General features: G+C 39.7%; 2 protein-coding genes and 1 pseudogene across 2 annotated transcripts; all 3 read right to left on the reverse strand.

The window, feature by feature from the left end:
- Window positions 1–6,343: 6,343 nt before the first annotated feature.
- LOC126072122 (olfactory receptor 7E24-like) lies at window positions 6,344–7,330 on the reverse strand. The gene has a single exon (XM_049876807.1). The coding sequence runs from the start codon at window positions 7,271–7,273 to the stop codon at window positions 6,344–6,346; it is 930 nt and encodes a 309-aa protein (XP_049732764.1). The 5' UTR covers window positions 7,274–7,330.
- Window positions 7,331–27,633: 20,303 nt separating this feature from the next.
- Window positions 27,634–29,815, reverse strand: LOC126071191 (olfactory receptor 7A17-like). Its single transcript, XM_049875440.1, has 3 exons — window positions 28,921–29,815; window positions 28,191–28,259; window positions 27,634–27,740 (listed from the first exon to the last, which is right to left on the reverse strand). The coding sequence occupies exons 1-3, from the start codon at window positions 29,813–29,815 to the stop codon at window positions 27,634–27,636; spliced, it is 1,071 nt and encodes a 356-aa protein (XP_049731397.1).
- A 28,480-nt stretch (window positions 29,816–58,295) lies between these two features.
- LOC126072116 (olfactory receptor 7E24-like) lies at window positions 58,296–59,226 on the reverse strand (annotated as a pseudogene).
- Between the last annotated feature and the right edge of the window lie 12,863 nt (window positions 59,227–72,089).

The raw sequence follows: 72,089 nt of genomic DNA on the forward strand, positions 1-72,089 counted from the left end.
CCCATGACCTGGAACAAGTTACAAAAAAAGGTTGTATTGTGAAATGACATAATGTATGTTGCTGTTTTCTAGTCGGGGTTGTGCAATAAAAGGAAACAAGTTACATAGGAAACTTAGTTCAGATCCTGGCACTGTGCAGCCTTCAATAAATGTTCATAATGCCATGGTTACCGTCATGGTTCTCATCATTGTCATTATCATCATCATCTAGAAGAATATGTTGAAGTGGTTAGGGGACTGGTGAGAGGGACCCATTTCCTACTCTGGTGGGGAAGTGCCTATGGGAGTTAGAACCAATGTAGAAGAAATTAAAACACTAAATGGGTTTTCTCAGATCTCTACCAGAACCAGGAACAGAAACTTCACAGACCTCTGAGCTGAAATTTAGTACTTCAGTGCCTCCCATCCGGCCATCCCAAGTGTGCTGCTCATCCAGATGAGGAGGAAACAACGCTCCCAGCCCCTTTGTGTCCATGTACTCCCACGGCCTTCACTGGATTGTGCTGGGTCTCTGCTGGGACACAACCAAGGAGTGTATGTCCATCACCCCTTTCCTTTCTGGTGGGCTTGAAGGCTGAGGCTCCTTCCTCAGGGCTGGCAGTAAGAGAGACTCAGGTGTCAGCCTCCTGAGGCAGATGCCACCCTAGAGGAGAGACATGGGTATGGAGTTTGCTGGACTAGGATGGGCAAACTGAGGGCATGGAGGGCATAGGCTGGTAGTTTAGAGTTGTATGGTCTTGAGAGCTCCATACCCAGAGCTCACAGTTAACCATATAGGTTCACAGCATTCCAATCTCTGAAGACATGTTAATATTAATGTAACAGGAGTGGGAAAAAGTAAATGTCCATGGTATCTGGACCCTCCCATTCTAAGGAGGAAGCTCACCTCTATTCATCACCTCCCACCTCAAAGTTGTACAGATCTTCAAACCGTTTTTTTTTTTTTTTTTAGTTTAAAAAATCAGGTGTGGTTTATTATCTTCAAACCCTTTGAAAGAATCATGTAATTAAGAAAGATTAAGTATTCTATAAAAACCCTGGTGGCCCAATGGATAAAGTGTTAGGCTACTAACCAAATGGTTGGCAGCTGAAATCCACTTAGCCACTCCACAGGAGAAAGACCTGGCAATGTGCTCCCATAAAGATGACAACCTAGAAAACCCTATGGGGCAGTTCTACTCTGTCACATGGGGTCACTATGAGTCGAACTCAACTGAACAGCACATAACAACAACAACAGGTCTTTTATAGCAAGAAGCTAATACTATTTCCATTTTCTGAATTAATATTTGTGTCAGGAAGGAAAACTCCCAACTTCCTACCTTCTTTCTATAGCCTTTGCATGTGGTTTGGGGTTTTATGCACTGGCAATTTATATTTTTTGGTATTTTAAGGACACACTGGTCTAATTCTTCTGTGTAGTTAAAGTATGTTGGTATTTTAGAAAACTGTTTATTTTGTCTTACTTAATTCCGTAACTTGATCCTTCCCCCAAATACCTCTGAGGGCCTCACTAAAGGCTATATTCAAAATGTTGGCCAGGGCTGCAGTCATCTCAAGGCTTCATGGGATGAGGATCTGATTCCAAGGTCACTCAGGTGTCAGTTGGCAGGATTTACTCCTCACAGGCTGTTGGCCAGAGGCCTCCCTTAGCTTCTGACTACATGGGCCTCTCAACCAGGCAGCTGAAAACATGGAAGCTGGCTTTCATCAGAGTGAGCTGGCCAGAGAGCAGGAGAAGCCTAGCAAGGTGAAAACCAGATTCTTTTTACACCCCATTGTTGAAAATGACATTCCAATTGTTTTCCAAATTCTATTTGATGGAAGCAATTAACTGAGTCCAGCACACACTCAAGAGGATGATTATCCACAAGAGTGTGAATAGAGGATGTAGGAGTTGTTGGGAGAATGCACTCAGAAAACATTCCCTGAAGAAAAACAGGCACATGGTAGAATTCCTACAAACCCCACCATGCTACTCTTGGTAGGCCCTCTGGTTTCTCTGGCACCAGCAGAGTCTTTCCATTAGGCCAGTCGCAGCCTTTTCATGCCCAAATTCAACAGATATCCCCAGCAGCATATGATATCTGCTCAGCTACAAAGGGCTCACTTCACTCCAGAGTGTAATTTTCCTTAGATTTCTTTGTGTTTCCAACTCTTGAAACCCTTAACAAAATGTGCTTTTGGCTTATCTAGACTTTCCCCTAGTAGATAAAGTGGAATGCTGGTGTGCTGCACCTTTTACACCCTAACCATGTGGCCATCTGGTTGAAGTTTCTCTGTTCTGAAGAAAGTGGAGATTGACTTGTCATTAACTAATATCAAGAAAACTTTAACATATACCTAATGAAGTTGAATATGGACAAAGGATGCTATTTACCTGTGTGGGTAAATAGTTGAGGGTAATTTTGGGGAAACCAAAGGTCAGGTGTGTAGAAGTGGATTGGAGAGGTAGAGGAAAAGTGTTGAGGGCTTTTAGTATCCTTGGACAGTGGCAAAATTTTAATATTAAACATAGTGGAAAGAGGGGATCAGTTTCTAAAGTCATTGCCAAAGGTAGTGTAGAGGACAGGTGTATAAAAACCAAGGAGAGTTGTGTTCTTGTGGTAAAAATAGAGATTTGCTTTGTGCTTTTACCACTTCTCTCTCTGGATCAGTATCCATAAGGGAAAAGGAAAGATACCACATTCCTGTATTCCCTTTTTAGATGTCTGATTGAGAAACATCTACTCTCAATTTTTTTTATTTCTGTGTTATTTATAGAGCTTATCAAACTCTACCCTTCATTCTGTGACTCTTATTCTTGCATATACGATTAAATGGTGAATAACAGATCCTATGAAATGTCCACAATAACAAAAACAAACAAACCATACATTCCTTCTTCAGGAATTATTAAAGTTCTCTATAGAAGGTATAATGCTCAATGGAGGAAGAAAACTTCTGGGGGTACTGATGTCAAATTGTCTTCAACTTTTTTACTTTTTTAAATTTTTGCAACATTATATATTATACAAGTAGAGCTGTGACTAATACCTGGTCTTAATGCAGATTTTTAGTATGTATATAAATGATATCTAATCCCTGCCCTTGAACTTCTCAAGGACTTGTTGTGTAAAGATAAATTGTGATGTTAATCAAGCAATCCAAGGTGAAGTGCACGTGAACTTCAAATAATTTATTTGAATGGCATTTGTGTTACAGTAGATGACAACAAAGATGATATCTGTATTTACTGAATTCTTACCATGTATGACATGCATTATCTGCTTAATCCTTACAATGCTGTAAGCTAAATAATATAGAAAATGAAGAATCAAAGGCCTTGAGAGTTAAATAACAAGTCCATGTCCAAACAAATAATGAGTTAGAAGAGCTAATGTTGAAAATCAAACATTTGCCCTGCAAATTCCATTAGTTGAACTACTCTATTGGCCTACCCGTATGATGTCTACATTAATGTCCACTTAAGCCACCAGGGCCCCTATTGACCCGTTACTAGGTAATAAACACTGTTCTAATCAGTGGAGTTTTTTTTAATCAGTGCTTTTGATTACCTCCTCTTAAACACTCTGTAGGATGAGTGCTTTTGTCATCACAACTATAGAGAGGAAAAAGTTAAACAGAAAGTTGTTCTATATTATGCCTAAGACCACAGTTTGTAACACCAAGTTTTTGAATTCCTGGAATACAACTTAAGGCGAACTTCTCTAAAGTGATATTAAGGGCCACCATTTGAAGGGAAACTACTATTTGATCCAACCTTGACCACATTATATTTAGTCACTACAATGGCCTTGGAGGATTAGCACCATTAATCTCAATTTGATGAAGAGGACTCTGAGGCTCAGTGGGGTGCAATGAGTTGCCAAAAGTGCCCAGTTTATAAGCCAAGATCTGGTTGGAGGTATATCATCAAATCCCACCCCCTTTGTATTATCTGCGGTTCCTCATCCAAATAAAAAATAACTACATCGCTTTATGACCACCTTAAGGTAACTCTGGCATATTTCCTTCCAGTCTTTTTCCCATTCATAGCATTAATCAACTAGTATCACTCCTTCTAAGTCTTGATGTTTAAAAAGGAAGAAGAAAATGTTACCTTTGAAGAGAGATTACCATGAGATATCAAAAGGAGGCAATACCTCGGATACATCAATTTTTTTTTGGACACTCCAAGGTTTGCAGAAATACTTATGCAACTTAGTTTTCGGGTAGATGGCACTCATGAAGTCTCATTGCAGTTTACAGAACCAGAGAATCACAACACTATTGTCCTGCTTTTTACTGGGGGCTATCTCTTCCCACAACCCTGTCACCCTCTGTCAAGTGCATTCTGTTATCTGTTATCAAGGTTTCTCATCAGGAAAGTTCCTAGGTGATTTCACTCACTGGGAGAAGACAGAATAAATTAAGCTATTGATTGGTGAGAGCATCCCAAATTGCTCCCTTGGAAATTATGTCAATATGTCTAAGGTACATTGTACACCCATGTACTCCAACACAGAAAGAGCCCAAGATAGGGAAACATGGTAACACAGTAAAGTCTTCGTCAGTGTCTTACAAGTGAAACACAAGAGCTCTCCTTTCCTGAAGACATGACCCTCTGCTATACTAGACTAATAAAAAATAAGATAAAATTTCATTTACTCATAATGATTTGGTGAATTAATGATCCAAGAGCAGCAATAGAGCCACAGCAATCAGAAATATGATTCCACCACCCCAACCCTCAGCTGTACAAACTTAACCAAGATATTTCATTTACAACCATCGTTTTTTCCTGGGCATGCTTTGAAATGTGCCAGTTTTTGACAATTCACAAATACCTTTACTCCCCAAATACAATTTATCAGTCAGGATTCAATAAAGAAAAGTGAAAACACCATGAAGAGCATTTCATTGAGGTAGCCTGTACAATAGATACACAAAGACTGAAAGGCAAAAAGGAGCAACGTGGGAATACAGAGACAGTACCTGCTGAAAGAGGCTACCACACCAACTCTAAGGAAACAGGTATAAGGAAAATGTAGTAGAGCTTATTAGGATGTGGTAAACTTTACTGATCATTATTAGAAAAACCTAAAAATAAAGCCAGATGGGAAATCAGGACAGTGGTTTAGGATCCTCCACTCTCCTCTCAGCATCACAGAGAAAAGTATAGAAGGGTGAGTCTGGAGGAAGGACACAATAGCTTATCAACAAACACATATAACCAACTTTATGGTGTGCAGGGCAGAATCAGTGGCAATTCACTGACAAAATTCTACCCTTCCCTGTGGAAATCCAGGTTTGACGCACAATCAATGGACCTCATGTGCAGCAAACACCTGCCGATAGAGTCATGCATTATGGAAAAATTTTAAACAGGTTTCAGCAGAGATTCCAGACTAAGGTGGACTAGTTTGAAAGGCCTGGCAATCCACTCCCTAAACTCAGTCAGTGGATGATCCACTCCCAAAACTCACGAAGATATGATCCACAATGTCTCATGCAGATGGTGCAGGGCTGGGTAATATTTTCTTCCATGTACATGGGGTCACCATGTGTCAGGGACGCAACTCAAAAGCAGCTGACAGCAACATGATGTAGAGGGAGAAGGTATGAGAAGAAACATCATCAGGAATACTGGGAAAACCACTTACAGCTGCTAGGGTATGTTCTCTCATATCTTTCCCATTGTGAGCTCTGATCACTTTGAGATCTTCAGCACCTGCTTAGGAGGAGTAAAAGACCCACAATGAACCAGTCATATTTGAAGAAGAGTATAAAGACCAGTAGTTCTCACATTGGCTGAAAATTAAAACTGCCTGTGGTGCTTTAAAAATCTTATGCTCAAGCCACACACCATTACAATAAAATCAGAATCCATAGAGGTGGGACCAAAGCGTCAATTTGTTTAGCTTCCTAGATGATTCCATTATGAAGTCAAGGTTTAGGACCAGTGAAATGCATTCTCACACATAACCTGCGTACATGGTTCTCTTAGACACAAAAGTACTTTGGGTAATAGACATGAATTACGGTAAAGGATGAAGATTCTAAGTACATAAAAATAGAGTTGTGCATTATACCAAAAATCTTGGGTCATAGAAGACAAGCTACAGATGGCTCCATAGCTAAAATGGGACTTAAACAAGCAGGTTGACATATCCCAGAATACTGCCACTGATCCAAAAAAGATGTGACAAAGGAAGCAATGTTCAGATATGAAATTTTGAGATTGAAATCTCTGAAAGCTACAAAAATTATGTAACCAAGAGGCAATATTTACAGTTGTAGATTTTAGGTTTTGCCACAATTTACAACCCACACACCAAAAAAAATGACACAAGTGTTGATATCAGGCTGTTCTGCTGAGGAGCCTCCGCAGGGCCCTCTTGATATCTCTGTTCCTCAGGCTGTAGATGAAGGGATTCAGCATGGGGGTGACCACAGTGTACATCACTGAGGACACAGCACACTTCCTGGGAGAAGATGAGACAGCTGAACTGAGGTACACTCCAATGCCTGTTCCATAAAATAAACAAACAACTGACAGGTGAGAGCCACAGGTGGAAAAGGCTTTATACTTCCTACCAGAAGAGGAGACTCTCAGAATGGAGGAAACATTTCGAGTGTAAGAGAAAAGGATCCCTGAGAATGGAACACAACCAAAGATGGCACCAATACAATACAATAATATGATATAGATGGAGGTGTCAGAACATGCAAGGCTAAAGAGTTGAGTAGGGTCGCAGAAAAAATGAGGGATTTTCACATCTGTGCAGAAGGTAAGTTGTGACACCATTGAAATGTGCAGCTGGGAGTCCAAAAGGCTGATGAAAAAAGATACCAAAAGTAGCAAGCCACAGAGGCGAGGGTTCATGATGACTGTGTAGTGCAGTGGGTGACAGATGGCCACAAACCGGTCATAAGCCATCACTGTGAGGAGCAGATCGTCCAGACATGCAAAGACATAAAAAAAGGACATTTGTGTCAGGCAGCCGCCATAGGTGATGGTTTTGCTCTGTGCCTGGATGTTCACTAGCATCTTTGGGACTGTGCTGGAAATGAAAACGATGTCAGCCAAGGACAGGTTGGAGAGGAAGAAGTACATGGGGGTGTGGAGATGGGAGTCAGAGGTGACAGCCAGGATGATGAGTAGGTTCCCAGTCACAGTGATCAGGTACATGGACAGGAACAGCCCAAAGAGGAGGGGCTGCAGTTCTGGATCCTCTGAGAGGCCCAGGAGGAGGAATTCTGAGACACCTGTTAGATTCTGTGGCTCCATGTACTTGCAACAGTTTTGGAAAAAGAGAAGAGGATTGTTAAAAGGAAACAGGTAAAGAGCCACCCAGTATCATGTCTGTATTTTGAATTTAAGAAACTCACAAGCCCGCAAACTCACGTGTTCACGCTTAAGAACCTAATACCCCAGTACTTTTCAGCAATATTACTCAGTTACAGCAAACCCAGCCACTGTATTTCTCAAAGCCCTTCCCTTATTGTCTGTCTTATTCACCTTCTTATGTACCAACCACTTTAGAGATGCTAGGCTAAAGAATGTTAAAATGGCAAGGACATTTTATGATAATGAGCTCATACAAAGCGCGAAATATCACCCCCTCCATGAGAGAAACATATGCAACAAGAAATACCCCTTTTTTAAGAAAAAATCATTTCAATTAAAGGACAATAAGAAGTACTTTCCATTCCAGGGTGTGCAAACAGTTAACACACTGGGCTGCTAGGCAAAAGGAGTCTGCCCAGAGGCACCTCAGAAGTAAGGCCTGGTGATCTACTTCTGAAAAATCAGTCATTGAAAACCCAATGGAGCATAGTTCTACTCTGACATGCAGAGTGTCACCATGGGTCAGAATTTCCTCAAAGGAAGCTGGTTGTTCTTTTTAAGGAGCAGTCAAATGTACTTTATTTACCCAAGTCCAGTGCTATGACTTCCCTTGTTTTGGTATATTTATAAAACAACATATACAGGATAAGAACACATGTTAAAAAAAAAAATCGCCATCAAGTTCATTCCAACTCATGGCAACTCCATGTGTTAAAGAATAGAACTGCTCCACAGAGTTTTCATGGCCTTAATCTTTATGTAAGCAGATCACCAGGTCTTTCCTCCATCACACTAAAAAGTACAATCAAACCACCAACCTTTACGTTAGTAGTTGAGCTCAAAACATTGGCCTTACCCAGGGACCTCATTGGCTGGATTCTGAATTAAAATAACATGTCATACTCAGAGTTTATTTGTCAAACGTCTTCACAGGTTTTCATCATTCTTTGGTTTTCTGTCATCCATCTTATATGGAGATACATGGTCATTCAAATATGTGGGTCACCTTTAAAAACCTTTTAAAGTATATATCCTCTCCCTTGGCTTATTGGACATCAAATTTTGATAACTAAAAAAAAATTTTTTAAGTGTTTGATAAATGTTCAAATCATTACAACATTGCTGATTCCAAAGATGGCATTAGTGTAAAATACCCCAATGATTAAACAATTTACTTTTCAGAAATACTCTGTTCCTATTTTTCACTGTATAGATACTGGTATTTCCATCAATGCTGTACCATCTCAGGGAAATGTCTGGTGTTCAGCTGGCTTTTTCCTTTACCTGTTTCCATCATTTATTGCCTTGATAAAAGGTTGTAGTGTTTCTCATCCTAAATGTTCAGAAAGCATCGTTTCCTTATCAAATCAACACACTTACTTACATTTGAGGAAGTTACGACCAGGGACATTCCAAAACCAGGTTTGAAACCCAGTCATCTTAGGCCAACTTAAGAGCTTTCCAAGTCAATCTTTCCTTACTGGCGGGATTGGAATTCACCTCATTTAGCTCCCTGGTGGCAACACACTTCTTGATTTCTATTGGTAGGCCTAATATGACCTCGTTTGGCCTATTTTCTTAATTCACAGTTCAACTCACTGAGTAGTAAGAGGAAGGATCAATGGTTCAGTCTCCATTTGTTCATATAAAAAAAAATCATTCATCTCTGGTTGAGGAGACAGAATCCTGGAATAGGAGTCATAAGGGCAAGGTCCAAATCCCATATCTGTCACACAATGAATCTGGAGTGCAGGTAAATCTTTCAACCACTCTTACCTGGAAATAGAGGGAATAATACCCATTGCTAGGAAGCGTATGGCAGCTAACAAAGGTGTGGCACTTAATAAATACTTGGACAATGTTTTTTCAACAGAATTTGAATCAATATGACAGAAGTAGGTTTATTGTTGAAATATAATCCCAGTTTTATTTGATTATGTGGGAAAAACAGAAGTCTAATATGTCCCAGAAAATTTGAGCATAGAATTTATTGAAATCACAAAATGTGCCTAGATTCACCCAGTAAGATTTACTTTCCCCTTCTCTTCCTCCATTTTTCCTTTTTAGTTTTCAGTTTTATGAAAATCTCCACAACTTTCTGAAAATAATTGAATGTTATACACTCTACTAAATGCATAGGTCCCATAGGAACCCATGATATAGATATATTCATGCCTTTGTTAACCTTGTCTCATGTCTTATGGGACATTCTTGGAGGGATGAAAGCATAGACAGGAAGGCACTCAGTGTGGAGGCAGTACAGCCACTGATCTGATCCTGTAAACCAAGCAACAAAGGAACCAAGGGTCTAGTCCACATTTAATGCAGATTTATTGTCGTTGTGGTTGTAGCCTACTCTGTGCTAAGCACAGGATATGCTCTGGGGAATCAGAAATTAATGAAACTCAGTTGTTTACTTCCAAGTATTCTATATCTGCTTGTATAAGAATGGAAATAAAATTATCTTATAAGGATCCAGACAAAACAAACCTATCAGATCACAGGATACATTAGTTGAATGGTATGAAGCTTTATCTCATTTATAATAATAATAATGTGTGAAATTAATGTACCCTGCCTATATGCATCCATCACATATTTAATCACATATGTAATATGCATTATCTGTTCAGTCCTTAGAGCAATGACGATCTCTCAGTCTATCAGCTGTGGGACAACTCAAATGGCAACATAGAGTCTGAGAGATACTAAAAACTTACCCCATGGCATACAGATCATAAGTAGCACAGACAGGATTTACAATTAAGTTGTAAGTCACTGAGCCCATGCATTAACCATCTTCACTCTGTTTCCTCATATTTCAAAAAGTTTAAAGATAAAGTCCAGTACTTAACCAAAAATACATCTAAGCTACACCCTTAACTTACTCCAGCTTCCTGATGAGGAGTGGAACTCAAGATCTTGTCTTTCTGTCTACGATACTGAGATGGGCTAAATTACAATGAGGAAAGGAAGTAGACACCTGAGTTAAATTTCAGGTGAAGGGGCAAGGAGAGACCTATCCTATTTATCATCTGTGAACTCCTGATGTGATCTTCTGTATTCACAACTATCCTTCTGAAAGTGGAGACACCGAGAGGCACTCACTGCTGTCCACCTTGGTCTAGCAGGGCCCTCACTAAGGAGCACTGTGAGCAGGGGGTCTCTGTGTGGAGAGACCAAAGAAGTGGAATGGCACTGTGGATGGCAGAGGAGAGTATGCCCAGGTGCCCTGTGTCTGGTGTGACACTGCCTGAATTCAAACCTGGCTTCAACATTTTCTGGCCCATGACCTGGAACAAGTTACAAGAAAAGACTGTGCTCATTTTCTCTTCTATGAAATGACATATTGTGTGTTGCTCTTTTCTAGGTGTAGTTGTGCAGAAAAAAGAAACAAGTTACACAGAAAACTTAGGTCAGATCTTGGCACTGGGCAGCCTTCAAAAGACTTCCATAATACTATGGTGTCTATCAACATCCTCATCATTATCGTTACATCATTATCAACTATATCTTGTTGAACTCCCTAGGAGACAGCTGAGAGGGGCCCATTTCTCATTCTGGTGGGGACATACCAATGGGAGCCAGTACCAATGTAGGAGAAATTAAAAATCTAAATGAGCCTTCTCAAACCTCTACCAAAACCAGGAGCAGAAATTTCACAAACCTCTGAGCTGAAACTTAGCATTTCAGGGCCTCTCATCTGGCCATCCCAAGTGTGCTGCTTGTCCTGATGAGTAGGAAACAATGCTCCCAAGTCCCTCTGGGTCCACTGTTTCCCAAGGCACTCACTGGATTGCACTGGGTCTCTGCTGGGGCATTACCAAGGAGTATGGGTCCACCAACACTCCCCTGCCTGGTGGAAAATGACAGTTGAGCCTTCTTCCTCAGGACTGACTCACAGGAAGAGAGATTCAGACGTGGGCTTCCTGATTCAAAGAACCACTGCAGAGAAGAGACACAGCTATGAAGTTCACTGGACTGGAAAGAGCAAACTGAAGGCCTTGAGGTCACTGGCGGGATATTTACACTTGTATCGCTTTGGTAGCTCAATGCCCAGAGGTCACAATTAGCCAAATTGGTTCATTTTATTCCAATCTCTGAAGACTTGTTACCATACATGAAACAGAGGAAAAATTGAATTTTCCTGTTATCTGGGACCTGTCATTCTAAGGAGGAAGCCCACCTGTATTCTGCACCTCTAACTTCTAAGTTGTACAGCCCTTAAGATAAAAATCACTTTTTCTTTCAATTTTTCAATCTAATCAATCTGTGATCTAATATTCTCAAACCCATTGAATGAACCATGTAATTTAGGGAGGATTAAGCATTCTATAAAAGTCCTGGTGGCACACTGGTTAAAGTACTCAGCTGCCAACAGAAAGTTTGGCAAAGGGAAACACTTAGGCACTCCACAGGAGAAAGAGCTATCAATTTGCTCCCATAAAGATTACACCCTAGAAAACTCTACAGGGCAGTTCTACTCTGTGGCATGGGGTCCTTAAGAGTCAAAATTAACTCAACAGTACTTAACAATAACAAAAGCAGTTCTTCTATACCAAGAATCTGATATTATTTTCATTTTCTGAATTAATTTTGTGTCATGAAGGAGAACGCCCTATCTTCTTTCTGTAGCCCTTGCATGTCGTCTGGGGTTTTATGTGTTGGCAATATATGTTTTTTGCTAATTTGAATGACAGCTCCAGTTCTAATTTTTCTGTGTAGTTAATATATGTTGATACTTTAAAAAACAATTTATTCTGTTGTACTTATTTGGTAACACTGATCCTTCACCTAAATACCTTTATTGGCCTAAGGGAAGGCTGTATTCACAATGTTGGCAAGGGCTGCAGTCACCTCAAGGTTTGACTGGAAGAGGACTTGATTCCAAGGTCACTCAGGTGTCAGTGGGCAGGATTTGTTCCTCAGGGGCTATTGGCCAGAGACCTCCCTTAACTTCTGACCACATGGGCCTCTCCATCAAGCAGCTGACAACATGGAAGCTGGTTTTCATCACAGTAGGCTGGCCAGAGAGCAGGAGATGGCTGCCAAAATGAGAGTCAGATTTTTTTTCACACCCTATTGTTGGAAGTGATAGTCCAATAGTTTTCCAAATTATCTTTGATGGAAGCAATTAATTGAGTCCAGCACACACTCAATGGGATGGTTATCAACAAGAGCATGAACGCATCAGTGAGTGTTGTTGGGAGAATCTTAGAAGCGACACGCTACACAAGCTTCGCTCTCTATAAGCATGGTGGCTCTAAGCATCACCAAACTCTAGACAAGTCCCTCTGCTTTCCAGCATAGTCTCAATCCATTGCGCCACTATGCTTTTAGCACATATTCCCTGGAGAAACACAGACACATAGTAGAATTCCTACAAACTCCACTACACTGCTCCTGGTCTTGCAGTCAGAAACCACTCCAGTTTCTCTAACACCAGCAGAGTCCTTCCATCAATATTAGGCCAGTCACAGCCATTCTATGCACAAATTCCAAAACTGTCCCGGTAGCCTCTGATTCCTGCTTGACTGGAAAGGGTTTGCTTCGCTCCAGAATGCAATTTTTCTTACATTTCTTTGTGTTCAGAACTCTTGTAATCTTTAATAATATGTGCTTCATGCTTATATAGTTTTGTTTTGTTTCCTTAGTAGTTAATGTGGAATGATGATACATTGGACATTTGACATCCTATCCATGTGGCAACCTGGGCAAGGCTTCTCTGTGCTGAAAAACTAGGAAATTAACTTGTCATTAACTGATATGAGGAAACTTTCAACACACAGCAAGTGAAACAGAATACAGATGAAAGGATGCTATTTATCTATGTTTGGATAAATGGACAAGAATAATTTTGGGGGACCAAATGGCAGGTGTGTACAGGTGGACTGGAGAGCTAGATGTAAGCACTGAACTTGGACAGTGGCAAATATTTAATATTAAACACAGTGGAAAGAAGGGATCAGTTTCTAAAGTCATTGCCAAAGCTAGTGTAGAGGACAAGTATATGAAAACCAAACGGATTTGTGTAAAATAAAATGCAGCTCTGGTAAAAAGAAAGATTTTCTTTGTGCTTTTCCCACTTCTCTCTCTGGATTAGTACGCGTAAAGCAAAAAGAAATATACCACATTTCCTGCATTCCTTCTTGAAATGTTCAAATGAGGAAAGTCTACTCTTAAATCTTTATCATTGTGTTATTTATAGAACTTATCAAACCCTACTCTTTATTCTACGACTCTTATTCTTGCACATACAATTAAATGGTGAATAAGAGAGTCCATCGAATGCCCATGATATAAAAACAAATGAAGCGTACATTTCTTACTTCAGTTCTGAAAGATCTCTGTGGAAAGCATAGTGCTCCAGAAAGGAAGAAAAATACTGGATGTATCGATGTCAAATTGTCTTCACAATTTTTTTAATAAGAATGAATAATTAATTCAACATTATACAAAGTAGAGATGGGATGAAGCTCTGGTCTTAATGGGGTAGATTTTGATTACAAAGATAAATGATATTCTATCCCTGCACTGAACAGCTCAAGATCTTGTTGTATGATGATAAAGTGTAATGGTCATCAGGCATCCAGGGGAAAGTACACATGCAGTTCCTGTAATTTACTTGAATGGCATCTGTGTTATAGTAGATAAAAAACAATGATGATATCCATATTCATTGTATTCTTATCAGGCAAGATATACATTATCTTCTTAATCCTTACAGTGCTGTAATTAAAAAATATAGAAAATGAATAATCAAAGTCCATGAGAGTTAAATAACAAGTCCATGTCCATATAGTTAATGCATTAGAGGAGCTAACGTTGCAAATCAAACAGTATCCCTGCAAAATCAATTACTTGCCCTATCCATATGGTTACTATTTTAGTGCCCCTTATTGATCCATTACTAGATACTAAACACTCTTCTAATCAGTACTTTTGATTCACCTCCCCTTAACCACTCTCAGATGACTGTTTTTCTTTTCACAACAATAAAGATGAAGAAGTTGAATAGAAACATATTTTATATTATGCCTAAAATTGGTTTGTAATATCAAGTTCTTTTTGAATTCTTAGAATGTACACTTAAAATGAACTTCATTAAAGTGATATTAAGGGTTACCATTAGATGGGAAACTATTATTTGATCCAACCTGGACAACATTACATTTAGTCGTTACAATGGCCTTGGAAGATCACCACTATTAATTGCAATTTGATGAAGAGGACTCTCAGGATCAATGAGGTGCACTGAGTTCTCAAAAGTGTCCAGTTTATAAGTCAAAATTGGGTTGGAGGTGTGTCACCAAATGTCACACTCTTTCTATTATCTGTGGGTCCAATTCCATATCAAAGATAAGTACACCATTTTCTGATAGCCACTAAGAAACTCTGGCATATTTCCTTTCAGTCTTTTCCCCACTCATAGTCAAATAGTATGACTCATTCTAAGTCTTGAAGTTTAAAGAGGAAGAAGAAAATGTTACCTTCGAGGAAAGTCTACCACAAGACATCCAAAGGAAACAATACCTTGGATCCTTTTTTTTTTGAGTCACCCCTAGGTTTACAGAAAAGGATATGAAACTTACTTCTGGGACAGATGGGACTGATTTTGTAGTTAGCTGTAACCAGAGAACGAGAATACTACTTTCCTGATTTTTAATGAGTGCTATCTCTTCCCACAGATTGGAGGAAGACTCATCAAAAACCTGTGTTATGCAAATGACACAACCTTGCTTCCTGAAAGTGGCAATGTCTTGAAACACTTACTAATGAAAATCAAAGACCACAGACTTCAGTATATGAACATAAAATAAACAAAAATCCTCACAAATGGACCAATAAGCAACATCATGATAAACAGAGAAAACATGGAGGTTGTCAAGGATTTCATTTTACTTGGATCCACGAACAACACCCATAGAAACAGCAGTCAGGAAATCAAAAGACATATTGCAATGGGCAAATCCGCTGCAAAAGACCTCTTTAAAGTGTTGAAAAGCAAAGATGTCACCTTGAAACCTAAGGTGCATCTGGCCCAAGCCATGGTGTTTTCAATCACCTCATATGCATGCAAAAGCTGGATGATGACTAAGAAAGACTGAAGAAGAATTGATGCCTTTGAATTGCAGTATTGACAAATAATATTGAATATACCACGGTCTGCCAAAAGAACGAACAGATTTTCCTGGAAGAAGTACAACCAGAATGCTCTTTAGAAGCAAAGATGACGAGACTATATCTCACATACTTTGGACAGGGGAAATCAGTCCCTGGAGAAGGATATCATGCTTGGTAAAGTAGAGGGTCCCTGAAAAAGAGGAAGACCCTCAATCAGATGGATTGACACAGTGACTGAAACAATGGGCTCAAGGATAACAATGATTGTGAGGATGGCACAGTACCGGGCACTGTTTCGTTCTGTTGTACATAAAGCCGCTATGACTCAGAACCTAATCTAGGGCACCTAACAACAACAACAACATCTCTTCCCAAGAACTGGTATGGCCTCATCCTCTGTCAAGTGCTTTCCATTCTCCATTATCAAAATTTCTCATCAGGAAGGTTTGTAGGTGATTTAACTCAGTAGTAAAAGACAGCAAATTAATCTATTGATTAGGCAGGTTATCAGAACATTCCAAATTGCTCCCTCAGAAATTACGTGACTATATATAAAGGACATATGTATATCCATATAGTAGAACAGAGAAAAAGCCCAAAGAAAAGAAACATAGTAACAATAAGACTTCATCAAGATGTTACAAGCAAAAGGCAATAGTTTCCCTTTGGGGAAGACATGGTACTTTGCTATTGTAGACTAATGAAAAATAAGATAAGGATTTAATTTATTCATAATGGCTCAGTGAATGAATGATCTTAGAGTAAAAATAGAGCCACAACAACTGGAAATATGGTTCCAATACCTTAATCCTCAGTTGTACAACCTTGGCCAAGATATGTGATTTACATCCACCTTTTTTTCATAAGCATTCTTTGTATATTGCAATTTTAGACACTTTACAAATACCTTTATTCCCCAAATACTATTTCTCAGTTAATATGCAATAAAGAAAAGAGAAAACACCAAGAAAATATTTCATACAGGAAACTGATAAAAGTTATACAAGGTCTGAAAGGCAAAAACTAGCAATGTACCATTACACAATAACTAAACAAAGAAGCTACCTAACCAAAGGATAAGGAAACAAATATAAAGAACGTGCCAGTCTTATTAGTGTGTGGTAACCTTTAGTGAAAATTATTGGAAGAACCTAATGATAAAGACAGGTGAGAAATCAGAAGAGTGATATAAAGATCAAGTGGCAGCTAACAAAGGTTTGGCACTTAATAAGTACTAGCATATTGTTTTTTAATCAGAATTTAAATCAATAGGAGAGAAGTTGTTTTATTGTTGAAACATAATTCCAGTTTTATTTGATTATGTGAGAAAGATAAAACCCTAATAACATGTGCCAGGAAATTCAAGCAAAGAATGTATTGAAATCATAAAATGTGCCTAGATTCACAAAATAAGATTTATTTTCTTCTCTTTTTCATTTTAGATTTTCATCTTTATGAAAATCTGCACAATTTATTGAAAATAATTGAATGTTGTACACTATATTAATTAAATAGGACCCCTTGAGAGCCCATGATATAGACATATTCGTTTCTTATTTTACCTTGTCTCTACTCCTATGAGACATCCTTGAGGGGATGACAGCCCAGGCAGGAAAGAACTCAGTGTGTGCAATACAGGCTACACTCTGATCCTCTGAAACAAGGAACGAAGGAGCCAAGGGTCTGTTCCATTTTAATACGGATTTATTGTGGTGGTGGTGGTTGTGACTTAGTGCAAAGCACAAGACAGACTCTGGGGAATGAGAAATTAATGACACTCAGTTGTTTCCTTTCAAGCATTCTTATACATCCTTGTAAAAAAATGAAAATAAAAAGCTCTTACAGGGATCCAGATAAAACAAAACCTTCAGATCACAGGATAGTTGAGTTGAGTGGCATGAAGCTTAATCTATTTCCATTAATGATAATAATTATATGTATAATTAATCACACACGTAATGTCCATTATCTGTTCAATCCTTACAGCAATGGAGATCTCATTCTCTATCGGCTGTGGATCACTTTATCTTCCTGTGGGGGCTTGTGTGTTGCTGTGATGCTGGGAGCTCTGCCATCAGTACTCAAGTACCAGCAGGGTCACCCATGGCAGACAGGTTTCCACTGAGCTTCCAGACTAAGACAGACTAGGAAGAAGGACCAGATGGTCTACTTCTGAAGAGAATTAGCCAGTGAAAACCTTATGAATAACAGCAGAACACTGTCTGATATAGTGCCAGAAGATGAGCCCCTCTGGCTGGAATGCACTCAAAACAAGACTGGGGAAGAGCTGACTCCTCAAAGCAGGGTCGACCTTAATGACCTGGATGCGCTCATGCTTTCAGGAACTCCAATCCCGATGTGGCACAACTCAAAATGAGAAGACATAGCTGCAAACATCCATTAATAATCGGAATCTAGGGTGTATGAAGTATAAATATAAGAAAATTGGAAATCATCAAAAATGAAATTGAACACATAAAGATCAATATCCTAGGCATTACTGAGCTGAAAAGGACTGGTATTGGTCATTTTGAATCAGATAATCATATGGTCTAAAAAAAAAAAAAACTGGAAATGACAGCTTGAAGAGGAATGGCCTTGCATTTATCATCAGAAAGAACATTTCAAGATCTATCCTGAAGTACAACACTGTCAATAATAGGATAATATCCATGCACCTACAAGGAAGACCAGTTAATACAACTATTATTCAAATTTATGCATCAACCACTAAGGTCAAAGAAGAAGAAACTGAAGATTTTCACCAACTTTTGCAGTCTGAAATTGATCGAACTTGCAATAAGGATGCATTGATAATTACTGGCAATTGGAATTCAAAAGTTGGAAACAAAGAAGAAGGATTAGTAGTTGGAAAATATGGCCTTGGCGATAGAAATGATGCTGGAAATCGAATGATTGAATTTTACAAGACAAATGACTCCTTCATTGCAAATACCTTTTTTCACCAACATAAAATGTGACGATACACATGGACATCACCAGATGGAATATGCAGGAGTCAAATCAACTACATCTGTGGAAACAGACAATGGAAAAGCTCGATATCATCAGACAGAACAAGGCCAGGGAACAACTTCAGATCAGATGATCGATTACTCATACGCAAGTTCAATTGAAACAAAAAAATTACAAGTCCACGAGAGCCAAAGTATGACCTTGAGTATATCCCACCTGAATTTAGAAACCATCTCAAAAATAGATTTGACCCATTGAGCCAGAATGCTCCTTAGAAGCGAGGATGGCAAGATTATGTCTCAGACACTTTGGACATCTTGTCAGGAAGGATCAGTCCCTGGAGAAGGACAACATGCTTGGTAAAGTAGAGAGTCAGCAAAAAAGGGGAAGACCCTCAATGAGATGGGTTGACACAATAGCTACAACAATGGGTTCAAGCATAGCAACAATTGTGAGGATGGGGCAAGAAAGGGCAGTGTTTCCTTCTGTTCTGTGTAGGGTCGCTATGAGTTGGATCCAACTTGAAGGCATCTAACAGCAACAACTTGTAGAATTAATCACATAATGGAATATCCATTATCTCTTCTATCCTTACAGCAATGCAGGTCTCTTTCTCTATCAACCGTGGATCAACACAGATGGCAATGTAGAGCCTGAGAGATACTAAGAACTTGCCCCATGACACACAGATCATAAGTAGAGCAGGCAGGATTCACAGTTAAGTCACTGAGGCCCATACACTAACCATCTTAACTGTTTCCTCATATTTCAAAATCTTTAAAGCAGAAGTCCAGAGGACTTAACCAAAGATATATCTAAATTACACCTTTTAATTCATTACAGCTTCCTGACGAGGAATGGAACCCAAGATCCTGTCTTTGTCTCTGAAGTTGAGGTGGGCTAAGTTACAAGGATGAAGGAGGAAGTGGGCAACTGAGAAAAAATCTGCGAGAAGGGGCAAGAGAGATGTGTCCTGAACTATCATCTTCTAACTCCTGAAATGATCCCCTGGTGTATTCACAATTATTCTTCTGATAATTAAGGCACCAAGAGACACCCAGTGTGCTCTACTCTGGTCTACCAGAAACCTCCCATAAAAGGGCACAATGAGCAGGGGTCTCTGTGTGGAGAGACCAAGGAAGTGAAATGGCAGGGTGGGTGGTTAGGGGAGAATATACTCAGGTGCCCTGTTTCTGGTGTCACGCTGCCCAGATTTAAACCTGGCTTCTACATTTTTGGCCCATGATCTGGTACAAGTAACAACAACAACAAAAAAAAAAGCTGTGCTCCTTTTCTTTCTATGAAATGACAATAACTCTGTATTGCTGTTCTCTTGGTGTGGTTGGACACGAAAAGGAAACAAGTTACATAGAAAACTTAGTTCAGATCCTGGTACTGGGAAGCCATCAATAAATGTGCATGGTACCGTGATTACTGTCATCATTCTATCATTGTCATTATCATCATCATCTACAAGTTCATGTTGAAGTGTTTGGGGACAGGTGAGAGGGACCCATTTTCTGCTCTGGTGGGGAAATGCCTATGGGAGCTAGAACCAACGTAGAAGAAATTAAAACACTAAATGAATTTTCCTAGATCAGTACCATAACCAGGAACACAAATTTCACAGTACTGAGGTGAAACTTAGCATTTCAGAGCTTCCCATCTGGCCATCCCAAGTGTGCTGCTTGTCTTGATGAGGAGGAAACAATGCTCTTTCACCCCTCTGTGCCCACTTACTCCCACAGCATTCACTGGATTGCACTGGATCTCTGCTAGGGCATGACTAAGGAATGTGGGTCCAGAACCCCTTTCCTCCCTGATGGGCTTGATGTCTGAGGCTCCTTCCTCAGGACTGACAGGAAGAGAGAACCTGGCTTCAATATCCTTAGGCAGACTACCACTCTAGAGGAGAGACGTGGGTATGGAGCTCACTGGACAGAGAGCACAGGCATGTTATTTACAGCTATACGGTCTTGAAACTCAATGCCCAAACCAAAAAAACCAAACCCAGTGTCCTCGAGTCGATTCCGACTCATAGCAACCCTATAGAGTTTCCAAGGAGCGCCTGGCGGATTCGAACTGCCGACCCTTTGGTTAGCAGCCGTAACACATAACCACTACACCACCAGGGTTTCCGTTCAATGCCCAGAGTACACAGTTAGCCAAATTGGTTCACGTTATTCCAATCTCTGAAGACTTGGAAATATTAATGTAACAAGAATGGCGAAAGTGAATGTCTGTGGTATCTGGGCCCTCCCATTATAAAGAGGAAGCTCACCTGTATTTCTCACCTCTAACTTCAAAGTTGTACAGATCTTAACATAAAAATCACACTTTTTTTTTCAATTTTTCAATTTAAAATATCACTGTATAATTTAATATCCTCAAACCCAGTGAACGAATCATGTAATTTAGGGAGGATTAAGTATTCTTTAAAAATCCTGGTAGTCTGGCCAAGTGTGCTGTCTCCAAAGCTTTTTGACAAGTTTTCCACACTGTTTAGCTGGTGAGCCCGAGTCACATGGCTTTACCAGTGTGCTCTTTCTGGCGTGCCTGTGAGCACCCTCAGAGCATTTTCTTTTCTTTTCTTTTCCCTCACAGTTCCTTGTCTCTCTCTATCTTCCTTCCTTTCCTTTGCCTGACCACATGGCCATGTGTGCCATCTCCGCAGCCTTTTGACAGGCTGTGCCACCACACTGCTCAGGTGGGGAGCCAAAAGCACACTGCTTCACCATTTCATACCACCACACTGGTGAATGCCCTTGGACTTTTTTTTTTTTTCTATCACAAATTCTTGTCTCTCTTTACACTTCTTCCTTTCTTTTCTCCTGACCACTTGACTGCATGTGCTGTCCCTACAACCTATTCATAGGCTATGCCACATCACTCAGCTGGGGAGCTGCAGGCACAGAGCTTTACAGTCCATGCCACCACACCAGTGGGCTCCCTCAGGGCATCTTTTTTTTTTTTTTCCTCACTTTCTTGTCTCTCTCTACATTCCTTCCTTTTCTTGCTCATGATCACTTGACAACGTGTCCACTTTTCCTTTGTTTTTTTTTGTTTGTTTGTTTGTTTGTTTTCTTTCAGATTCTTATCACTATCTCTCTTCCACCATTTCCTTTTTTCTGCACAGCTAGCCACATGTGCAGTCTCTGCCCCTTCTTCATGAGCTGTGCAACACCACCCGGCTAGACAGCACAAGCACACATCTTCCCTGGGTCCACTTCACTCCACCAGCAGGCTCCTTCAGCACCATTTTTTTTTTTTTTTTTTTTTACTGTTTCATTGCCTTCCCTCTTTTTTCTCCCACACACACTTAGCTCCGCATGTCACATCCTCCCCCTTCCCTCCTACCTAATTACACCATGCACTGGGCACTCACCCTCAAGCAGCACAGGCTCCAATCACCAGTCCCTGCCCTGCGCTGCTGCCCTGCCTTACCCTCTCAACCTCAGTATGTGCTGCAAATGACCCATCCCGGCCCCTCGCCCTCCAGTGGACCTGCCCTGCTACACCATAGCTGAGGAATCACTAAGGAACTTACAGTAGAGAGCAAGAGAGATCGATCAGTAAAGGAGGACAATGTTAGAAAAATAAAAGAGGGAATAAACGATGTAGGTATACAGCTTTCAAATGGAGGGGAAGTCAAGGCTTATCAAGTAATAAAAACTGGTTTAATCCTGGGAAGATGGGGTAGATTTCAAGGTAACCACAAAGAAAGTTAACAAACCTGGAGGCGGAGCCAACATGGCACCATAGACTGCAGCACCACGCGGACCCTCCACAGCAAAGACCTGAAAAACTAAGTAAAACAGAGACAAATGTCAATCCTGGAAACATAAGCATCAAATGAAGAAGCAAAGAACTAAACCAAGCACTGAATGGAATAAGAAACTGTCAGAAAAAAGAGAGCGAGAAGAGGTACAAGTAGAGGTACCTTTCAGCTAAGGCAGCACGAATTCACCATGGTGGATTCCTCTTGGAGATTAGTGGGCAGGAAGTAAGAAAAAGCAGATTCACGGAGCTCCCAGCAGGAGACAGAGCACCCAGTAACCAGCGATACATGATTCCCCACCCCTTAACTTTCCTCCACCTGCTCAGCCTCCGCCATTTCCCAGGCGGTTGTTCCACTGCAACCAGGGGGCCGAGCAACCCAGGCCCAAGGGATGCCAACGCCGTGCTGTGAGTATTCGCCCCACCCGCACCAGCCACCCCTTTTAGTGCCATTTCTTTCTTGTTTGCGTTGCTTTTTTGGCTTCTTTTGGTTTCTTCCCTGCCTCTTACCTCCTCCCCCTCCTATCTCGCAAACACCTGACTCGATGTGCCCTCTTTATTTCGTCTCGACAGGCTGTAAAGTGCCGCTTGGCTGGGGAACTGCTTTCTCGGTCCACTCCCTGGAGGTTTGCTTGTTTGTTTGTTTTTTCTGTTTCTTTTTCTTCATTTCCGGGTTTCTCCTCTCTCCACTCCGACGGAAGTCTCCTTCAGCAACTTTTTTTTTAGCTCCTGTCTGTCTCTCCTCTCTCTCTTCTTTCCCATACCCAAACTAGTTCCACACATCACAAACTCACACCCCTCAACCCCCGCCTAATTGCACCACGTGCTGAACATCGCACCCCGCAACCGGCACAGGCATGGCCTACCGGAATCTGCCCTGCGCTGACTTCTGGCCCATCTTGTGGGCCCCAGTATGCTCCACAACCATCCCAGACCATTGCCTTCAGCTGAACCTGCCCTAATGCAGCATAGCTGAGAGACTGCCCCTTCCCTTTTAACTCAGTACTGCAGTTACTCCTGAGGTTTACCCTTCAGCCAAAGATTAGACAGGCCCATAAAACAAAACCAGATGAAATGGGTACACCAGCCCAGGGGAAAGGATGAGAAGGCAGGAGGGGACAGGAAAGCTGGTAATGGGCAAGCCAAGGTAGAGAAGGGTTGAGGGTTGACATGTCGTGGGAGTGGCAACGGATACCAATACACACAAAAAAAATGTGTATTAATTTTATAGTGAGAAAATGATTTGTTCTATAAACCCTCATCTAAAATACAAAAACCTGGTGACACACTGATTAAAGTGCTTGGTTGCTAATGAAAAGTCGGTGGGTGAAATCCACCTAGCCACTCCACAGGAGAAGGAACTGGTGATGTGCTCTCATAAAGATTATAGTCTAGAAAATTCTAAGGGGCAGTTCTGCTTTGACATATGGGGTCAATATGAGTTGAAAGTGACTCAACAGCACTTAACAACAACGACATGTCTTCTATACCGAGAATCTGATGCTATTTTCATTATCTGAATTAATATTTCTGTCATGAAGGAAAACTTCCAACTTTCAATCTTCTGTCCTATAGCCCTTGCATATTGTTGGGGTTTTATACATTGGCAAGTTATATTTTTTGCTAATTTGAATGACAGGAACAGTTCTCATTTTTCGGTGTAGTTAATCTATGGTGGTACTTTAAAAAATTCTTTATTTTTGTCATACTTATTTGGTAACTTGATCCTTCCCCTAAATACCACCATAGGCCTTTCAAATGACTGCATTCAAAACGTTGACCAGGGCTGTAGTCATCTCAAGGCTTGCCTGGAAGTAGATCTGATTCCAAGGTCACTCAGACATCAATTAGCAGGATTTATACCTCACAGGCTATTGGCCATAAGGCCTACCATAACTTCTGAACACATGGGCCTCTGCATCAGGCAACTGGCAAAATGGAAGCTGGCTTTCATCAGAGTGTGCTGGTCAGACAGCAAGAGAGGGCTGGCAAAATTAGAGCCAGATTCTTTTTATGCCCCAATGTTGGAAGTGATAACCCAAGAGTTTTCCTAATCCTATGTGATGGAAGCAATTATCTGAGTTCCAGCACACACTCAGGAGGATGGTTAGCCACAAGAGTGTGAATACAGGAGGTGGGGGTTGATGGGAGAATCTTAGAATCTGCGCACTACACAGGCTTTACTCACTATAAGGATGGTGGCTCTAATCACCACTAGACTCAAGAGAGGTCCCTCTGCTGTCCAGCATAATCCCAAACCATAGCACCACCGTGCACGTAGCAAACATTCCCTGAAGAAAAACAGAAACATGGTATAATTTCTACAAACCCCACCATGATGCTGCTGAACTTGAGGTCAGAAGGCTCTCTGGTTTCTCTAGCAGCAGCAGAGTCCTTCCATTAGGCCAGTTGCACCCTTTCCATGCACAAATTCAACCAACACATATCCCCAACAACAACTGATATCTGCTTAACTACAAAAGGCTCACTTCACTCCAGAATGTAATTTTCCTTAGATTTCTTTGTCTTCACAACTCTTGAAATCTTTAATAAAGTTTATTTTTTATCTAGTTTGTTTCCCTAGTAGATGAAGTGGAATAATGGTGTTTCGTACCTTTTACATTCTATCCACATGGCCACCTGGGTGAGGCTTCTCTGTTTTGAAGGACTCGGAGAATGGCTTGTCATTAGCTGATATGAAGGAAACTGGAATATATACCCAATGACATTGAACATGGACAAAAGGATGCTATTTACCTATATATGGATAAATGGCTGAGGGTGATTTTGGGGAGAACAAATGACAGGTGTGTTGAGGTGAATTGGAGAGGTAGAGGATAAGCGCTGAGAGCTTTCAGCACCCTTGGATAGTGGCAAAATTTTCATATTAAACATAATAGAAGGAGGGGATCAGATTCTAGAATCACTGCCAAAGCTGAGTGTAGATAGAGGACAGGTGTATAAAAACCAAAGACAGTTGTGTTCTTGTGGTAAAAAGAGAGATTTGCTTTGTGCTTTCCCACTTCTCTCCCTGAATGAGTATCCTTAAAGGAAAAGGAAAGATACTACATTCCAGCATTCTCTTCTCAGGTATCCAGTTGAGGAATGTCTATGCTCAATTTTTTATCACCATGTTATTTATAGAGCTTATCAAACCCTACCTTTTATTCTACGACTCTTATTCTTTCACATACAATGAAATGGTGAATAATAGATCCTATCAAATATCCCTAATAATAAAAACAACAAACCATACATTTTTCTTGGGGAGTTCTTAAAAGTCTCTCTGGAAGATATAATGTCCCAAGGATGAATAAAAATACTGGGTGTAGGGAGGTCAAATTGTCTTCACCTTTATTTTATAACATAATGAATAATTTATTCAATATTATAAAAATTGGAGATAGGACTAATGTATGGTCTTAATACATTAGATTTCTAGTACATATACCAATGATATCCAATCCCTGCCCTTGAACTTCTCAGGGTCTTGTCGTGTAAAGATAAATTGTAATGATCATCAGGCATCCAAAGTTAAAGAACATGTGGACTTCAAAGGATTTATTTGAATGGCTTTTGTGTTAGAGTAGATGAAAACAACAGTAATATCTATATTTATGGAATTCTTACCAGGCACTATGTGCATTATCTGCTTAATCCTTACAAAGCTGTAAGCTAAATAATACAGAAAAGGAAGAATCAATAGACTTGAGAGTTCAATAACAAGTTCATGTTCACAAAGATAATGAGTTAGAGGATCGAATGCTGACACTCAGTTTCCCTGCAAATCCCATTAGTTGAACTACTCTGTTGGCCGAATCACATGTTTACTAGATTAGTTTCCACTTCTTGATCATTTCTAGGAACTAAACAGGGTTCTAATCAGTACTTTTTATTGCTTCCTCTTAACTACTCTCTCAGATGAGTGCTTTTGTTATCACAACTACACAGATGAAGAAGGTAAACAGAAACATGTTTTATATTTTGCCTAAAATCACAGTTTGTAGTATCAAGTTCTTTTTGAATTCTTGGAATGCACACTTAAAATGAACTTCTCCAAGGTGGTATTAAGGACTAGTATTTGATGGGAAACTACTATTTAATCCAACCTTGACAACATTACATGTAGTCATTAAAGTGGCCTTGGAAGATTAGCACTATTAATCACAATTTGAAGAAGAGGACTCTGAGGATCAACAAGGTACACTGAGTTGCCAAAACTGTCCAGGTTATAAGCCAATATCTGGTCAGAGGTATGTCATCAAATCCCTCTCCCTTCCCATAATCTGCAGTTCCTCTTCCCTATCAAAGGTAAGTATACCACTTTCTGACTGCCATTAGGACACTCTGACATATTTCCTTCCAGGCTTTTCTCCATTTATAGAATTAATCTAATAGTATCACTCATTCTACGTCTTGATGTTTGAAGAGGAAGAAGAAAATGTTACCTTTCAGGAAAGGTTATCATGAGATATCAAAAGGAAATACCCTGATTATATCAATTTTTTTCCATTCCTAGGTTTACAGAAATGAATATGCAACTTAGTTCTAGGGTAGATGGGACTAGTACAGTCTCATTGCAGTTAGCCATAACCATAGAATCCCAACACTACTTTCCTAGTTTTTAATGAGAGCTATTTCTTCCCAGAAACTGGTGTGGCCTCATCCTCTAGCAAGTGCACTCCATTCTCCATTGTCGAAGTTTCTCATCAGGAAAGTCTGTGGGGGATTTAACTCAGTGGTAAAGGGCAGAGTAAACTAAGCTATCGGTTAGGCAGGTTTTCTGAGCATCCAAAATTGCTCCCTCAGAAATTATACCAGTATGTCTTAAGGACATTGCACACCCATGTAGTAGAACACAGAAAGAGCCCAAAGACAAGGAAACGTGGCAACACAGTCAAGTCTTCATCAGTCTCTTACAAGTGAAAGGCAATGGCTCTGCTTTCCTGAAGACATGACACTCTGCTATCCTAGACTAAAGAAAAATAAGATACAACTAAATTTATTCGTAATGACTTGGTGAACCGATGATCCTAGAGCACCAAAAGAGCCACAGTAATTGGAAATACGATACCCCCACCTTAATCCTCAGCTGTACAACCCTGACCAAGATATGTAAATTACAGCCACCTTTTTTACCTCAGCATGCTGTGTATTGTTCCAGTTTTAGACACTTCACACATAGATTTATCCCTCAAATACAATTTATCAGTCAGGATTCAATAAAGAAAACTGAAAACACCATGAAGAGCATTTCATACAGAAAACTGGTAAAATAGTTAAATAAGGACTGAAAGACAAAAAGGAGCAATGTGGCAATACAGAGATAGTAACCAGGGATAGATGCTACCACACCAAGGTCTAAGAAAACAGGTATGTGGAAAATGTCGAGCTGGTTAAGGTGTAGTAAATTTTACTGATCATTACTGGAAAAACCTAACAATAAAGCCAGATTGGAATTCAGAAGAGTAGTTTAGGATCCTCCACTCTCTGGCCCCAGCATCACAGAGTAAAGTATAGAAGGCTGAACCTGGAGAAGGGAGACAATAGCTTATCAACAAGCACATGTAGCCAAGTTCATGGTGTGCAGAGCAGAATCAGTGGTGGTTCACTGGCAAAATTCTACCCTTCCCTGTGGAAGACCAGCTTTGATTCACAACCAATGTACCTCATGTGCAGCAACCACCTGTGGTTAGAGGCATACATTATGCAAAAATATTGACCAGGTTTCAGCAGAGATTCCAGACCAAGATGGACATGTTTGAAAGGCCTGGTGATCTACTTCAAAAACTCAGTCAATGAAAACCCTGTGGATCACAAAGGTCTAATCCACAATGTACCAAGTGATGGTACAGGACTGGGTAGTGTTCTCCTCTATAGTGCATGGGGTCACAATAGAGGAACCGCCAACAGCAACATGATGTACAGGGAGAAGATATGAGAAGAAACATCATCAGCAATACAGTGAAAAATCACTTACCATGTGCTAGGGTACGTTCTCTCATATCTTTCCCATTGTGAGCTCTGATCACTTTGAGATCTTCTGGACCTGCTCAGGAGTAAAAGGCCCACAGCAAACTAGTCATATTTCAAGAAAAGCCTGAAAAGATCAGTAGTTTTCGCATTGGCTGAACATTAAAACTGCCTGTGGTGCTTTAAAAATCTTATGCTGAAGCCACATGCCATTACAATTAAATCAGAATCCATAGAGGTGGGACCAAAGCATCAATATTTTTTAGCTTCCTAGATGATTCCAGTATGAAGTCAAGGTTTACAGCCAGTGACATGCATTCTCACACAAAACCTGCGTATACAGTTCTGATAGATACAAAAGTAGTCTGGGTAACAGATATGAATTACGGTAAAGAATGAAGATTCTAAGTACATAAAAATAGATTTGTGCATTATACCAAAAATCCTGGGTCATAGAAGAGAAGCTACAGATGGCTCCATAGCTGCAATGGGATTTGATCATGCAGACTGACATATCCCAGAGCACTTCCACTATCGCAATAAGCATGTTACAAAGGAAGCAATGGTCAGATATGAAATCTAGAGACAGAAGCTTCTGACAGCTACAAAAAATACATAACCAAGAGGCAAGATTTATGGTTGCAGATGTCAGGTTTTACCATTTTTCCAACCCACACACCAAAGAAGATGGCACAAGTGTTGATAGTAGGCTGTTCTGCTAAGGAGACTCCACAGACCCCTCTTGATGTCCCTGTTCCTCAGGCTGTAGATGAAGGGGTTCAGCATGGGGGTCACCACACTGTACATCACTGAGGACACTGCATACTTCCTGGGAGATGAGACAGCTGAACTGAGGTACACTCCAAGGTCTGTTCCATAAAATAAGCAAACGACTGGCAGGTGAGAGGCACAGGTGGAAAAGGCTTTATACTTCCCACCTGAAGATGAGACTCTCAGAATGGAGGAAACAATTCGACTGTAAGAGAAAAGGATCCCTGAAAATGGAACACCACCAAAGATGACACCAATACAATACACTAATATGATACTGATGGAAGTGTCAGAACATGCAAGGCTAAAGAGTTGAGGAGGGTCACAGAAGAAATGAGGGATTTCCACATCTGTGCAGAAGGTAAGTTGTGACACCATTGAAACGTACACCTGGGAGTCCAAAACGCTGATAAAAAAAGACACCAAAACTAGCAAGCCACAGTGGCGGGGGTTCATGATGACTGTGTAATGCAGAGGGTGACAGATGGCCACAAACAGGTCATATGCCATCACAGTGAGGAGCAGATTGTCCAGACATCCAAAGAGGTAAAAAAAGGTCATTAGTATCAGGCAGCCCCCATAGGTAGTGGATTTGCTCCATGTCTGAATGTTCACTAGCGCCTTTGGTACTGTGGTAGAAACGAAACCAATGTCAGCCAAGGACAGGTTGGAGAGGAAGAAGTACATGGGAGTGTGGAGATGGGAGTCAGAGGTGACCGCCAGGATGATGAGCAGGTTCCCAGTCACAGTGATCAGGTACATGGACAGGAACAGCCCAAAGAGGAGGGGCTGCAGTTCTGGATCCTCAGAGAGGCCCAAAAGGAGGAATTCTGAGATATCTGTTAGATTCTGTGGTTCCATGTACTTATCACAGCTTTTGGAAAAAGAATATTGTTAAAAAGGAAACAGGTAAACAGCCACCCGGTATTGTATCTGTATTTTGAATTCAAGAAACTCAGAAATAAAGCCCACAAAATCATGTGTTCACACTTAAGTATCTAATACCCCAGTGCTTTTCAGCAATAGTACTCAGTTACAGCAAACCCAACCACTGTATTTCTCAAAACTTTTCCCTCATTGTTTTCTGTGTTATTTGCATTTTTCTGCACCCAACCACTTTAGAGATGCTAGGCTAAAGAATGTTAAAATGGCAAGGACATTTGATAATAACGAGTTCATAGAAAGAGCAAACTATCACCACCCTCTATGAGAGAAACACATACAGTAAGAAATACCCTTTTAAGAAAAATTCATTTCAATTAAAGAACACTAAGAAGCACTTGGAGTTCCAGGGTGTGCAAACCATTAACACACTTGGCTGCTAAGCAGAAAGGTTGGCTTCCACTCAAAGACACCTCAGAAACAGGGTCATTGAAACCCAGTGGAGCATAGTTCTACTCTGACACACATAGTGTGACCGTGAGTCAGAATCTACTCAATGGAAACTGGATGTTCTTCTTAAGAAGCTGTCAAATGTACTTTATTTTATACAAGTACAGTGTATAAATTCCCTTGATTTGGAGTATTTATAAAACAACATATAGGATAGGAACAGATTTAAAAAAAAGAATCACCACTGAGTTAATTGCAACATGGTGACTGCATGTGTTAAAGGATAGAACCTCTCCATAGAGTTTCAGAGCCTTAATCTTTACAAAAGTGGATCACCAGGTCTTTCTTTCATGGCACTGAAGAGTGCATTCCAGCCACCAATCTGGAGGTTAGTAGTCGAGTTCAAACCATTTGCTTCATGCAAGGACCTCATTAGCTAGATTCTAAATTACATTCAAATGTTCATCATCAGAGAGTGTGTTTATACGTCAATTATCTTCACAGGTTTTCATCGTTGTTTGGTTTTCTGACATCCATCTTGTATGGACATACATGGTCATTCAAATATGTGGGTCAATTTCAAAAAAGTTTTAAAGTATATATCCTCTCCCTTGGCTTATTGGACATCAAATTTTGATAACTAAGTGTTTGCTAAACGTTCAAATCATACAACATTGCCAATTCCAAAGATGGCATTAGTGTAAAATGCACCAATGATTAAACAATGATTTACTTTTCAGATATACTCTGTGCCTATTTTTCACTGTGTAGACATTGGTATTTGCATCAATGCTACGCCATCTCAGGGAAATGCCTGGTGTTCCTTTGACATTTTCCTTTATTTATTTCCATTCTCTATGGCATTGATAAAGTGCCAAAAAACGTTTCTTGTCCTAAATGTTTAGAAAGCATTGTTTCCCCATCAGGTCAACACCCTTATTTGTAAATTCAGGAAAATAGGACCAGGGACATTCCAAAGCCAGGTTTGAAACTTAGCTATCTTAGGCCAATTTAAGAACTTTCTAAGACAATCCTTCCTTAGTGGGAGATTTGAATTTTCCTCTTTTAGCTCCCCGATGGCAACACATTTCTTCATTTCTATTGGTAGGTCTAACATGATTTCATTTGGCCTATTAATTCACAGTTCAACTCACTGAGTTGTGGGAGGAAGAATCAATGGTTTAGTGTCCATTTGCTCATCTGAAAAGAAACACAATCATTCAGCTCTGGTTGAGGAGACAGAATCCTGGAATAGGAGTCAGAAGGGCAAGGTCCAAATCCCAAATCTGTCGCACAATGAATTTGGAGTGCTTGTGAATATTTCATCCTCTCTTACGTGGAAATAGGGGGAATAATACCCATCACTAGGATGTGTGTGGCAGCTAACAAAGGTTTGGCAATTAATAAATACTTGGACTATATTTTTTAGTCAGAATTTGAATCAATATGAGAGTAGTGGGTTTACTGTTGAAATATAATCATGGTTTTATTTGATTATATGTGAAAGATAGAAGCCTAACATGTCCCAAGAAAGTCAAGCATAGAATATATTGAAATCATAAAATGTGCCTAGGTTCCACACAGTAAGACTTACTTTCTCCATCTCTTTCTCCTTTTTAGTTTTCAGTTTTATGAAAACCGCCACAATTTTTTTGCAAATAATTGATGTTTTACACTCTACTAACTAAATAGGTCCCATAGAAAGCCCATGATATAGATATACTAATGCCCCATTTTATCTTGTCTCTAGTCCTATGGGACATCCTTGGAGGGATGAAACTACAGGCAGGAAAGCACTCAGCACAGAAGCAGTACATCTTATGATCTGATCCTGTGAACTAAGGAACAAAGGAACCAAGGGTCCATTCCATATTTAATAAAGATTTGTTGTTTCATTGTGGTTGTAGCCTACTCTGTGCTAAGTACAGGATATTCTCTGAGGAGTCAGGAATTCATGAGACTCAATGACTGAATTCCAAGTATTCAATATCTACTTGGATAAGGATGGAAGTAAAAGGATCTTACAGGGATCCAGACAAAATAAACCCATCAGATCACAGGATACATTAGTTGAATGGTATGAAGCTTTATGTAATTAATGATAATATGTAAAACTAATGTGCCCTGACTATATGCATCCATCACATATTTAATCACATATGTAATATGTATTACTGTTCAGTCCTTACAGCAATGCAGATCTCCGGTCTATCAGCTGTGGATCAACTCAAATGGCAACATAGAGGCTGAAAGATCCTAAGAATTACCCCCTCGGCATACAGATCGTAAGTAGCACAGACAGGAATTACAATTAAATTGTAAGTCACTGAGGCCTATGCATTAACCTTCTTCGCTGTTTCCTCATATTTCAAAAAAATTTTGAAGAAAAAGTCCAAGGGACCTAACCAAAAATAAATCTAAGTTACACCTCTAAACTCATTCCAGCTTCCTGACCAGGAATGGAACTCAAGATCCTGTCTTTATTTTTCCAAGATTGAGATAGGCTGAATTACAGTGATGAAAGGAAGTGGACACCTGAGTTAAATTCCAGAAGGGGCAAGAGAGAGACCTGTCCTAATTATCATCTGCCAAGTCTTGATATGTTCTTTTCCTGTATTCACAATTATCCTTCTGAGGGTGGGGACACCAAAAGGCACTCACTGCTCTCCACTGTGGTCTTGCAGAACCCCCACAAAGGAGCACAGTGAGCAGGGGGTCTCTGTGTGGAGAGACCAAAGAAGTGAAATGGCACAGTGGATGGCAGGGGAGAATATGGCCAGGTGCCCTGTGTCTGGTGTCACACTGCCCAGATTCAAGCCTGGCTTCAACCTTTTCTGGCTCGTGACCTGGAACAATTTACAAAAAGAGACTGCTCATTTTTTCTTCTATAAAATGACATGTGTTGCTCTTTTCTAGGTATGGTTGTGTAGAAAAAAGAAACAAATTACATAGAAAACTTAGTTCATATCCTGGCATTGGGCAGCCTTCAATAAATTTTCACAGTACTATGTTTACTGCCATCATTTTCATCATTATCATTATCATCATCATCAACTACATCTTGTTGAACTGTTTAGAAGACAGGTGAAGGGACAAATTCCTTATTCGGGTGGGGATGTGCCTGTGAGAGCAAGAACCAAATTAAAAATCTAAATGAGCCTTTTTAGACCTCTACCAGAACTAGAAACAGAAAGTTCACATGCCTCTAAGCTGAAACTTAGCATTTCAGGGCCTCCCATCTGGCCATCCCAAGTGTACAGCTTCTTCTGATGAGGAGAAAACAATGCACCCGAGCCCCTCTGTGTCTACTGTCTCTCAGGGCACTCACTGGATTCTGCTGGGTCTCTGCTGAAGTACAGCCAAGGAGTATGACTCCACCGACACACCCCTGCCTGGTGGGCAATAAAGGTCGAGGGAGGGTTGAGGCTCCTTTCTCAGGACTGGCAGGAAGAGAGATTCAGGCATAGGCCTCCTGATTCAAACGACCACTGTAAAGGGGAGATGCAGTTATGGAGTTCACTGGACTGTGAAGAGCAAACTGAAGACCCTGAGGTCACAGGCAGGATTTTACAGTTTTATCGCTTGCTTTGGTAGCTCGATGCCCAGAGCTCACAATTAGCCAAATTGGTTCATGTTATTCCAATCTCTGAAGACTTATTAGTATGCATGAAACAGGAAGAGAAAAAATTGAATGTCCATGTTATCTGGGCCTTGTCATTCTAAGGAGGCAGCCCCCTGTATTCCTCACCTTTAAATTCCCAGTTGTACAGATCTTAAAATAAAAAATCACTTTTTTTCTTTCAATTTTTCAATCTAAACAATCAATGTGTGATTGAATATCCTCAAACCCATTGAATGAATCATGTATTCTAGGGAGGATTAAGTATTCTATAAAAGTCCTGGTGGCACAGTGTTAAAGCACTCAGCTACTAATTGAAAGTTTGGCAATTGGAGACTTTTTGCTTCCATAAAGTCTACAGCCTAGAAAACTCTACGAGGCAGTTCTACTCTGTCACATGGGGTTCATAAGCATCAAAATCAACTCGACAGCACCTAGTAACAGCAGATCTTCTATAACAAGAATTTGATACTGTTTTCATTTTCTGAATTAATATTTGTGTCAGGAAGCAGAATGTCCTATCTTCTTCCTGTAGCCCTTGCATGCGGTTTGGAGTTTTATGCGTTGGCAATTTATATTTCTTGCTATTTTGAATGACAGCACCAGTTCCAACTTTTCTGTGTAGTTAATGTCTATTGGTACTTTAGAAAACTATTTATTTTGTCATACCTATTTGGTAACTTGATCCTTCACCCAAACACCTCTATAGGCCTCAGGGAAGACTGCATTCATGGTGTTGGCAAGGGCTGCAGTCACCTTAAGATTTGACTGGAGGAAGATTTGATTCCAAGGTCACTCAGGTGTCAGTGGGCAGGATTTGTTCCTCAGCGGCTGTTGGCCAGAGACCTCCCCTAACTTCTGACCACATGGGCCTCTCCATCAGGCAGCTGACAACATGGAAGCTGGTTCTCATCACAGTAGGCTGGCCAGAGAGCAGGAGATGGCTGGCAAGATGAAGAGTCAGATTCTTTTTTACACCCCATTGTTGGAAGTGATAGTCCAATAGTTTTCCAAATTCTCTTTGATGGAAGCAATTAATTGAGTCCAGCACACACTCAATGGGATGGTTATCAACAAGAACATGAATGCATTGGGAGAATCTTAGAAGCTACACACTACACAAGCTTCACTCTCTATAAGGACGGTGGCTCTAAGCACCACCAAACTCTAGACATTGTACCACTATGCTCTCAGCACACATTCCCTGGAGAAACACAGACACATAGCAGAATTCCTACAAACTCCACCACACTGCTCCTGGTCTTGCAGTCAGAAGCCACTCCAGTTTCTCTAACACCAGCAGAGTCCTTCCATCAATATTAGGCCAGTCACAGCCATTCCATGCACAAATTCAAAAACTATCGCCAGCAGCTTCTGATTTCTGCTTCACTAGAAAGGGCTCGCTTCACTCCAGAATGCAATTTCCCTTAGATTTCTTTATTTTAGAACTCTTGATACCTTTAATAATATGTGCTTTATGCTTATATAGGTTTGTTTTCTGGTTTTTTTTTTCTCCTAGAAAATAATGTGGAATGATGATATAACCCAAAACCACATATGTGGAATGATGATGTAGTGGACCTTTTATATCCTATCCATGTGGCCACCTGGGTAAGGCTTCTCTGTTCTGAATAACTAACAGAATAACTCGTCATTAACTGACATGAGGAAATTTGGAACATACACCAAGTGAAATTGAATACGGACAAAAGGATGCTATTTGCCTATGTTAGGATAAATGGCTGAGAATAATTTTGGAGAAACCAAATGGCAGGTTTGTAGAGGTGAAATGGAAAGGTAGATGATAAGGACTGTCCTTGGACGGTGGCTAATATTTGACATTAAGCACAGTGGAAAGTGGCAATCAATTTCCAAGGTCACTGACAAAGCTAACTTAGAGGACGCCTGCATGAAAACCAGTGAGTTGTGTTCTTGTGGTAAAATCAGAGGTCGGCTTTGTGCTTTTCCCCCTTCTCTCTCTGGATGAGTATCCTTACAGGAAAAAGAAACATACCACATTTCCTTTTTAGATGTCCAAATGAGGAAAGTCTACTCCCAAAGTTTCATCCTTGTGTTATTTATACACCTTATCAAACATTCCACTTATGACTCTTTTTTTTTAATAATTTTATTGTGCTTTAAGTGAAAGTTTACAAATCAAGTCAGTCTGTCACATATAAGCTTATACACACCTTACTCCATACTCCCACTTACTCTCCCCCTAATAAGTCAGCCCGCTCCCTCCTTCCAGTCTCTCCTTTCGTGACAATTTTGCCAGTTTCTAACCCTCTGTACCCTCCTATCTCCCCTCCAGACAGGAGATGCCAACACAGTCTCAAGTGTCCACCTGATACAAGTAGCTCACTCTTCATCAGCATCTCTCTCCAACACATTGTCCAGTCCCTTCCACATCTGATGAGTTGTCTTCGGGTATGGTTCCTGTCCTGGGCCAACAGAAGGTTTGGGGACCATGACTGCCGGGATTCTTCTAGTCTCAGTCAGACCATTAAGTCTGGTCTTTTTATGAGAATTTGGGGTCTGCATCCCACTGATCTCCTGCTCCCTCAGGGGTTCTCTGTTGTGCTGCCTGTCAGGGCAGTCATCGGTTGTGGCCGCGCACCATCTAGTTCTCCTGGTCTCAGGATGATGTAAGTCTCTGCTTCATGAGGCCCTTTCTGTCTCTTGGGCTCATAGTTGTCATGTGACCTTGGTGTTCTTCATTCTCCTTTGATCCAGGTGGGTTGAGACCAATTGATGCATCTTAGATGGCCGCTTGTTAGGATTTAAGACCCCAGACACCACACTTCAAAGTGGGATGCAGAATGTTTTCTTAATAGAATTTATTTTGCCAATTGACTTAGAAGTCGCCTTAAGCCATAGTCCCCAAACCCCTGCCCTTGCTCCGCTGACCCTCAAAGCATTTCAGTTCTTTTTGGGTCAATCTTATATGGGGTTCAATGAGCATCTTGGATAGATACCCTTTCGTCTTTCATGATGTCAGGGAAGTTTTCTGCCAACAGATCTTTAGCTATTCTCTCTGTATTTTCTCTTATCCCTCCCTATTCTGGGACTCCAATCACATGCAAGTTATTCTTCTTGATAGAGTCCCACATGATTCTTAGGGTTTCTTCATTTTTTTATCTGATTTTGTTTCAGCTATATTGGTGTCGATTTCCTTGTCCTCCAGGTCCCCCACTCTGCATTCCAATTGTTCGAGTCTGCTCCTCTGACTTCCTATTGAGTTGTCTAACTCTGTAATTTTACTGTTAATCTTTTGGATTTCTAAATGCTGTCTCTCTATGGCTTCTTGCAGTTTATTAATTTTTCCACTATGTTCTTGAATAATCTTTTTGAGTTCTTCAACTGCTTTATCAGCGTGTTCCTTGGCTTTTTCTGTAGATTGCCTTATTTCATTTCTGAGGTCATCCCTGATGCCTTGAAGCATTCTGTAAATTAGTTTTTTTATATTCTGCATCTGGCAATTCCAGGATTGTATCTTCATTTGGGAAAGATTTTGATTCTTTAGTTTGGGGAGTTGTAGAAGCAATCATGGTCTGCTTCTTTATGTGGTTTGATATCGATTGCTGTCTCTGAGCCATCTCTAAGATATTGTAGTGATTTATTGTATATTTTCTCACTGAGTCTTATCTTGTTTTGTTTTCTTTCAATTTATGTAGATGGGCTACTAGATTGTGCTGTCTTGATTGTTGTAGCCCATGAATCACTTATGTCCTATTACCAGCTGGTTTGGACTGTTACCAGATATATAAGCCTAAGAGTCCGTTCACTATTCTTGAGTAGAATCTGATTTTGGGTCATCAAGTGTGTGGTGCAGACTGTCACCTATCTACCTAGAGGAGTAGTGGTGATAGTTGTGTGCACCAGATTCTAGTAGCAGGAGGTGTTCACACTCCGGGGTGGGGGGGAGGCCGGATGCTCACAGGCTTCCCCCAAGTGCCAGTGAGGTAGGTGTGTCTCTATTCCTAAAGCACTTTGGTGGGTGGGCTCTGCAGCTGTACCTTAGGCACGCAATGCAAGTACCTCTACAGATTGGTTGGTGTCACCATCCTTAGACGCCTAAGGCAGGAGGCTAGGTGGTCTGGGGGGAGCTTCAGCCCTCAGTTCCCTGTTGTGGGTCAGTGAGGGCTCTGTTGAATAAGCAGAGATATCAGACCTGCGAAACTTGTCTTTCCAGTAATCCGCTAAAACAATTACAGTCAGATCCCTATCAGAATTGCCTTTGCATTATATAGCCACCTTGTTCCCTGTAGTGATGAAAGCCCAAGACCGTGGATCTCATATGCTTGGATGGAGCTGGTTCTGAATTTTTAGTCCAATTAGGGAAGGATTTTTGGTCCCTGGGTTTTTTGTAGCTGCTTCTCTCGGGCCAGTAGAATGAGTTAGGAAAAGACCAAAAATAAAATAGAAAGAAAGAAAAACCTCAGAGCACTTCACTCTCTGGCCCAGGAAATTCCAATGTTAATGAAGCCGCCTGGGAAGGGGAGGGGAGGGATCAGATAAATAGTAGAGAGTAGCACCCCCGAATATAGACAAAGTTACTTATCTTGTTTGGTGGTGACTGTTTTATCTGAGATTCCCGAGGGGCTTGTAGCCTGTGTGCGTTGGCTGAGTCGAGATTGCCCCCAAGGGTCAGGCCCATGTCCTGTGCTTGTGCTGTCTCAGAAGCTGTGGTCAGTTCCTCCGCTCCCGGTCCAAAGCCTGGCACCAAGGTTCCCCAGCTGGAACGCCGCACTCCAGGCTCCAAAACCAGTTGCTGCCTCCTGGTGACTTCTCCTCCTGTCAGCCACATCACTGCGCTGCCTTTGTGCGCTGGCTGGACTTCCCCTGAGGTCACTTCTGAGGGCTAGGTCTGCATCCCGTGCTCGCACCATCTCAGGATGCCGTGCTCAGCTCCCCTGCACCCAATCCAAAGCCCAGAGCCAAGGTTTTCTGACTGGGACGCTGGCTCCAGGCTCCGAAAGCAGTCATTGCTTCCCCATGGTTGTTCGTTCTCAGTCTCTGTCACTCAGGTCAACACTTTAGATCTGTGTTTGATGGTCAGGGTTCATAGATGGTCATGTATGTGATCGATTCACTTAGTTTTCCAAGTCTTTGTTGCAAGAGGGGTCCGAGGTAGCTTCTACCTAGTAAGCCATCTTGGCCCCACCCCACAACTCTTATTCTTACACATACAATTAAACAGTCAATAATAGATTCCAACAAATCTCCATAATAATAAAAACAAACAAAGCATAAATTTCTTCCTTTAGGAGTTCTTAAAGATCTCCACAGAAGGTATAATGCTGCAGTGAGGAAGAAAAATACTGGACGTATGGATGTCAAAATGTCTTCATTTTTTTATAAGATAATGAATAATTTATTCATTATACAAAGTACAGATAGGACGAGTCTCTGGTCTTAATGCAGTAGATTTTGATTATAAAGATAAATGATATTCAAGTCCTGCCCTGAACAGCTTAAGATCTTGTATGAAGATAAAATGTAATGGTCATCAGGCATCCAGGGAAAAGCACACATGGAGTTTCAATAATTTATTTGAATGGCATCTGTGTTATAGCTTACAACAACAACAATGGTATCTATATTTGCTAAATTCTTACCATGCAAGATATGCATTATCTCCTTAATCCTTACACTGCTAACAGCTAAATAACACAGAAAATGAATATTCAAGGCCTTGAGAGTTAAATAAAATGTCCGTGTCCACAAAGTTATTGAGTTAGAGGAGCTAACGTTGAAAATCAGTTTCCCTGCAAAACCAATTACTTGGCCTATCCAAGTAGTTACCATGTTAGTGTCCACTTATTGATCCATTACTAGGTGCTAAACACTCTTCTAATCAATACTTTTGATTCACCTCCTCTTAACCATTCTATCAGATGAGTGCCTTTCTTTTCACAACTACAGAGATGAACAAGTTAAATAGAAACATGTTTTAAGTTGTTATTGTTGTTAGGTGCCATTGAGTCCATTCTGACTCATAGTGACCCTATGTACCACAAAACGAAACACTGCCTGATTCTGAGCCATCTTTACAATCCTTGTTATGTTTTAGCCGTTGTTGCAGCCACTGTGTTGTTTCATCTCGTTGAGGGTCTTCCTCCTTTTCCCTGACCCTCTACTTTGCAAAGCATGATTTATTTCTCCAGGGACTGATCCCTCCTGACAACATGTCCAAAGTAAGTAAGATGCAGTCTCACCATCCTTGCTTCTAATGAGCATTCTAGTTGTATGTCTTCCAAGACAGATTTGTTAGCTCTTTCAGTAGTTCATGATATACTCTATATTCTTCGCCAGCACCACAATTCAAAGAGGTCAATTCTTCTTCGGTCTTCCTTATTCATTGTCCAGCTTTCACATACATATGATGTGACTGAAAACATCATGGCTTGGATCAGGCACACCTTAGTCTTCAAGGCGACATCTTTGCTTTTCAACACTTTAAAGACACCCTTTGCAACAGATTCGTCCAATACGATGCGTCTCTTGATTCCTTGACTGGTGCTTCCATGGGCATTGATTGGGAATCCAAGTAAAATGAAATCCTTGACACCTTCAAACTTTTCTCCATTTATCATGATGTGGCTTATTGGTCTAGTTGTGAGAATTTTTGTTTTCTTTATATTGAGGAATAATCCATACAGAAGGCTGTGGTCTTTGATCTTCATCACTAAGTGCTTCAAGTCCTCTTCACATTCAGCAAGCAAGGTTATGTCATCTGCATAACATACGTCGTTAACGAGTCTTCTCCAATTCTGGTGCCCCTTTCTTTTTCATATACTCCAGCTTCTCAGATTATTTGCTCAGCATGCAGAATGAATAGGTATGGTGAAAGGATACAACCCTAACACACACCTTTCCTGACTTTAACAGAACCCTTGTTCTATCCAAGCAACTGCCTCTTGATTTGTGTACAGGTTCCTCATAAGCACAATTAAGTGTTCTGGAATTCCCATTCTTCACAATGTTATTCAGAATTTGTTATAATCCACACAGTAGAATGCCTTTGCCTAGTCAATGAAACACAGGTACACATCTTTCTGGTATTCTCCACTTTCAGCCAGGATCCATCAGACATCAGCAATGATATCCTTGGTTCCACATCCATTTCTGAATCCTGCCTGAATTTCTGGCACTTCCCTCTTGATATGCTGCTGCAGCTGGTTTTAAATGATCTTCAGCAAAATTTTGCTTGCATGTGGTATTAATGATATTGTTTGATAATTTCCACATTCAGTTGGCTCGCCCTTACTGGGAATAGGCATAAATATGGATCTCTTCCAATTGGTTGGCCAGGTAGCTGTCTTCCAAGTTTCTTGGCATAGACAAGTGAGCCTCTCCAATGCTGCACCCCTTTGTTGAAACATCTCAATTGACATTCCATCCTTGTTTTCACCAGTGCCTTCAGTACAGCTTGGACTTCTTCTTTCAGAATCATCAGCTTTTGATCATATGCTACCTCTTGAAATGGTCGTATGTCGACTAATTCCTTTTTGTATACTGACTCTATTCCTTCAATCTTCTTTTGATGCTTCCTCTGTCACTTAATATTTTCCCCATAGAATTCTTCAGTATTGCAACTTGAGGCTTCAGTTTTTTTTCTTCAGTTCTTTCAGCTTGAGAAACGTTGAGCGTGTTCTTTCCTTTTGGTTTTCTAGCTCTAGCTCTTTCCGCATGTCATTATAATACTTTTCTTTGTCCTCTCTAGCCGCCCTTTGAAATCTTCTGTTCAGCTCGTTTACTTCATCATTTCTTCCTTTGGCTTTAGCTGCTCGATGTTTGAGAGCAAGGTTCCATCTCCTCTGACATTCATCTTGGTCTTTTCTTTCTTTCTTGTCTTATGATGACCTCTTCCTTTCTTCATGTATGATGTCCTTGATGTTTGATATTATGCCTAAAATCAATTTGTAATATCAAGTTCTTTTTTAAATACTTGGAATGCACACTTAAAATGAACTTCATTAAAGTGATATTAAGGGCTACCACTAGATGGGAAACTATTATTTAATCCAACCTTGACAATATTCCATTTAGTCATTATAATGGCCTTTGAAGATTAGCACTATTCATCACAATTTGATGAGGACTCTGAGGATCAATGAGGTGCACTGAGTTGCCAAAATGATCCAGTTTATAACCCAAGATGTGGTTGGAGGTGTGTCATGTGTCACCAAATGCCACACTCTTTCTATTATCTGTGGTTCCAATTCCATATCAAAGATAAGTACACCGTTTTTTGATAGCCATTAGGAAACCCTGGCATACTTCCTTCCAGTCTTTTCCTCGTTCACAATCAATAAGTATCACTCACTCTAAGTCTTGAAATTTAAAGAGAAAGAAGACAATGTTATCACTGAGGACAGTCTACCAGGAGACATCAAAAGGAAACAATACTTTGGATACATTTTTTGTTTGTTTGTTTTTGAGTCACTCCTAGGTTTGCAGAAAAGGATGTGAAACTTAGTTCTGGGACAGATGGAACCGATTTTGCAGTGAGCCATAACTACAGAATCAGATCACTACTTTCCTGATTTTTAGTCAGTGCTATGCTAACCAAAGTGTCGGCAGTTCAAATCTACCAGGCGCTCCTTGGAAACTCTATGGGACAGTTCTACTCTGTCCTATAAGGTCACTATGTGTCAGAATCGACTCGACAGCGCTGGGTTTTTTTCTGGGATCTCTTCCCACATATTAGAGGAAGACTCATTACCAACCTTTTATTATGCAGAAACAACCTTGCTTGCTGAAAGTTACAAGGACTTGAAGCATTTAGTGATGAAAATCAAAGACCACAGACTTCAGTATGGATTACACCTCAAAATAAATAAACAAAAACCTCACAATTGGACCAAAAACCAACATCACAATGAACAGAGAAAAGATTGAGGTTGTCAAGGATTTCATTTTACCTGGATCCACAATCAACACCAATGGAAAGAGCAATCAAGATATCAAAAGAAGGATTGCATTGGGCAAATCTGCTGAACAGGACCTCTTTACAGTGTTGAAAAGCAAAGATGTCACCTTGAAGACTAAGGTGTGCCTGACCCAAGCCATGGTATTTTCAGTCATCTCATGTGCATGCAAAAGCTGAACAATGAATAAGGAAGCCCAAAGAAGAATCTATGCCTTTGAATTGTGGTGTTGGCAAAGAATATTCAATATACCATGGACTGCCATAGAACGAACAAATCTGTCTTGGAAAAAGTATTAGAATACTCCTTAGATGCAAAGATGACGAGACTACATCCCACATACTTCAGACATGTAATCAGGAGAAATCAGTCCCTGGAGAAGGATATCATACTTGGTAAAGTAGAGGGTCACCAAAAAAGAAGAAGATTCTCAATGGGATAGATTGACAGTGGCTGAAACACTGGACTCAAGCATAACAATGATGATTCGGATGGTGCAGGACCCAGCAGTGTTTCGTTCTGTTGTACATAGGGTCACTATGACTCAGAAGCAACTCGAGGGCACCTAACAACAACAATATCTCTTCCCACGATCTGGTAATGTGTTATCCTCTGACCAGTGCTTTCCATTCTCCACTATCCAAATTTCTCATCGGGAACATTTGTAGGTGATTTAACTCAGTGATAAAAGACAGTAAATTAATCAATTGATTGGGCAGGTTATCAGAACCTCCCAAATTGCTCCCTCAGAAATTATGTGATGTATGTAAAGGACCTGTGCATAAACATATACTAGAACAGAGAAAAAGCCCACAGACAAGGAAACACCATAACAACAAAGCTTCATCAACATATTCCAAACGAAAGGATAGAGCTGCCCTTTAGGGAAAACATGGCCATTTGCTATCCTAGGTTAATGAAAAATAAGATAAAATTTAATTTATTCATAATGACTTGGTGAATGAATGATCTTAGAATAGCAACAGAACCACAACATTCAGAGATATGTTTCTAGCACTTTAATCCTCAGTTGTAAAACCTTGACCAAGATACATAATCCATGCCCATCTTTTTTTCATAAGCGTTCTTTGTATGTTCCAATTTTAGACACTTTACAAATACCTTTATCCCCCGAAAATAATTTATCAGTCAATATTCAAAAATGAAAAGGGAAAACACCAAGAAAAGTATTTCATACAGGAAACTGATAAAACAGTTATACAAGGACTGAAAGGCAAAAACTAGCAATGTGGCAATACACAGTAAGTACAGAAAGAAGCTATCTAATCAAGGACTAAGGAAACAGGTATAAGGAAAGTGTCAGCTTATTAGGGTGTATTGACTTTTATTGAAAATTTTTGGAAGAACTTAACAATAAAACTAGATGAGAAATCAAAAGAGTGGTTTAAAGATCATGTGGCAGCTAACAAAGGTTTGGCACTTAATAAATACTTGCACATATTTTTTTAATCAGAATTTGAATCAATATGAGAGTAGTGGTTTTATCGTTGAAATACAATCCCAGTTTTATCTGATAATGTGGGAAGGATAGAAGCCTAATATGTGCCAGGGAATTCAAGCATAGAATATATTGAAATCAAAAAATGTGTCTATATTCACACAATAAGATTTATTTTTCACTACTTTTTCTCTGTTTTTCCTTTTAGATTGTCATTTTTATGGAAATATCCACAATTTTTTTGAAAATAATTGAATGTTGTACACTATATTAATTAAATAAGTCCCATTGAGAACCCATGGTATAGACATATTCATGCCCTATTTTGTCTCCACTATGATGGGACATCCTTGGAAGGATGACCAGACAGGCAGGAAAGCACTCAGTGTATACAATACAGCCAACACTCTGATCCTCTGAAACAATGAGCGAAAGAATCAAGGGTCTATTCCATATTTAATACAGATTTCTTATTGTGGTGGTGGCTGGTACTTACTCAGTCCAAAGCATGGATAATTCTGGGCAATGAGAAATTAATGACACTCAGTTGTTTTCTTCAAAACATTCTTATACATTCTTGTATAAAAGTGAAAATAAAAAGCTCTTACACAGATCCAGACAAAGTAAAACCTTCAGATCACAGGATACTTTAGTAGAGTGGTATGAAGCTTAATCTAATTTATATTAATTACTACAATAATATGTAGAATTAATCACATATATAATATCCATTATCTGTTCAGTCCTTACAGCAATGCAGATCTCTTTCTCTATCAACTGTGGATCAACTCAGATGACATGCATCTGTCAGTTTCTCTTACCGTGGGGACTTCTTTGTTGCTGTGATGCTGGCAGCTATGCCATTGGTATTCAAATACCAGCAGGGACACCCATGGCAGACAGGTTTCAGCTGAGCTTCCAGACTAAGACAGACTAGGTAGAAGGACTAATTGGTTTATTCTGAAAAGAATAACCAGTGAAAACTTTATAAATAGCAGCAGAACATTGTTCGATATAGTGCCAAAAGATGAGCCCTCTAGTTGGAAGACACTCAAAATAGGATGGGGGAAGAGCTGTCTCCTCAAAGTATAGTCAACCTTAATGACTTGGATGGAGGCAAGCTTTTGGGAACTCCGTTTGCTGATGTGGCATGACCCAAAATGAGAAGATATAGCTGCAAATGGCCATTAATAATCAGAATTCGGAATGTATGCAGTATGAACCTAGGAAAATTGGAAATCATCAAAAATGAAATGGAATGCACAAGCATCAAAATCCTAGGCATTAGTGAGCTGAAATGGACTGGTATTACTCATTTTGAATCAGACAATCATATGGTCTACTGTGCCAACACTAACACCTTGAAGAGGAATGGCAATGCATTCATCATCAAAAAGAACATTTCAAGATCTATCCTGAAGTACAACACTGTCAGTAATAGTATAATATCTATACACCTACAAGGAAGACCAGTTAATACAACTACTATTCAAATTTACACATCAATCGCTAAGGTCAAAGAAGAAGAAATTGAAGATTTTCACCAACTTTTGCAGTCTGAAATTGATCAAACTTGCAATTGGGGTACATTAGTAATTACTGGTGATTGGAATTTGAAAGTTGGAAACAAAGAAGAAGGATTAGTAGTTGGGAAATATGGCCTTGGTGATAGAAATGATGCTGGAGATCACGTAATTGAATTTTTTACAGGACCAACAACTCCTTCATTCCAAACATCTTTTTTCACCAACATAAATGGTGACTATACATATGGACATTGCCAGATAGAATACGCAGGAATCAAATCGACTACGTCTGTGGAAAGAGAAGATGGAAAAACTCAATATCATCAGTCAGAACAAGGCCAGGGGCTGACTGTGGATCGCCTGATTAGTTGCTCATATGCAAGTTCAAATTGAAACTGAAGAAAATTAGAAAAATCCATGAGAGTGAAAGTACAACCTCAGGTATATCCCACCTGAATTTAGACACCATCTCAAGATTAGATTTGACGCATCAAACACTAATGACCAAAGACCAGAAAAGTTGTTGAAAGACATCAAGGACACCAGACATGAAGAAAGCCAGAGGTCATTGAAAAGACAAGAAAGAAAGAAAAGATGAAAAAGGGATGTCAGAAAAGACTCTGAAAATTGCTCTTGAAGGCCAAGTAGATAAAGTAAAAGGAAAAAATTACAAAATAAAAGAGCTGAACAGAAGATTTCAAAGGGCATCTTGAGAAGACAAAGTAAAGTGTTATGATGATATGTGCAGAGACCTGGAGATAGAAAACCAAATAGGAAGAACATGCTTGGCATTTCTCAAGCTGAAAGAACCGAAGAAAAAATTCAAGCCTTGAATTGCAATACTGAAGGATTCTATGAGGAAACTATTACATGATGCAGGAAGCATTAAAAGGAGACCGAAGGAATACACAGAGTCACTGTACAAAAAGAATTGATTGACATTCAAACATTTTAGGAGGTAAAATATGCTCAAGAACCGATGCTACTGAAGGAAGAAGTCCAAGCTACACTGAAGACACTGGCAAAAAACAACACTCAAGGGATTCATGGAATACCAATTGAGATGTTTCAACACAAGGATGCAGTGCTGGAAGTGCTCACTCGAACATGCCAAGAAATTTGGAAGACAGCTACAGCCAGCCAACTGGAAGAGATCCATATTTATGCCTATTCCCAAGAAAGGTGATTCAACTGAATGTGGAAATTAACAAACAATATCATTGATATGACATGCAAGCAAAATTTTGCTGAAAATCATTCAAAAGCAGCTTCAGCAGTATATTAACAGGTAATTGCCAGAAATTCAAGCCAAATTTAGAAAAAGATGTGGAAGAAGGGATATCATTGCTGATGGCATATGGATACTGGCTGAAAGCAGAGAATGCCAGAAAGACATTTACCTGTTTTTTATTGACTATGCTAAGGCATTCGATTGTGTGGATCATACCAAATTATAGATACCACCATGGAGAATGGCAATTCCAGAACACTTAATCGTGCCCATGAGAAATATGTAAACTGATCATGAGGCAGTCATTGGAACAGAACAAGGGGATACTGCCTGGTTTAAAGTCAGGAAAGGTGTGTGTCAGGATTGCACCCTTTCATCATATCTATTCAAACTGTGTGCTGAGCAAATAATTTCAGAAGCTGGACTATATGAAAAAGAACAGGGCATCAGGATTAAAGGAAGACCCACTAACAAACTGCATTATGCGGGTGACACAACATTGCTTTTTGAAAGGGAAGAGAATTTGAAGCACTTACTGATGAAGATCAAAGACTTCAGCCTTAGTAGGGATTACACCTCAACATAAAGGAAACAAAAATCCTCACAACTGGACAAATAAGCAACATCATAATAAACAGAGAGGAGATTGAGGTTGTTAAGGATTTTATTTTACTTGGATCCACAATCAACACCCATGAAGCAGCAGTCAAGAAATCAAAAGGTGTGTTGCATTGGGCAAATCTGTTGCAAAGACCCTCATCTACAAGTTCATGTTAAAGTGTTTGGCAACAGGTAAGATGGGCCCATTTTCTGTTCTGGTGGGGAAGGGTCTATGGGAACTAGAACCAACATAGAAGAAATTAGAACTCTAAATGAGTTTTCTTGGACCTGTACTATAACCAGAAATAGAAACTTCACAGAGCTCTGAGGTGAAACTTAGCTTTTCAGAGCTCCTTATCTGGCCATCTCAACTTTGCTGCTTGTCTTGATGAGGAGGAAACAATGCTCCCCCACTCCTCTGTGTCCACTGTCTCCCATGGCACTCACTGGATTGCATTGGGTCTCTGCTGGGGCATGACCAAGGAGTATGGGTCCTGCACTCCTATCCTCCCTGATGGTGTTGATGTCTGAGGTTCCTTCCTCAGGACTGACAGGAAGAGAGAATCAGACTTGGATGTCATTAGGCAGACCACCACTCTAGAAGAGAGACATGCATATGGAGCTCACTGGTCAGATGGGAAACAGGCGTGGTATTTACAGCTAGGTGGCCTTGAAGCTAAATGCCCAGAGTACACGATTAGCCAAACTGGGCCAGGTTATTCCAGTGTCTGAAGAGTTCTAAATATTAATGTAACAGAAGGGAGAGAAAGAGAATGTCCATGGTATCTGAGCCCTCCCATTATAAGAAGGAAGCTCACTGGTATTTCTCACCTCTAACTTCAAAGTTGTACAAATCTTAACATGAAAATCAGACACTTTGTTTCAATTTTTTCAATTTAAAACATCAGTGTATAATTTAATACCCTCAAACCTATTGAATGATTTACGTAATTTAGGGAGGATTATGTATTCTATAAAAAGCCAGCAGGCTCCATCAGCACCATTTTTTTTTTACTGCTGTTTCATTTTCTTCTCTCTTTTCTCCCACACCCACTTAGCTCCACTCATCACATCTTCCCTTCACTCCTACATAATTGCACCATGTACTGGGCGCTCACCCTTGAACAGCACAGGTGCCAACCACCAGTCCACATGCTGCACTGCTGCCCTGCCCCACCCTGTCAGCCCCAGTATGTACCATAAATACCTCATCATGGCCCCTCCCCCTTCAACAGACCTGACCTGCTGCACAGCAGCTGAGGGACCAGCCTTGCCCAACTAGACAAGGTGGTGAGAAGTATCATACCCTGAGACAAGGAAGCGACAAAGAACATCCAGCCTGTCAGCCCACACATAACCAAACACAGCATAAAGCAGGAGCAAACAAAAAGTAAAAAAAAAAATGTAGAAAATAATTCCTGAATGTCCTGACGACAGCAGACAATACCAAAACATACAAAAAACAGGTCAGGATGCCTCGAGATAGCATCCAAAATAAAATACAAGATGACCTTCTGGTACAAGAAAAGGCACTGGAAATGTCTGATAGGGAATTCAAAACTCTAATATTCAAGGTCCTCCAGGAAATGAAGGAAAACACAAACAAAAATAAAGAAAATTCAGACAAAATCATGGAAAAGACAAACAAAACAATGAAAGAATTCAAGAAAAAAAACAGTAATAGAATATCAAAATAAATAAACTACAAGCCACACAAAAACAGCGATTAGAAATACAAAAGGTAAACAACAAGATTTCAGAAATAGGCAGTGCAATAGGCAGTGCAATAGGTTTTAGGAGCAAATTTGAAACAATGGAGACAGGATCAGTGAAATCAAAGACAAATCCTTGGTTAACAATTTACTTCAGGGACAATTAGAGAAAAGAATAAAGAAAAATAAAGAAATCCTAGGAAAGATGTGCAATACAATGAAAAGCAAAAATTTTGTGTGTGATTGGAGATTCAGAACAGGAGGAGAAAATGGAAAATACAGAGAAGTTCATGGAAGATTTACTGACAGAAAACATCCCTAAAAACTTGAAAGATTTTTTCCCTTTCTCTGTTAATAGTTTCTGCTTTTAAATCACCCCACATCTAGCCTTCCTGCACTCTCTTTCTGAGTTCTTTGGTGACTGTAGCCCAAATAACAAAACATAACCAGACCACCTTCTCAGACATAAGCAAATAAAACAGAAAAGCAGGGCCACTTTGTTTCAGGAAAAATCTGAAAAAAGAACAAATAAAAATGAAAAAACCCTAAGAAAAATGTGGGTATGATGAAAAGCAAAAATGTGTATGCGATCAAAATCCAAAACAGGGGTATAAAACATAAAACACAAAGAGAATGATTGAAGATTTGCTGAAAGAAAACTTTGCTAATATCATGAAAGAAGCTCAACAAACCCCATATAGGACAGACCCCCAAAAGAAAAATACAAAGACATATCATAATCGAACTCACCAAAACCAGAGACAAAGAATCCTGAGACCAGCTTGAGAAAACGAAAGGTCACATACAGAGGGAGAACAATAAGACTAAACTCTGATTATTTGACAGAAGCAATGCAGGCAAGAAAGTAATGGAATGACATATACAAAGTTTTGAAAGAAAAAAAACTGCCAATCAAGAATAACATATCCTGCAAAACTCTAACTCAAATATGATAGTGAAATTATGACATTTCCAGATAAATAGAAATTAAGGGAATACATAAAAACCATACCAACCTTACAAGAATCATTAAAGGGAGTCCTTCAGTTAAAGAACAAACAACATCAGACAAAAACCTGAATCTAGCACATAAGACAGCATCAGCTGGACCAACCTATATAATGAACTCTCAAGGGAAAAACAAAATTTAAAAATTTCCAACAGAGAACCAAAGAGATCAATCAGTAAAATTACAACAACTTTAGAACAGTAAAAGAGGGAAGAAACGGTGTAGTTATAGAAATTTCAAATGGAGGGGAATTCAATTCTTTATCAATACAAACTGGTTTAATCTTGGGAAGATGGGTAAATTTCAAGGTAACCACAAAGAAAGTTAACAAACCTGGAAGCGGAGCCTACATGGGGCTATAGACACAAGCACCACGCCATCCTTCCACAACAAAGACCCAAAAAACTAAGTAAAACGGAGACAAACTTCAATCCTGGAACCCTTAGCATCAAATGAAGAGAAAAAGAACTAAACCAAGCACTGAATGGAAAAAGAAACTGACAGAGAACAGAGAGTGTGGAGAGATACAAGTGGAGGTCCCCTATTGGCTAACAGCACAGATTCACCATCTTGGATTCCTGTGAGAGATCAGCAGACAGGGAATAAGGAAAAGCAGATTCACAGAGCTCCCAGCAGGAGACAGAACACCCAGTAACCAGTGACACATGCTTTACTACACCTGCCTTTCCTCCCCCTGCTTGGCTTCTGCCACTTCCCAGCAGGCTGATCTGTCACTACCCAGGGGGGTCCATCCACTGCAACCCAGGGGGGCCGAGCAACACAGGCCCAGGAGATGCCAACTCCCTGCCATGAAAATTTGGCAAACCCACACCAGGCAGCCCCTTTGGTGCCATTTTTTTCTTGCAGTTGTTGCTTTTTTCTGCTTCTTTTGGTTTCTTCCCTGCCTCTCACCTCCTCCCCCTACTATCTCTCAAACACCTGACTCCGTATAACATCTTTGCTTCTTCTTGACAGGCTGTGAAGCACTGCTCAGCTGGAGAACTGCTTTCCCAGTCTGATCCACCAAGTTACTGGGATCCCTGGAGATATTTTTTGTTTTCTGTTTTCCACTTATTTTTCCTCATTTCTCAGTTTCTCATCACTCCACACAAAAGAAAGTCTCCCTCAACAATTTTTTTTTTTTGGTTTCTGTTTCTCTCCTCTCTCTTCTTTCCACTACCCAACCTAGTCCTATGCACCACATGCCCCCCTCCTGCCTATCCGCACCATGGGCTGAGCATCTTACCACTGAGCAACACAATCACAGCCTACTAGAACCTGCCCTACACTAACCTACAGCCCATCTTGTCAGTCCCAGTAGGTTCCACAAACAATCCATCCCAGCCCCTCCCCTTCAGCTGGACCTGCCCTGAGGCACCATAGTTAAGCAACTGGCCCCACCTATTGGACAAGAAGGTGAAAAATATCATGCCCACAAAGGAGCAAAGAAAGCATAGCCCTCCTGCTCAGACATTACCAAATAAAACAAAAAAGCAGGACAAAGCAAAAAAATCTACAATCAATAAAGAAAATAACTACTGAATCTCATGAAGACAGCAGAAAATATCAAAACGTATTTAAAAAAAAGGACAGGATGGTTCCAGTAGACGTCGAAAATAAAACACCAGATAATCTTCCAGTAGAAGAAAAGATACTGGAACTATCTGATAGGGAATTCAAATCTCTAATATTCAGAACAGTCCAAGACTTAAAGCATAACGCACGAAAAAAATGAGGAAAAAATAGACATATTCATGGAAAACACAGAAAAATTCATTGAAAATACGGACAAAAAACAGAAGAATTCAAAACATAATACAGGAACAAATTGTAAAATAAGTTCACAACTAGAAATCTTAAAAAAAAAAATGATTAGAAATCCAAGAAAAAACACAAAGATTTCAGAAATGGACAATGACATAGAAGGTCAGAGAAGGAGGTTTGGAACAATGGAAGACAGGATCAGGGAAATTTAAAACAAATACTTGGATAACACTTTATTTGAGGAAAAATCCAAAAAAAAAAAAAAAAAAAAACAATGAAGAAAAATGAAGAAACCCAGAGAAAGATGTGGGATACAATCAAAAGTAAAAATTTCCCAGTGATCAGAGTTCCAGAACACTGGGACAAAACAGAAATCACAGAGATCACTGAAGAACTAATGACTGAAAACTTCCTTAGTATCAGAGATGACCATCCAACAAGCTCAACGAAACCCATATAGGACAAACATCAAAAGACAATCACAAAGGTATATGATAACCACACTTGCAAAAACCAAAGACAAAGAAAGAATCATGACAGCAGCTTGAAAGAAGTGCTGAAACAGGATCAATCAATATTCTGTCTACAAGAGACACTCTTTAGAAACAAAGACATAAATATATTGAAAATCAAAGGAGGGAAAAAAAATATATCATGCAAACAGCTATCAAAAAAAAAAAAAAAAAAGAGCTGGAGTGGCAATACTAAATAGACTTTAAAACAAAATCCACCAGAAAAGACAAAGAAGGGCACTATTAAGTGATTAAAGGGACAACCCATCATGAAGACATAACCATAACAAATATCAAGACACCCAATGACAGGGCTCCAAAATACATAAACTCTAACAGCACTGAAAAGAGAAATTGACAGTTCCACATTAATAGTAGGAGGATTCAACACACCATTCTTGGTAAAGGACAGAACATCTAGACAGAAACTCATCAAATATATAGAAGATCTGAAGGCTACAATCAGCCAACCTGAACTCAGAGTCATATTTATAACACTCCACCCAACTACTGCAAAGTATACATTTTTTTCCAATGCACATGGTACATTCTCCAGAATAGACCACATCTTAGGTCACAAAGCAATCCTCAGCAAAATCCAAAACATTGAGATAACACAAAGTATCTTCTCTGATCACAGTGCCATAAAAGTAGAAATTAATAACAAGAAGAGCAAGGGAAAAAAATCAAATACATGAAAAGTGAATACCACTGTGCTTAAAAACCACTGGGAAATGCTGTTGCTGTTGTTGTTAGGTGCTGTCAAGTTGGTTCCGACTCATAGTGACCCTATGTACCACAGAACGAAACACTGCCTGGTTCTGCGCCATGCTCACAATCGTTATGTTTGAGCCTATTGTTGTAGCCACTGCATCAATCCACCTCTTTCGGGGTCTTCCTCTTTTCCACTGACCCTGTACTTTACCAAGCATGATGTCCCTCTCAAGGGACGGATTCCATCTGACAACATGTCCAAAGTAGATAAGACGCAGTCTCACCATTCTTGCTTCTAAGGAGCATTTGGGCTGCACTTCTTTCAAGACAGATATGTTCATTCTTTTGGCAGTCCATGGCATATTCAATGTTCTTGCCAACACCGCAATTTAAAGGCATCAGTTCTTCAGTCTTCCTTATTCATTCTCAAGCTTTCACATGCATATAATGCTGTTGGGAAACAGAATAAATCAAAGATAGAATCAAAAAATTCGTAGAATTACATGAGAATGAAAACACATCATACCAAAACTTTTAGCACACAAAAAAGTACTCGGGGTCAATTTAGGGCAATGGATGTACATTTCAAAAAGGAAGAAAAGGACAAAATCAAAACGTTAGCCACAAAACTCAGACAAATAGAAAGAGAACAGCAATAGAAGCCCAGAACCACAAGAAGAAAGGAAATAAAAAAGATCAGAGCAGAAATACATGAAATAGAGAATAGAAAAACAATGGAAAGAATCAACAAAACCAAAAGTCGGTTCTTTGAAAGAATCAACAGAATTGACAAACCACTGGCAAAAGTGAAAAAAGGAAAAACAGGAGAGGACACAAATAACCCAAATAAGAAATGAAATGGGGGACATTATAACAAACCCAACTGAAACGAAAAGATTTATAACAGACTACTATGAAAAATTATACTCCAACAAATTTGAAAACCTAGATGACATTGAACATGGACAAAAGGATGCTATTTACCTATATATGGATAAATGGCTGAGGGTGATTTTGGGGAGAACAAATGACAGGTGTGTTGAGGTGAATTGGAGAGGTAGAGGATAAGCGCTGAGAGCTTTCAGCACCCTTGGATAGTGGCAAAATTTTCATATTAAACATAATAGAAGGAGGGGATCAGATTCTAGAATCACTGCCAAAGCTGAGTGTAGAGGACAGGTGTATAAAAACCAAAGACAGTTGTGTTCTTGTGGTAAAAAGAGAGATTTGCTTTGTGCTTTCCCACTTCTCTCCCTGAATGAGTATCCTTAAAGGAAAAGGAAAGATACTACATTCCAGCATTCTCTTCTCAGGTATCCAGTTGAGGAATGTCTATGCTCAATTTTTTATCACCATGTTATTTATAGAGCTTATCAAACCCTACCTTTTATTCTACGACTCTTATTCTTTCACATACAATGAAATGGTGAATAATAGATCCTATCAAATATCCCTAATAATAAAAACAACAAACCATACATTTTTCTTGGGGAGTTCTTAAAAGTCTCTCTGGAAGATATAATGTCCCAAGGATGAATAAAAATACTGGGTGTAGGGAGGTCAAATTGTCTTCACCTTTATTTTATAACATAATGAATAATTTATTCAATATTATAAAAATTGGAGATAGGACTAATGTATGGTCTTAATACATTAGATTTCTAGTACATATACCAATGATATCCAATCCCTGCCCTTGAACTTCTCAGGGTCTTGTCGTGTAAAGATAAATTGTAATGATCATCAGGCATCCAAAGTTAAAGAACATGTGGACTTCAAAGGATTTATTTGAATGGCTTTTGTGTTAGAGTAGATGAAAACAACAGTAATATCTATATTTATGGAATTCTTACCAGGCACTATGTGCATTATCTGCTTAATCCTTACAAAGCTGTAAGCTAAATAATACAGAAAAGGAAGAATCAATAGACTTGAGAGTTCAATAACAAGTTCATGTTCACAAAGATAATGAGTTAGAGGATCGAATGCTGACACTCAGTTTCCCTGCAAATCCCATTAGTTGAACTACTCTGTTGGCCGAATCACATGTTTACTAGATTAGTTTCCACTTCTTGATCATTTCTAGGAACTAAACAGGGTTCTAATCAGTACTTTTTATTGCTTCCTCTTAACTACTCTCTCAGATGACTGCTTTTGTTATCACAACTACACAGATGAAGAAGGTAAACAGAAACGTGTTTTATATTATACCTAAAATCACAGTTTGTAGTATCAAGTTCTTTTGAATTCTTGGAATACACACTTAAAATGAACTTCTCCAAAGTGGTATTAAGGACTGCCATTTGATGGGAAACTACTACTTAATCCAACCTTGACGACATTACATGTAGTCATTAAAATGGCCATGGAAGATTAGCACTATTCATCACAATTTGATGATGAGGACTCTGGGGATCAACGAGGTTCACTGAGTTGCCAAAATTGTCCAGGTTATAAGCCAATATCTGGTCAGAGGTATGTCATCAAATCCCACTCCCTTCCCATAATCTGCAGTTCCTCTTCCCTATCAAAGATAAGTATACCACTTTCTGACTGCCGTTAGGAACCTCTGACATATTTCCTTCCAGGCATTTCTCCATGTATAGAATTAATCTAATAGTATCACTCATTCTAAGTCTTGATGTTTGAAGAAGAAGAAGAAAATGTTACCTTTCAGGAAAGATTATCATAAGATATCAAAAAGGAAATACCCTGAATATATCAATTATTTTCTTCCATTCCTAGGTTTACAGAAATGAGTGCAACTTAGTTCTAGGGTAGATGGGACTAGTGCAGTCTCATTGCAGTTAGCCATAACCATAGAATCACAACAGTACTTTCCTGGTTTTTAATGAGAGCTATCTCTTCCCACAAACTGATGTGGCCTCACCCTCTGGCAAATGCACTCCATTCTCCATTGTCAAATTTTCTCAACAGGAAAGTCTGTGGGGGATTTAACTCAGTGGTAAAGGGCAGAGTAAACTAAGCTATTGGTTAGGCAGGTTTTCTGAGCATCCAAAATTGCCTCAGAAATTATACCAATATGTCTGAAGGACATTGTACACCCATGTAGTAGAACACAGAAAGAGCCAAAGACAAGGAAACGTGGTAACACAGTCAAGTCTTCATCAGTCTCTTACAAGTGAAAGGCAATGGCTCTGCTTTTCTGAAGACATGACACTCTGCTATCTTAGACTAAAGAAAAATAAGATAAAAGTACGTTTATTCATAATGCCTTGATGAACTGATGATCCTAGAGCACCAAAAGAGCCACAGTACTTGGAAATATGATACCCCCACCTTAATCCTCAGCTGTACAACCCTGACCAAGATATGTAATTTACAGCCACCTTTTTTACCTCAGCATACTGTGTATTGTTCCAGTTTTAGACATTTCACACATAGATTTATTCCTCAAATACTATTTATCAGTCAGGATTCAATAAAGAAAATTGAAAACACCATGAAGAGCATTTCATACAAGAAACTGGTAAAATACTTAAATAAGGACTGAAAGACAAAAAGGAGCAATGTGGCAACACAGAGATAGTAACTGGGGATAGAAGCTACCACACCAAGGTCTAAGAAAACAGGTATGAGGAAAATGTCGAGCTTATTAAGGTGTATTAAATTTTACTGATCATTACTGAAAAAACCTAACAATAAAGCTGGTTGGGAATTCAGAAGAGTAGTTTAGGATCCTCCCCTCTCTGGCCCCAGGATCACAGAGTAAAGAATAGAAGGCTGAATCTGGAGAAGGGAGACAATAGCTTATCAACAAGCACATGTAGCCAAGTTCATGGTGTGCAGAGCAGAATCAGTGGTGGTTCACTGGCAAAATTCTACCCTTCCCTGTGGAAGACCAGCTTTGATTCACAACCAATGTACCTCATGTGCAGCAACCACCTGTGGTTAGAGGCATACATTATGCAAAAATATTGACCAGGTTTCAGCACAGATTCCAGACCAAGATGGACTCATTTGAAAGGCCTGGTGGTCTACTTTGAAAAATCAGTCAATGAAAACCCTGTGGATCACAAAGGTCTGATCCACAATGTACCACAGAGATGGTACAGGACTGGGTAGTGCTGTCTTCTACAGTGTGTGGGGTCACAATAGAGGAGCCGCCAACAGCAACATGATGTACAGGGAGAAGATATGAGAAGAAACATCATCAGCAATACCGCGAAAAATCGCTTACCACGTGCTAGGGTACGTTCTCTCATATCTTTCCCATTGTAAGCTCTGATCACTTTGAGATCTTCAGCACCTGCTCAGGAGAAGTAAAAGACCCACAATAAACTAGTCATATTGGAAGAAAAGTCTGAAAGATCAATAGTTTTCACATTGGCTGAACATTAAAACTGCCTGTGGTGCTTTAAAAATCTTATGCTGAAGCCACACGCCATTACAATTAAATCAGAATCCATAGTGGTAGGACCAAAGCATCAATATTTTTTAGCTTCCTTTTTTTTTTTTTTTTTTTTGATGATTCCAGTGTGAAGTCAAGTTTTAGGAACAGTGACATGCATTGTCACACAAAACCTGCATATACGCTTCTGATAGATACAAAAGTAGTCTCAGTAATAGATATGAATTACAGTAAAAGATGAAGATTCTAAGTACATAAAAACAGATTTGTGCATTATAACAGAAATCCTGGGTCATAGAAGAGAAGCTACAGTTGGCTCCATAGCTGCAATGGGATTTGATCATGCAGACTGACATATCCCAGAATAATTCCACTATCCCAATAAGCATGTTACAAAGGAAGCAATGCTCAGATATGAAATTTAGAGACAAAACCTCTGATAACTAGAAAAAAATACATAACCAAGAGGCAAGATTTATGATTGCAGATGTCAGGTTTTACCATTTTTACCATTTTTCCAACCCACATGCCAAAAAGATAGCACAAGTGTTGATATTAGGCTGTTCTGCTAAGGAGCCTCAACAGGGCCCTCTTGATGTCCCTGTTCCTCAGGCTGTAGATGAAGGGGTTCAGCATGGGGGTCACCACAGTGTACATCACTGAGGACACTGCATACTGCCTGGGAGAAGATGAGACAGCTGAACTGAGGTACACTGCAAAACCTGTTCCATAAAATAAGCAAACAACTGACAGGTGAGAGGCACAGGTGGAAAAGGCTTTATACTTCCCACCTGAAGATGAGACTCTCAGAATGGAGGAAACAATTCGACTGTAAGAGAAAAGGATCCCTGAGAATGGAAAACCACCAAAGATGACACCAATACAATACACTAATATGATATTGATGGAGGTGTCAGAACATGCAAGGCTAAAGAGTTGAGTAGGGTCACAGAAGAAATGAGGGATTTCCACATCTGTGCAGAAAGTAAGTTGTGACACCATTGAAATGTGCAGCTGGAAGTCAAAAAGGCTGATAAAAAAAAGACACCAAAACCAGCAAGCCACAGTGGCGAGGGTTCATGATGACTGTGTAGTGCAGTGGGTGACAGATGGCCACAAACCGGTCATAAGCCATCACAGTGAGGAGCAGATCGTCCAGACATCCAAAGAGGTAAAAAAAGGTTATTTGTATCAGGCAGCCCCCATAGGTGATGGATTTGCTCTGAGTCTTGATGTTCACTAGCATCTTCGGGACTGTGGTGGAAATTAAACCAATGTCAGCCAAGGACAGGTTGGAGACGAAGAAGTACATGGGGGTGTGGAGATGGGAGTCTGAGGTGACCGCCAGGATGATGAGCAGGTTCCCAGTCACAGTGATCAGGTACATAGACAGGAACAGCCCAAAGAGGAGGGGCTGCAGTTCTGGATCCTCAGAGAGGCCCAAGAGGAGGAATTCTGAGACATCTGTTAGATTCTGTGGCTCCATGTACTTACGACAGCTTTTGGAAAAAGAATATTGTTAAAAAGGAAACAGGTAAACAGCCACCCGGTATTGTATCTGTATTTTGAATTCAAGAAACTCAGAAGTAAAGCCCACAAACTCATGTGTTCACACTTGTGTATCTAATATCCCAGTACTTTTCAGCAATATTACTCAGTTACAGAAAACTCAACCACTGTATCTCTCAAAACTTTTCCCTCATTGTTTTCTGTGCTATTCACTTTTTTCTGTACCCAACCACTTTAGAGATGCTATGCTAAAGAATGTTAAAATGGCAAGGACATTTTATGATAACAAGTTCATAGAAAGAGCAAACTATCACCTCCTCTCTGAGAGAAACACATACAATAGGAAATACCCTTTTAAGGAAAATTCATTTAAATTAAAGAACACTAAGAAACACTTGCAGTTACAAGGTGTGCAAACCATTAACAAACTTGGCTTTTAGGCAGAAAGGGTGGATTCCACCCAAAGACACCTCAGAAACAAGGTCATTGAAACCCAATGGAGCACAGTTCTACTCTGACACACATAGTGTGACCATGAGTCAGATTCTACTCAATGGAAACTGGATTGTTTTTTTTAAGAAGCAGTCAAATGTACTTTATTTTATACAAGTACAATGTATAAATTGCCTTGATTTGGAGTATTTATAAAACAGCATATAGGATACGAAGAGATTTAAAAAAAAAGAATCACCACTGAGTTAATTGCAACATGGTGACTCCATGTGTTAAAGAATAGAACCCCTCCATAGAGTTTTCATAGCCTTAATCTTTACAAAAGTGGATCTCCAGGTCTCTCTTTCATGGCACTGAAGAGTGCATACCAGCCACCAATCTGGAGGTAAATAGTCAAGTTCAAACCATTTGCTTCACCCAAGAACCTCATTAGCTAGATTCTAAATTACATTAAAATGTTCATCATCAGAGAGTGTGTTTATACGTCAATCATCTTCACAGGTTTTCATCATTCTTTGGTTTTCTGACATCCATCTTATATGGACATACATGGCCTTTCAAATATGTGGGTCAATTTTACAAAAATTTTAAAGTATATATCCTCTCCCTTGGCCTATTGGACATCAAACTTTGATAACTAAGTGTTTGATAAATGTTCATATCATACAACATTGCCAATTCCAAAGATGGCATTAGTGTAAAATGCACCAATGATTAAGCAATGATTTACTTTTCAGAAACACCCTGTGCCTATTTTTCACTGTGTAGACATTGGTATTTGCATCAGTGCTACGCCATCTCAGGGAAATGCCTGGTGTTCCGTTGACATTTTCCTTTATTTATTTCCATTCTCTATTGCCTTGATAATTTGCTGAAATACATTTCTCATCCTAAATGTTTAGACAGCATTGTTTCCCTATCAGGTCAGCACCCTTATTTGTAAATGCAGGAAAATAGGACCAGGGACATCTGAAAGCCAGGTTTGAAACTCAGCTATCTTAGGCCAACTTAAGAGCTTTCCAAGACCATCATTCCTCAGTGAAAGATTTGAATTTTCCTCTTTTAGCTCCCTGATGGCAACTCATTTCTTCATTTCTATTGGTAGGTCTAACATGATTTCATTTGGCCTGTTAATTCACAGTTCAACTCACTGAGTTGTGGGAGGAAGAATCAATGGTTCAGTCTCCATTAGCTCATCTGAAAAGAAACACAATCATTCAGCTCTGGTTGAGGAGACAGAATCCTGGAATAGGGGTCAGAAGGGCAAGGTCCAAATCCCATATCTGTCACACGATGAATTTGGAGTGCTTGTGAATATTTCATCCTCTCTTACGTGGAAATAGGGGGGAATAATACCCATCACTAGGATGTGTGTGGCAGCTAACAAAGGTTTGGCACTTAATAAATACTTGGACAATGTTTTTAAATCAGAATTTGAATCAATATGAGAGCAGTGGGTTTATTGTTGAAATATAATCATGGTTTCATTTGATTATATGTGAAAGATAGAAGCCTAACATGTCCCAAGAAAGTCAAGCATAGAATGTATTGAAATCATAAAATGTGCCTAGGTTCACACAGTAAGACTTACTTTCTCCATCTCTTTCTCCTTTTTAGTTTTCAGTTTTATGAAAACCGCCACAATTTTTTGCAAATAATTGATGTTTTACACTCTACTAACTAAATAGGTCCCATAGAAAGCGCATGATATAGATATATTCATGCCCCATTTTATCTTGCCTCTAGTCCTATGGGACTTCCTTGGAGGGATGAAACTACAGGCAGGAAAGCACTCAGCACAGAAGCAGTACAGCTTATGATCTGATCCTGTGAACTAAGGAACAAAGGAACCAAGGGTCTATTCCATATTTAATAAAGACTTGTTGTTTCATTGTGGTTGTAGCCTACTCTGTGCTAAGTACAAGATATTCTCTGAGGAGTCAGGAATTCATGAGCCTCAATGACTTCCTTCCAAGTATTCAATATCTACTTGGATAAGAATGGAAGTAAAAGGGTCTTACAGGGATAGAGACAAAATAAACCAATCAGATCACAGGATACATTAGTTGAATAGTATGAAGCTTTATGGAATTAATAATAATGATAATATGTAAAACTAATGTGCCATGACTATATACATCCATCACATATTTAATCACATATGTAATATGAATTACTGTTCAGTCCTTACAGCAATGCAGATCTCCGGTCTATCAGCTGTGGATCAACTCAAATGGCAACATAGAGGCTGAAAGATCCTAAGAATTTACCCTCTGGCATACAGATCATAAGTAGCACAGACAGGACTTACAAATAAATTGTAAGTCACTTTGGCCCATGCGTTAACCGTCTTCACTCTGTTTCCTCATATTTCAAAAAAAGTTTGAAGAAAAGTCCAAGGGACCTAACCAAAGATACATCTAAGTTACACCTTTAAACTCATTCCGGCTTCCTGACCAGGAATGGAACTCGAGATCCTGTCTTTATGTCTCCAAGATTGAGATAGGCTGAATTACAGTGATGAAAGGAAGTGGACACCTGAGTTAAATTCCAGAAGGGGCAAGAGAGACCTGTCCTAATTATCATCTGCCAACTCCTGATGTGTTCTCTTCCTGTATTCACAATTATCCTTCTGAGAGTGGAGACACCAAAAGGCACTCACTGCTCTCCACTGTGGTCTAGCAGAACCCCCACAAAGGAGCACAGTGAGCACGGGGTCTCTGTGTGGAGAGACCAAAGAAGTGGAATGGCACGGTGGACGGCAGGGGAGAATATGGCCAGGTGCCCTGTGTCTGGTGTCACACTGCCCAGGTTCAAGCCTGGCTTCAACCTTTTCTGGCTCATGACGTGGAACAAGTTACCAAAAAAGACTGCTCATTTTCTCTTCTATAAAATGACATAACATGTGTTGCTCTTTTCTGGGTGTGGTTGTGTAGAAAAAAGAAGCAAATTACATAGAAAACTTAGTTCAGATCCCGGCACTGGGCAGCCTTCAATAAATTTTCACAATACTATGGTTACTGCCATCATTTTCATCATTATCATCATCATCAACTAGATCTTGTTTAGAAGACAGGTGAAGGGACAAATTTCTCCTTCTGGTGGGGATGCGCCTATGAGAGCAAGAACCAAATTAAAAATCTAAATGAGTCTTCTTAGACCTCTACCAGAACAAGAAACAGAAAGTTCACATGCCTCTAAGCTGAAACTTAGCATTTCAGGGCCTCCCATCTGGCCATCCCAAGTGTACAGCTTGTTCTGATGAGAAGGAAACAATGCTCCCAAGCCCCTCTGTGTCCACTGTCTCTCAAGACACTCACTGGATTGTGCTGGGTCTCTGCCGCAGTAAAACCAAGGAGTATGACTCCACCGACACCCCCCCACCTGGTAGGCAATAAGGGTTGAGGGAGGGTTGGAGCTCCTTCCTCAGGACTGGCAGGAAGAGAGTTTCAGGCATAAGTCTCCTGATTCAAACGACCACTGTAAAGGAGAGACGCAGTTATGGAGTTCACTGGACTGTGAAGAGCAAACTGAAGACCCTGAGGTCACAGGCAGGATTTTACAGTTGTATCGTTTTCGTGGCTCAATGCCCAGAGCTCACAATTAGCCAAATTGGTTCATGTTATTACAATCTCTGAAGACTTGTTAGTATGCATGAAACAGGAAGAGAAAAAATTGGATGTCTGTGTTATCTGGGCCTTGTCATTCTAAGGAAGAGACCCCCTTGTATTCCTCACCTTTAACTTCCCAGTTGTACAGATCTTAAAATAAAAGTCACTCTTTTTTTCTTTCAATTTTTCAATCTAAACAATCAATGTGTGATTGAATATCCTCAAACCCATTGAATGAACCATGTATTCTAGGGAGGATTAAGTATTCTATAAAAGTCCTGGTGGCACAGTCTTAAAGCACTCAGTTCTAATTGAAAGTTTGGCAATTGGAGACTTTTTCCTCCCATAAAGTCTAGAGCCTGGAAAACTCAAAGGGGCAGTTCTACTCTGTCACATGGGGTTCGTGAGAGTCAAAATCAACTCGACAGCACCTAGCAACAACAGATCTTTTATACCAAGAATTTGTTACTATTTTCATTTTCTGAATTAATATTTGTGTCAGGAAGCAGAATGTCCTATCTTCTTTCTGTAGCCCTTGCATGTGGTTTGGAGTTTTATGTGTTGGCAATTTATATTTTTTGCTAATTTGAATGACAGCACCAGTTCTAAATTTTCTGTACAGTTAATGTCTGTTGGTACTTTAGAAAACTATTTATTTTGTCATACCTCTTTCGTAACTTGATCCTTCACCCAAATACCTCTGTCGGCCTCAGGGAAGACTGCATTCACAGTGTTGGCAAGGGCCGCAGTCACCTTAAGATTTGACTGGAAGAAGATTTGATTCCAAGGTCACTCAGGTGTCAGTGGGCAGGATTTGTTCCTCAGCGGCTGTTGGCAAGAGACCTCCCTTAACTTCCGACCACATGGGCCTCTCCATCAGGCAGCTGACAACATGGAAGCTGGTTTTCATCACAGTAGGCTGGCCAGAGAGCAGGAGACGGCTGGCAAGATGAGACTCAGATTCTTTTTTACACCCCATTGTTGGAAGTGATAGTCCAATAGTTTTCCAAATTCTCTTTGATGGAAACAATTAATGGAGTCCAGCACGCACTCAATGGGATGGTTATCAACAGGAACATGAATGCATTGGGAGAATCTTAGAAGCTACACACTACACAAGCTTCACTCTCTATAAGGACGGTGGCTCTAAGCACCACCAAACTTCAGACAAGTCCCTCTGGTTTCCAGCATAGTCTCAATCCATTGTACCATTATGCTCTCAGCACACATTCCCTGGAGAAACACAGACACATAGTAGAATTCCTACAAACTCCACCATACTGCTCCTCGTCTTGCAGTCAGAAGCCACTCCCGTTTCTCTAACACCAGCAGAGTCCTTCCATCAATATTAGGCCAGTCACAGCCATTCCATGCACAAATTCAAAAACTATCCCCAGCAGATTCTGATTTCTGCTTGATTAGAAAGGGCTCACTTCAACGCAGAATGCGATTTTCCTTAGATTTCTTTGTTTCAGAACTCTTGATACTTTTAATACTATGTGCTTTATGCTTATATAGGTTTGTTTTCTGGTTTTGTTTTTTTTTTCTCCTAGAAGATAATGTGGAATGATGATATAACCCAAAATCACATATGTGGAATGATGGTATAGTGCACCTTTTACATCCTGTCCATGTGGCCACCTGGGTAAGGCTTCTCTGTTCTGAATAACTAAGAGAATAACTTGTCATCAACTGATATGAGGAAATTTGGAACATACACCAAGTGAAATTGAATACGGCCAAAAGGATGCTATTTACCTATGTTAGGATAAATGGCCGAGAATAATTTTGGGGAAACCAAATGGCAGGTATGTAGAGGTAAATTGGAGAGGTAGATGATAAGGACTGTCCTTGGATCATGGCTAATGTTTAACATTAAGCATAGTGGAAAGAGGAGATCAATTTCCAAGGTCATTGACATAGCTAACGTAGAGGACACATGTATGAAAACCAAAGAGACTTGTGTTCTTGTGGTAAAATCAGAGATCGGCTTTGTGCTTTTCCCTCTTCTCTCTCTGGATGAGTATCCTTACAGGAAAAAGAAACATACCACATTTCCTTTTTAGATGTCCAAATGAGGAAAATCTACACCCAAATTTTCATCCTTGTGTTATTTACACAACTTATCAAACGTTCCACTTACGAGTCTTATTCTTACACATACAATTAAACGGTGAATAATAGATTCCAACAAATCTCCATAATAATAAAAACAAACTAAGCATACATTTCTTCCTTAGGAGTTCTTAAAGATCTCTGTGGTAGATATAATGCTCCAGGGAGGAAGAAGAATACTGGATGTACGGATGTGGAAATGTCTTCACCATTTTTTAATAAGATGATGAATAATTTATTCATTATACAAAGTACAGATAGGACAAATCTCTGGTTTTAATGTAGTAGATTTTGATTATAAAGATAAATGATATTCAAGTCCTGCCCTGAACAGCTTAAGATCTTGTATGAAGATAAAATGTAATGGTCATCAGGCATCCAGGGAAAAGCACACATGCGTTTAAATAATTTACTTGAATGGCATCTGTGTTATAGCAGACAACAACAACAATGGTATCTATATTGGCTAAATTCTTACCATGCAAGATATGCATTATCTCCTTAATCCTTACACTGCTGTCAGCTAAACACTACAGAAAATGAATAATCAAGGCCTTGAGAGTTAGATAACATGTCCACGTCCACAAAGCTAATGATTTAGAGGAGCTAACATTGAAAACCAAACAGTTTCCCTGCAAAACCAATTACTTGGCCTATCCATGTGGTTACTATGTTAGTGTCCACTTACTGATCCATTACTAGGTACTAAACACTCTTCTAATCAATGCTTTTGATTCACCTCCTCTTAAGCAGGCTGTCAGATGAGTGCCTTTCTTTTCACAACTGTAGAGATGAAGAAGTTAAATAGAAACATGTTTTATGTTGTTATTGTTGTTAGGTGCCATTGAGTCAGTTCTGACTCATAGTGACCCTATGTACCGCACAACGAAACACTGCCTGATTCTGAGCCATCTTTACAATCCTTGTTATGTTTTAGCCGTTGTTGCAGCCACTGTGTTGTTTCATCTCATTGAGGGTCTTCCTCCTTTTCCCTGACCCCCTACTTTACCAAGCATGATTTATTTCTCCAGGGACTGATCGCTCCTGACAACAAGTCCAAAGTGAGTAAGACACAATCTCACCACCCTTGCTTCTAACAAGCATTCTAGTTGTATTTCTTCCAAGACAGGTTTGTTAGCTCTTTCAGTAGTTCATGATGTACTCCATATTTTTCGCCAGGGCCACAATTCAAAGAGGTCAATTCTTCTTCGGTCTTCCTTATTCATTGTCCAGCTTTCACATGCATATGATGTGATTGAAAACATCATGGCTTGGGTCAGGCACACCTTAGTCTTCAAGGCAATATCTTTGCTTTTCAACACTTTAAAGACGCCCTTTGCAACAGATAGAAAACCTGGTGGCATAGTGGTTAAGTGCTACAGCTGTTAACCAAGAGGTTGGCAGTTCAAATCCACCAGATGCTCCTTGGAAACTCTGTGGAGCAGTTCTACTCTGTCCTATAGGTCGCTATGAGTCGGAGTCGACTCGATGGCAGTGGGTTTGCAACAGGTTTGTCCAATAAAATGCGTCTTTTGATTCCTTGACTGCTGCTTCCATGGGTGTTGATTGTGGATCCAAGTAAAATGAAATCCTTGACACCTTCAAACTTTTCTCCATTTATGGTGATGTGGCTTATTGGTCTAGTTGTGACAATTTTTGTTTTCTTCATGTTGAGGTGTAATCCATACTGAAAGCTGTGGTCTTTGATCTTCATCATTAAGTGCTTCAAGTCCTCTTCACTTTCAGCAAGCAAGGTTATGTCATCTGCATAACGTACGTCATTAATGAGTCTTCTTCCAATCCTGATGCCCCGTTCTTCACATACTCCAGCTTCTCAGATTATTTGCTCAGCATGCAGAATGAATAGGTATGGTGAAAGGATACAACCCTGACACACACCTTTCCTGACTTTACCAAAACCCTTGTTCTGTCCAAACAACTGCCTCTTGATTTGTGTACAGGTTCCTCATGAGCACAATTAAGTGTTCTGGAATTCCCATTCTTTACAATGTTATTCAGAATTTGTTATAATCCACACAGTAGAATGCCTTTGCCTAGTCAATGAAACACAGGTAAACATCTTTCTGGTATTTTCCACTTTCAGCCAGGATCCATCAGACATCAGCAATGATATCCTTGGTTCCACATCCATTTCTGAATCCTGCCTGAATTTCTGGCACTTCCCTCTTGATATGCTGCTGCAGCTGGTTTTAAATGATCTTCAGCAAAATTTTGCTTGCATGTGGTATTAATGATATTGTTTGATAATTTCCACATTCAGTTGGATCACCTTTACTGGGAATAGGCATAAATATAGATCTCTTCCAATTGGTTGGCCAGGTAGCTGTCTTCCAAATTTCTTGGCATAGACAACTGAGCCCTTTCAGTGCTGCACCCCTTTGTTGAAACATCTCAATTGACATTTCATCCTTGTTTTTCAACAGTCCCTTCAGTACACTTTGGACTTCTTCTTTTGGAACCATCAGTTTTTGATCATATGCTACCTCTTGAAATGGTGGAATGTCGACTAGTTCCTTTTTGTATAATGACTCTGTGTATTCCTTCAATCTTCTTTTGATGCTTCCTCTGTCGCTTGATATTTTCCCCATATTATCCTTTGCTATTGCAACTTGAGGCTTCAATTTTTTTTTCTTCAGTTCTTTGAGCTCGAGAAACATCGACCATGTTCTTCCCTTTCGGTTTTCTAGCTCTAGCTCTTTCCACATGTCATTATAATACTTTTCTTTGTCTTCTCGAGCTGCCCTTTGTAATCTTCTGTTCAGCTCTTTTACTTCATCATTTCTTCCTTTTCCTTTAGCTGCTCAATGTTTGAGAGCAAGTTTCAGTCTCCTCTGACATCCATCTTGGTCTTTTCTTTCTTTCCTGTCTTATTAATGACCTCTTCCTTTCTTCATGTCTGATGTCCTTGATGTTTTATGTTATGCCTAAAATCAATTTGTAATATCAAGTTCTTTTTTAATACTTGGAATGCACACTTAAAATGAACTTCATTAAAGTGATATTAAGGGCTATCGGTAAATGGGAAACTATTATGTGATCCAACCTTGACAACATTACATTTAGTCATTACAGTGGCCTTGGAAGATTAGCAGTATTCATCACAATTTGATGAGGACTCTGAGGATCAATGAGGTGCACTGAGTTGCCAAAATGATCCAGTTTATAACCCAAGATGTGGTTGGAGGTGTGTCACCAAATGCCACACCCTTTCTATTATGTGTGGTTCCAATTCCATATCAAAGATAAGTACACCATTTTTTGATAGCCATTAGGAAACCCTGGCATACTTCTTTCCAGTCTTTTCCACATTCACAGTCAATAAGTGTTACTCATTGTAAGTCTTGAAATTTAAAGAGAAAGAAGAAAATTTTACCACTGAGGACAGTCTACCAGAAGATAACAAAAGTTAACAATACCTTGGATACATCTTTTTTTTTTTTTTTTTTCTTTGAGTCACTCCTAGGTTTGCAGAAAAGGATATGAAACTTAGTTCCGGGACAGATGGAACCGGTTTTCAGTGAGCCATAACTACAGAATCAGAACACTACTTTCCTGATTTTTGATGAGTGCTATCTATTCCCACAGATTAGAGGAAGATTCATCAACAACCTTTATTATGCAGATGACACAACCTTGCTTGCTGAAAATGACAAGAACTTGAAGCATTTAGTGATGAAAATCAAAGACCACAGACTTCAGTATGGATTACACCTCAAAATAAATAAATAAATAACCTCATTATTGGACCAACAAGCAACATCATGATAAACAGAGAAAAGATTGAGGTTGTCAAGGATTTCATTTTACCTGGATGCACAATCAACACCAATGGAAACAGCAGTCAAGAAATCAAAAGAAACATTGCATTGGGCAAATCTGCTGCAAAGGACTTCTTTACAGCATTGAAAAGCAAAGACATCACCTTGAAGACTAAGGTGTGCCTGACCCAAGCCATGGTATTTTCAATCATCTCATGTGCATGCAAAAGCTGAACAATGAATAAGGAAGCCCAAAGAATCTATGCCTTTGAATTGTGGTGTTGGCAAAGAATATTCAATATACCGTGGACTGCCAAAAAAACGAACAAATCTTGGAAATTTTTTAGTATTTGGAAAAAGTACTAGAATGCTCCTTAGAAGAAAAGATGACGAGACTACATCCCACATACTTCAGACATGTAATCAGGAGAAATCACTCCCTGGAGAAGGATATCATACTTGGTAAGGTAGAAAAAAAAAAAAAAGGTAGAGGGTCACCAAAAAAGAAGAAGATTCTCAACAGGATATATTGACAGTGGCTGAAACACTGGGCTCAAGCATAACAATGATGGTTAGGATGGTGCAGGACCCGGCAGTGTTTCGTTCTGTTGTACATAGGGTCACTATGACTCAGAAGCAACTCGAGGGCACCTAACAACAACAACATCTCTTCCCACGAACTGGTAAGGTGTCATCCTCTGTCCAGTGCTTTCAATTCTCCACTATCCAAATTTCTCATCAGGAACATTTGTAGGTGATTTAACTCAGTGATAAAAGACAGTAAATTAATCAATTGATTGGGCAGGTTATCAGAACCTCCCAAATTGCTCCCTCAGAAATTATGTGATGTATGTAAAGGACATGTGCATAACCATATACCAGAACAGAGAAAAAGCCCAAAGACAAGGAAACACCATAACAATAAGGCTTCATCAAGATGTTGCAAGCGAAAGGCTAGAGCTGCCCTTTAGGGAAAACATGGCCCTTTGCTATCCTAGACTAATGAAAAATAAGATAAAATTTAATTTATTCATAATGACTTGGTGAATGAATGATCTTAGAATAGCAACAGAGCCACAACAATCAGAGATATGTTTCCAACACTTTAATCCTCAGTTGTAAAACCTTGACCAAGATACATAATCCATACCCAGCTTTTTTTCATAAGTGTTCTTTGTACATTCCAATTTTAGACACTTTACAAATACCTTTATTCCCCAAACATAATTTATCACTCAGTATTCAATAAAGAAAAGGGAAAACACCAAGAAAAGTATTTCATACAGGAAACTGATAAAATAGTTATACAAGGACTGAAAGGCAAAAACTGGCAATGTGGCAATACACAGTAAGTACGGAAAGAAGCTATCTAATCAAGGACTAAGGAAACAGGTATAAGGAAAGTGTTGGCTATTAGGGTGTATTGACTTTTATTAAATTATTGGAAGAACTTAACAATAAAACCAGATGAGAAATCAAAAGAGTGGTTTAAAGATCATGTGGCAGCTAACAAAGGTTTTGCACTTAACAAATACTTGCACATATTTTTTTAATCAGAATTTGAATCAATATGAGAGTAGTGGTTTTATTGTTGAAATACAATCCGTGTTATCTGATTATGTGGGAAGGATAGAAGCCTAATATGTGCCAGGAAATTCAAGCATAGAATATATTGAAATCAAAAAATGTGTCTATATTCACAAAATAAGATTTATTTTTCCCTTCTTTTTCTCTGTTTTTCCTTTGAGATTGTCATTTTTATGGAAATATCCACAATTTTTTTGAAAATAATTGAATGTCCTACATTATATTAATTAAATAGGTCCCATTGAGAACCTACGATATAGACATATTCATGCCCTATTTTGTCTCTACTGTGATTGGACATCCTTGGAAGGATGACAGGAAAGGCAGGAAAGCACTCAGTGTATACAATACAGCCAACACTCTGATCCTCTGAAACAATGAACGAAGGAACCAAGGGTCTATTCCATATTTAATACACGTTTCTTGTTGTGGTGGTGGTTGTAACGTACTCAGTCCCAAGCATGGATATTTCTGGGCAATGAGAAATTAATGACACTCAGTTGTTTTCTTCTAAACATTCTTATACATTCTTGTATAAAAATGAAAATAAAAAGCTCTTACACGGATCCAGACAAAGCAAAGCCTTTAGATCACAGGATACTTTCGTTGAGTGGCATGAAGCTTAATCTAATTTATATTAATTATAATATATACATATATAATATCCATTATCTGTTCGATCCTTACAGCAATGCAGATCTTTTTCTCTATCAACTGTGGATCAACTCAGATGACATGCATCTGTCAGTTTCTCTTACTGTGGGGGCTTCTTTGTTGCTGTGATGATGGGAGCTATGCCATCGGTATTCAAATACCAGCAGGGACACCCATGGCAGACAGGTTCCAGCTGAGCTCCCATACTAAGACAGACTAGGTAGAAGGACTAGTTGGTCTATTCTGAAAAGAATAACCAGTGAAAACTTTATAAATAGCAGCAGAACATTGTTCGATATAGTGCCAAAAGATGAGCCCTCTGGTTGGAAGACACTCAAAATAGGACGGGGGAAGATCTGCCTCCCCAAAGTAGAGTCAACCTTAATCACTTGGATTGAGTTGAGCTTTTGGGAACTTCATTTGCTGATGTGGCATGACTCGAAATTAGAAGACATAGATGCAAACATCCATTAAAAATCAGAACTCAGAATGCATGAAGTATGAATCTAGGAATATTGGAAATTATCAAAAATGAAATGGAATGCACAAACATCAATATCCTAGGCATTAGTGAGCTGAAATGGACTGGTATTACTCATTTTGCATCTGACAGTCTTATGGTCTACTGCGCCAGCAATAAC

Source organism: Elephas maximus, chromosome 3, assembly GCF_024166365.1.
Source record: "Elephas maximus indicus isolate mEleMax1 chromosome 3, mEleMax1 primary haplotype, whole genome shotgun sequence".
Taxonomy (NCBI): domain Eukaryota; kingdom Metazoa; phylum Chordata; class Mammalia; order Proboscidea; family Elephantidae; genus Elephas; species Elephas maximus.

What these genes read in the sequence shown, in the direction of transcription:
- LOC126071191 (XM_049875440.1), bottom strand. Translation starts at nt 29,815, where the DNA reads ATGGAACCACAGAATCTAACAGATATCTCAGAATTCCTCCTTTTGGGC. An exon ending in GAACAGGGACATCAAGAGGG is followed by an intron (nt 28,260 to 28,920) that starts GTCTGTGGAGTC and finishes ACTCCTGAGCAG; the next exon opens with GTCCAGAAGATCTCAAAGTG. An exon ending in AGAACGTACCCTAGCACATG is followed by an intron (nt 27,741 to 28,190) that starts GTAAGTGATTTT and finishes TCCCTTCTCCAG; the next exon opens with GTTCAGCCTTCTATACTTTA.
- LOC126072122 (XM_049876807.1), bottom strand. Translation starts at nt 7,273, where the DNA reads ATGGAGCCACAGAATCTAACAGGTGTCTCAGAATTCCTCCTCCTGGGC.